General features: G+C 42.8%; 1 long non-coding RNA gene across 1 annotated transcript; it reads left to right on the top strand.

Moving 5' to 3' along the window:
* Positions 1 to 31936: 31936 nt before the first annotated feature.
* Positions 31937 to 43597, top strand: LOC112619470. The gene is made up of 2 exons (XR_003118226.1): positions 31937 to 32018; positions 41088 to 43597. It is a non-coding gene; the product is annotated as an uncharacterized LOC112619470 (long non-coding RNA).
* The last annotated feature ends 28492 nt before the right edge of the window (positions 43598 to 72089 follow it).

Below are 72089 nucleotides of genomic sequence, written 5' to 3'. Positions count from 1 at the left end.
GAACTTAAATGTCTTGTTTTCAGTGAGGTTATCCCTAAGCATCCTATGTAAAATTGCATCACCCCTTCAACGCTCCTTACTCTCTTCTTGATCTGCTTTATTCTCCAAAGCACGTGTAACTCTCTAACATACTTTGAATTTTACTCCTTTATCTTACTCGTTGTCTGAGTTCCTCAATTAGAGTGTGAGCGCTACAAGGGCGGGGCTTTTTGTCAGTTTTGTTCACTACTAAATGTGTCTATAACAGAGCCTGGCATATAGTAAGCGGTCAGGAAATACCTGATAAATAAGTGAAAGGAATAAGGGAATGGATACAATTCTTGCTGGTGCTAGACAAGATATAGTTTATATAAGATACATCTCTAACAGTGTAAATTAAGTATATTAAATACTCTGTCAATTAACGTAATATTATTAAATATATTTAACATAAATACATTAAATATTAATATTTAAACATTTCTTAAAAGTATATGACTTTGAAAAGAATACTGGACTGAAATTTAAAGAGTTGGGGTCAGTTCTGGCATCTTCAACACAGAACCAACAGGGAAGAAGCATTTCATTTCCCTGCCTCAGTATCTACACTTGTCAGATGAGTATGATACTCTGTGTACCTCACAGGATTATCATGAGAATCAAAAAACATATTGAATGTGGAAGTGTAAAAACGCAAAGGCAAATCACACATATCTTCAGATCTCTGCCATGATAGAACGGTGTTATTAATGTTTAGTTATCATGTAATGAAGGAATTCAGAAAGCGCGCTTGTCCTGGTGGTGATAGCGACACACAATATGAGGAGAGCGCCGACTCCTCTACGGCACGTAATCTTCACAAGGTACCGTGAGGCTCTCTGAGAAACTTATCCTATGAAATCTGAGTGTCATTCGGGAGCTTATCAGGAGTGTTTCATGAGGGGAAAGGAGAGCAGAGCAACAGAGCCTGGCGATGTCATGGAATATTCCTTCCTTTCTTCCATACCCCGAGCTCTGTGCTGTTGCATTTCTGGCTGCCTATTATTGACAGAGGAAATGCTGATTCATGGGTCTGAGTGACAGGAAACCTTGTTTCCTGGTGGAGAAACAAGCACAGTGGTGCTGCCAGCATCCTCCTCTGCTGGTTTCTGCCACATGGCCCTGCTTCTGGGCCTGCACCCAGGCGGGCTGTGAAGCAGTAAGGCCAACTCAAGCGCGACCAATGAGGTCACTTTCCCTGGTGAACTGAACTAAGCGCAGACTCCTCTAGGGCCTCTGGAGGCTCTTGAGCTCTGACCTCGCAATACCTTTCCAGCCCATCTCTGGCTGCTCCCTCCCAATCCCTATGCTGCTGTCATACATGACTACTCCCAGTTCTTTGTGAACACCTTGTATTTTCCAGTCTCCAAGCCCTGGCTCGTGGTGTTCTCTGCCTGGAATCGCCCCTGACCCAGTGCTGGCTCATTGAAATCCTATCCATGCTTCAATTCTGCTAAATTGCTTCTCGCTGTGTGAAGCCTGCTAGATTTCCTTGTATTTCTTCCTTTCTTGCCTTTGTTTTTGTTTCTGTTTTTGTTTTTTTTGCGGGGGATTTTCAAATATACACAAATAGACAGAATTATCTGATGAACTTCTAGATACTCTCGCCCAGCTTCAACAATTCTCTGATTCTTCTTGAATAGCAGTTGGTCCTTCCTTCTTTGAGCTTCCTCGGCAGTTCTTGTGTTCTGTGCATAACCTATATTTGCTGAATTGAGTGGGAAGAAGGTGACTCTGTGGATTTGGCGTGCTCCTTTTAGCCATCCCCCAAAATGAGGAAACTGAGACCCAGAGAAGTGAAGTGAGTTGCCCAATGTCATAAGACAGGTGGTGGCAAATTGAGATCAGATTCATTTGAAGGACCTCACAGTCTAATTAGGAAGCATGGATAACATACTCATAACATGTATATGTTAGCAAATCTCAAATACTACAGGAGCTCAGGTTATTAGTAAGTGTGTGTTGAATGAATAAATTAATCTTCTATCCAACTGATTAATAAGATGACCTCTTAAGCTTGGCACTGAGTAGTCCACTGGTCCTCTCCATTCTATGATCTGACATCAGCATGCTGAAGGAGATTCCTGACTTCTATGGAGAAAAATCCTATACAATTATAATGGCCAGTATGAGTTAGCGAGAAGTTTAAACTGGTAAATATTCAAATAATGAACTGGTAAATATTCAAAAATAAATTCTGTTTTCTTACTACATGGAGTAGGGAGTAGGCACTTTGTATCTGAAGAACCTAAATACTCAGAGTTAATTCTTACTGGAAAGGGAAGAATATAAATTAAGGGAGTCTGAAGTTCTGTGGTTTGAGGCACTTGTACATTTGATGACTTGGGAGAAAGTCATAAAAAGAAAGTGTGGCAAGATAAAACAAGACATAAAAAGCCAGTCCTGGGATAATGGCAATTTTTCATCTTGATCCAGACCTAACTCAAACCTGGATCTTAGAAGTACAGCAAGGGGTCATCTGGATGTCCAGCCTGAGGTGCCCTGACTTTACTATGTAGCCATGGGAACAAGGATCTGGTCATCAGGCAAGCAACAAAGCTGTTGCCAGTGGGGTGGGGTGAGGGATAGAAAATGTGTGTGGTTTTTCTTTATAAAAGGGAATTAAGACATAATTTGAGATTTTTTTTTTTTTTTTTTGAGAAAGGTGGCTTGAATCAGATTCTTTCTGCAGGTCACGCAGAAGCAGCGCATAATCACTGTTTGTCTTGGCAGGGTGTCGCACCCAGGCATCCAACAGGCATTCTGCCAGCTCTGTCCCATGAGCTCATTTGAAGGATGGTGGTCACGTCAATGCCTAGGTCACAGGGTGGTTCTGAGGTTCACCCAAGTAATAGATGAGAAAATGATTTGTAACCTGTGAAGTGCCTCATTAAGGTCCTGACAGCCTCATATCTGCTCTTCTTATTCGGGGTAACTAGTGGTACCTGATGACATCAGAGACATTGCCCTGAAGGCGAGAGGGGAGACAAAGAGGAGTTGTTAGAACAAGGGGTTGCATTTCACATTTTAGTGTGGGCCAGAGACCCGGGTGAGGAGAGCACTGGGGACATTCCTGGAACTTTTGTCCCTTCCCTACACTCATCGCTTTCTGTTGGTATCCCTGTGCAGATGATCATAAAATGTATCAAAATAAAACTTGCCCTAGGTGCCAGTTTTGGGACCAGCAAGCTGAAGGGTGGGTACTTGGGAGGACATGGGGTGGTGAGAAGTATTTTGCATTCTGTAGGCAGCTTGCAATTATGAAGAGAGAAAAATGGGTAGAATTTTAAACTTTGTTGCAGGGGGAAAAGAGGGTTTTAGGAACACAGGGCAGAAGGATGGAATGTGCTCTTGAATTGGGCTGGTGGGGAGTCCTTTCATGTACAGGAAGGAATAAAATACTGCTAAAAGAAGATTTATGGCATCCACTACAGTCAGATAGGGTAGCAGATGATAATTTCCTCTCTAAAATCTGTAAGGACACATTTCCTCCTAAGGAAAAGTACCCTTCCTCCCACTCTACCAGGCACAGGCATACACATCTATTTATTTCCTTAATAAAGTATTTCTTCAAGGAGATTAGAAAGGTAAGTGTGGCCTAGCACTAAGTAACCATTGCACACCCCAAATGTGGTCATCAGTACAATAAACATTAATTAAACACCATAAAGGGACAGGACACTTGTTCAGGCGTCTAGTGGACACAAATTGGAATAGAACTTGAGCCCTCAAAATGCTTATACCTTAGCAAACTCATGTGGCTCAGAGCCTTCACAACAAAGAAGGAAAGGCAAGGCCTCCTTTTTCACCTACAAAGAATTCATCTTCTTCTATACCCTCTTTGTTACAGGACAGCAATGCTTCCAAGCTAGAGGCATTCAAGGAGTGGCCCGGAGAACATGTCATTCAGGGCCTGGAAGATTTCCATCAGCATTCAGGTAAGGGCCTTGGCCCCTGGAGCCTGTCTCACCAGGAGGGAGCCCAGCAGGAAAAAAAACACTTTGGTTTTACTGAGCTGATGTCATCAGTGCTAGAGTTAATCCTGAGGTTAATGTATATTTGTTAGATATTTTTGTTGTTGTTTCCTGGTGTAATATTTCCATCCCTAGGCTGAGTTGCTCTGTAGACTTTGGCATGGATTTAGCTGCATTCTCACTGAAATGCAGTGCCAATCAGTGCACACAAAAAAGTTCTGAGGTCTTCCTTTAAAAGGGCTACGTTTGAGTGTTCAGGTCAGATAATAAGGCCCAGAGAAGGTACAGAAGAAATGAAGAGTCTGCACTTACGTGCCTGTAAATGTTTAACAAATGGCTCTGTGGGGCGAAGGGGAAGCCCTGTTTATAGTATTTGCTGATTTCTGTGTAAATACTCCCACTGTGCCTGATTTCAAGCTACCAATATGATGCTCACTGAATGTAGAGTTGGAAAGAGATGCCAGGGTCAGCTCTTGTGAACTGGTACCTGGTGGCTCCCGTACACCACTAGCCAGCAGTCAGAACAGACACAACCAGAACATACTTAGAGGAGAAGAGGAGTTGGAACTCAGATGAGGAGGTTAGGTAGGTGTGATGGTGAATGTGGGAGTGTCAGCAGCACACGAAGATCAGCAAGAGGAGGACAGGCTGAGCGGCAGCCAGCATCAAGCCAGCCATAATAAATGGTCATCCTAAGAAAGACAGGTACTGTTCACTGAGCAATGCTATGTGTCAAGAATTCTGTCTGCTTTATGACGTATTCTCACAGTATCTCTGCAAGGGTAATTTTATTCCTATTTAACAAATGAGGAAATTGAGGCCCAGAGAGATAACGCAACGAGTCATGTAAGAAGTGGTCGAGTAAGAGCGCAAACCTGCTGTTTGTTTCCACTCTACCATCAAGCTAGGGGGAGGCTGGGAATAAGTCCTGTTCCTAGACAGGCAGGCTATACAGCTGCTGGTGGCAGACTTTAATTCCAATAGTTTTGTAGGAATGACGACCCTGGGTGGATGATGAAATCAGGGATAAGAGGAGTCAGTGGACCCAGGGTACAAGGTCAGAAAGGGACAAAATTGATACTGGGTCACCTGACTCTTTAAATGCCCTCTCACTGAAGAAAATAAAAGCCCTCAATCCCAGAGTAGAGCTGAGAATTAAGTTGAGAACTCTTAGAGTGTCAACCATGCAAGGTATCAGTGACCAAGTCCTTGTGGATGCAGTTGGGACTTCTGTGGGAAGACCCTGTGTAGGATAACTACGGATATCTGTGTTTTATATCAATAGGGGGTCAACCGTCCTACAGAACTGTAATACAGCCTATGGAAACCAGTTGAAAATGAAAAAGTATGCTGAATAAATTGCTTATGACCCAACATGGTTCCAAAGCAGAGTTGAGACTATTGTGTAGCTGTGCACAGTGTAAGGCATGAAGGTTGGATGAGGATCCAGGTGATGGAAGAGGGATGTGACAAAGTGTGCAGCACCGAAAGCCTCAGGATGAGATGAAGAAGGAGTGAAGGAAGCCTGGGAATCATATTAAAGAAAACTAGAGGAAAACCACCTTTCAGGTAGAGGGTTGAGAAGGCCCAGGACTAAGAAGAGCCTGAAAGGCCTCCAGGGAATGTGACGCTGGCGCAGAAGGGAAGCGGAGTAATAATAAGTTGCTAAGAAATCAGATTAAAGTTTGCTGGTATTTGCTATCTGTAGATAGCTTATGTTCCCGAAGTTCCTTTCCTGAGTAGCAGAGTTTAGTGGTATCTCTTAACTCTCAGTATTCTGTGTGAGCATTGAGAGTTAAAAGATAGAATTACAGTGACACAAAGTGGGGAATTTATTATCCAAAGAAAAACTAGATTGAGGTGGGATGTTGTGGTTGTAGATGCCCCGCCTATGAAGGACAAATCTCCCTTTTCATTCTTGAGTGCAGCAGCCAAAATCTGTGCCATTACGTGAGTGAGCCCTTTACTACAACAGCCTAATGAGATAGGGTCTCTTATTCTTCTCATTTTAAATTACAGAGAAGAAAAGGTTACCCTGCTAAGAAATGGCAGAATTAGGATTTGAACCTCATACACCCTTCAGAACCTGAACCTATATTGTTAGGGCAAACCATATAAAATTGTCTGGGTTTTTTAGTGTTTTATATTGGATATCGGTAACCCTCAATCATGTTATTTTGACCCTCGGTGTACTGAGAATACCCTAGAAGTAAGCAGATCTTGCTGTTTCAAGGAGCAGAATAGTCAGTTTCAGCTGCAACACAGTGTCTTGTCTTTTGTCACTTGTGATACCAGCGGTGAGAATAGAACTTTTTAAGGAGCAGAGAGGATGAACTTGTGAGATTTTCAAGCATGCGGAAGTGACTTGAATGGATTCCCTTTAGGCAATGGACACCTGGATAGAGATCCAGGAAGAGACCACCCACGCAGTGAGTTACTTGAAGAGCCAGCATGGTTTCTGGCAGATAGTGTTGGTTAATAAATAGTGAACACTGAACGTATGCCTGTGTCAGATTTCACACTGAGATGACATAAGAATATGGCTCTCCCCTGGTGTGTACATTCACTACCTACCAACTCAACATCTTGGCACGAGGTTGAAATTTTGGACCAGAGCAAATTTTGGCAGAGCGAATGGTGTTGGGGTGGAAGAGTCAGCGTTTGCTCAGATTGTTCTTGCACTGGCCAAGCCAGGTGGCTTCAGGAACATTGTTCATGTCTTCTGTTAAATGAGCAGGCTTCTTCTTTCCAAAATCCTCTCTACATGGTTGGAAGGATGTTAACAGCTTAGAGAAAAGTCTTTGTGAGCCAAAAAAACAAAAACAAAAACAGAAACAAAACATAACGAAAAACCCCCCCCACAAAACCAAAAACATTATTTGAGGTGGGGAATAAAATGTTTAATCTTGTAGGAAAAATAGAGAAGCAACATGGTGGCTAGTCTGGAATTTCTGAAAGGCTCACTATTAGGGAGAGAGACAGTACGTGGGTCAAAAGGGAGAGTGAGAAAGCACTTCTGACACTTTACACAAACCTGGCCCCATGCCTGAATGCCTACGGAAGCCACCTCCCTGCTGCCTCTGCACTTTGACTCAGTACCTTCACCTGCTGCAGAGGGTGATTAGCAGCAAGGCCCACCACCACAGCTGTGGGCTTCCTGCCCCAGCCTGCCCTTGGGGCCTCCATCGCCTCATTTCTTCTGGCCTCCTCCCCTTTCCCCATTTTGGAACAACTGTACCTAATCCCCTCTCCCCTCCCTTTCCCCTCCCCAAACACCCCCACCTGCCCCTTGTGGCTCTGTGCCAGCAGCTGGCTAGTGAGTAGTGCCAAATCAAACAGATGTGTGTGGTATTGAGCAGCACGTGTTACCAGGCTCCGTGTCCAGCCCCGTGCCTGACCAGAGCTGTCTCTCAACTGGCCGACACCAGAAACCCCCTCTCAGGGGCACTGCAGGGCCTGGAACAGAGAAATGGCGAGATGCTATCGCCTTCTGGACATCCTAGTCTCCCTCCTCCTCACCTTGCAATTCTTTTCATTTCTTTCAGTTCAGTACCTCTTCCCCTGACTTGTTTACTTGTCTTTTTTATTTACTTATTTTTAACTCTTCCTCATTAATCAAGCTCCTGAACATTTAAAGAATTACAGTTTAAAAAGGCAAAACAGGGTCTTCAAAACAAGCTTTAAAATTCAAGTTCTCTTAGATTTATAAAAGACATCACAATAGGCCAGAACCAGCCAGAAGAATAATAGCAGCTGGTCTTCTTCACCGCAGCTCGCCCAAGCCCAGGATCTTTAAGATGTCACTTCCTTCCTTCCTTTCTTAGTGGCATGCAAAATTCATGGTAATTCTCAGAAGTAGGTACTCTTGCAAGCAAATGTCTTTGATTCTCTGTACAATTGGCTAATTCTACTCACTCCCACCTACCTGTCTAAGTGAGGATGACTTGAGAACAGCAGCAATTAACCCAAGAGAGCCCTGTGACAGATCAAAGCCCTCGGGAGCACTGAAATCTCATTGAAAATAAAATTGGCGGGTCTAGCCTAATGATACAAAGATTGTTCGGGTTTTAGAGTATATATATTAAACATGAGAAGTGAAACGGCGTGCATTCTTCATAGCTGCTACCTAAGAAACAATCCCCCCAAAAATGAAAAGCAACAATATTTTAGTGATTCATACTAAAGATGATGATTTTTCCAAAATAATGGCCTTAAATGTTGATAATCAACAGTGCCTACCTGAATTCCACAGACATGCATGCCTTTTGCATTTTTCAGTTGAATTGAAAACGCAAGATTACTGAATTTGGCCTTGTCTACACTTCTGAATATTACTTAAGTGATCATCAACATGTAAGAAATATTAAATCATAATGCTTCCCATTTTGATTTTGCCCTGATGCCCAGGACGCTCAGTTGAATTTGATTCTCAATTAAACAATTACATTAGTCTTTGCCATATCTTTTTGCTTTAATCTAAATCTCTAGTTCCTTTTTAAAAAAAAAAAAAAAAAACCTCAGGATATAACTTCTTTTGTGTTATAAATTGTCCAAAATTCTTTTTGGAAAAACAGATGATATAATAAAGAAAGCGAATTCAATAAAAATTACATCTAATAACAATGATGAAAACAATTCCTGACACTTCACTTTCTACCTTTAATTAGTTATTTATGTACTTGTTGGAAGGTCATCATTAGACTGCAAATTCCCTGAGGACAGAGCCAGGCCCGCTATGTCTCTGCATCTCCCATCGGGTGGGTCTTTAGTAAAGATTCTGTTGGATAAATACAACCTTAGGATTAATTTTAAGAGAAATAAAATGAGGTTGCCCTTCTCCTTTCTTTTCCATGTGTTTCTCTTTCTTTTCTTTTTTCAGGGAAGACTGTTGATAGAATGTTTTACAGTCAGAGGAGATCTGAGTTATATGGGGCTGCTTTCGTATTGCTGGGTGAGATGTTACTTTCGCCTCTCTCCCCTTTGAAGCCCATCGTAAATTTTTTTCTTCCTCTACATTGTTCTCTCCCTCTTCCTGCATAACACTCAGTAATGTTCTCCTACATAAATAATAACCACTTACATTTACATAAGCATTGGTAACACTGGCACATTCTTTCCAAAAAGGATTTGAGATGAGTGTCTTGGAGGATTTTTCCATTTTACAATGCACTCTCAGATGCTGTAGCTGCTATTGTTAGCTAATAATTTATAGCATACTTACCACGTGCCAGGCACTAGGCAAGGGCGTCTTGTACACTATCTCATTTAGTCCTCACAGTAATCCCACGGGGGAGCTACTGACATTGTCTGCATATTCAATGCAAAGAAACGGCGAGGCTGTGGAACTTGCACATGGTCACACAGCCAGGATGGGGCAGGAATGCGATTTGAACCCTGGCCTCTGGCTACAAAACTGAGGCTCCTAACCTCTGAATTATGTTATCCCTTTGGGCCATTACTTCAGCCCACTGAAATAGGCAGAGGGGAGGAATGAGGATGAAAGTAAAGGAACAACATTTTCTGAGTGCCTATCAATGTCCAGGACATTATGCTTTCCTTACAATATTTCCTTTGGCCCCTCAGTCATCCCATAAGGCAGACATCAACACCGTGAGCACAAATGAAGAGACAGAAACTGCCTTAGTTAACTTGCTAGGCACTCAGATGAGAAGGCAGGATTTCATCCCAGGTCTATTTGGTTCTAAAGTTCATATTTTTTTTCCGTTGTACACGTGGAGAAACTGGCCCAAGTTTACACAGCAGGTTATCAAAAACAACACCAAATCTGGTCTTTTAACTGCCTTTTGATGGTTTTGGTGTCCTACTGGGGTCAAAATGTGCAGTGCCTGGCTACTGAGTGTCCTTCTCTAAGTAACCCTGTGGGGCAGAAAGAGCGCTTTAGTATGAGTTGACAAAGAGAAATGCAATTGAATTTCCATCTCATTCAGGGCAGAGAGAGAGAATAGCTTTGGGAACCAGGCTAGTTTGAAACAAGGGCTCCTGAAGCTAATTAAAAGCTAGTCTGGAGCTGCGCTTTTCATTCCTCAAGAATGTTCGACCTCATTAAATAGGAAAAAGCATGTAGAATTTTCTGATTTTTTTTCTAGGTTCTGCAGGTGATGGGGATGCTGAGTAAGTGAGACACATTTCTGCAGCTTCTAGCCTGTCCAGTGCCTTCTATGACATCGCTGTTGCTGATGAAGACTTGCTGTTCTCCAGTGCTTATCACACTGGGAGGATGGCAACGGGACCAAGCAGACACAGAAGGGCATCATGCTGCTGACTCGTGGCTTCAGACTCTCCGTCTCCTGTCTTCCTTCCTCCTACAATTGCAGGGGGTGCCCCAAACATTTGCAGGCATGAATGCAGTGAGGCAAATAGTTGTTCATAGGAACAATTTCCCTTGGAGTCTTTCACAGACACCTGGAGCAAACTGGTGCTCAGGGGCACACGGTTCCAGTTAAAAGAAACAGAAAACTTTGGGAGGCCGAGGCGGGCGGATCATGAGGTCAGGAGATCGAGACCATCCTGGCTAACACGGTGAAACCCCGTCTCTACTAAAAAATACAAAAAACTAGCCGGGTGAGGTGGCGGCGCCTGTAGTCCCAGCTACTCGGGAGGCTGAGGCAGGAGAATGGCGGGAACCCGGGAGGCGGAGCTTACAGTGAGCTGAAATCTGGCCACTGCACTCCAGCCTGGGTAACAGAGTGAGACTCCGTCTCAAAAAAAAAGGGAACAGAAAACTTCACAGGCTTTCCATTTGTCCTCTGGAAAAAAGCAGAAAGCCTCAAAGATTGTTCTAATGTTTGGACTTCAAGTTCACAGCAGTCAGCTGTAACTCAGAGGCCGTGTGCTCAAGCCATGAAGATGCCTGGAACTGAGAAGACAAGAGATCAGGTTGGCAGAGCCTTATACTGGATATTTTGTACTTTTGATTTAGGAAACCATTTATGGAGCACCCACTGGGTACCAAGCACTGTGCTAGCAGCTTTGCATATATTATATCTAATCCTTCCAAAGACTCCACAAAGTAAGTGTTCTTTTCATTTTAGAGGTGAGGAAAGAGGAACACCAGCTATGACCCTCATCTTCAAGACTTTTGGCCCTTGCTAAGTTAGTAGAGTACAGCCTGAGTAATCTTGGTTTTGCAAGGTGTCAGAACTAAAAGGGATATTAGAGCTCATGTCTACCTTTTGAGGATAATGGTGAAAAAAAATCCAAAGCCAGAAATGTAAATTAATTTGCCCAGGGACACAGAGCAGAGCTGACACATCCACTCAGACCTCTGGGCCTGCATGTGGACCAGTCTTTTCTTTTCCATGTAACAGCAGGAGAACAAAGAGATTAAATTGCCATCTGGGGTGGATGGAACAAATGTCAAGGCCTGCCCTGGCTCTCTCTATAAGCAATGATTACCACAGACATGGCAGTTTTCAAAGGGCTTCTCACTTGATCTGCTCACCATCCCTTAAAAACTAGGGAAGGGGAACCTTTGAAGTTATGGAAGATAAAGTGACTTGCCAATGTACAATGATAAAAATGTGCGTCTATGTCTGTAAAATATGTTAAGCTCCTTAGAAGAAAGGTGAAGGAAGAGAGCAAACGGTTTTGGCATTTTCTTATTTCCATCGTCTTGTGATCTAAATTGTTTGACATTGCTAAATCATCCTTTCAAAATAGTGACACTTGTTTCTCTCCCTCTTTGATTTTTCTCCAAACGGCTTGGGGTTCCAGAGGACAGCTCTTCTAGAAATGTCCCCGTCTTATCTCACAAAGCCTGCAGGAAGTGTATAGTCTACAATCACAGCCATAACATAAACACCAGTCTTTCTGAACCACGTGCAGCATTGCCCGGTTCTGGCTATCGGAAGTGAGAAATGGCTACATGTTCTGGGGTGTGACGGCAGCACCGTGTGCAGGGTGCTTACCAAGCATTAGGGCCGAAAGGGATCTAAGACTCCTTCAAACTCTTATTTTCTGAATCAATTTTTACCTGTTTTTCTTCTGACCACTGGTCCTGATAAATTTTCAGATAGTAAACCTTTTGGTATAGTGGGAATCAAAGTCATTTGCAAAGCATAGAATAAGTGGTTTAGATGCTCAGGTATATTTTTCACTTTGAATGTTCCTTCTGAGTCAGTTTTGTTTATGTATCAAAATAATAAAATAATGGATTAAAGCCATGTTTCTAAGTCGAATGAAATATAAGATCTATGCGTGTTTAAGGGTGTCTCCAAGCTAGCCTTAGTCATGCTCCCTACACTTCAGCCACTGGATGGCTTGCTGATTCCTGAATAGAGCATGTTAATTCCCACTTAAAATAATACTAATAACTTCTTCAGTTTGATATCAGTGCTTTTCACTCTTACCATAAAGAATTCTAAGCTAGGCATTTCCTGAATTTAGTTAAACCTATCATGTTCATGATCTCACCTATCCCTAAAATGGACTTACAAAATAGATAGGGAAGAAATGTTTACTTCCATTTCACAGATGAAGATACTGAGGCTCAGATGAAATGGCCACCAGCTCAAGGTCACATGGTATTCTAGCTAGAAGAACAATGGGTCTTCTGAATTCCACTCTAGAATTCCTTCCTCTATATTGTTGGGATTAGTGTTTAACTCTCCCAGATTTGGATTGTATGTTTGGTCACTGATACGTCCCCTCAAGATAGGTGAAAGCACCTGGTTGCTTCTTGCAGGGGTAATGACCACATACCTCCTGCATCCCTGCACTTCCCCACCTTGATTCATGCTGTTCTCTCTGCTGGGAATTCTCTCTCTTCTCCTCTGAATGGTCAACTCCTCCTAATTCAATTTTAGGCCAAGTGAAATCACACCCTTTGATTAGTTTTCTTTCATGTGTTGCCGTAGTGCTGTGCATGCTTCTGCTACAGCACATCAGTGGGTACCAAGCCGTAGCCAGGTGTCTCTCATGAAGTCACAGAAGGGAGGGAATTCAGTGACAAACTAGAGGAAATTCTTGTTGAGATCCAGGAACAGTCTTTGTTTTGATATTTTTATCACTTACCACAGTGCCTGGAATGTAGTAGATATTTTTTGACTAAAAGTTGCTCAGGGCCTGAAAATTAGGCTGCTCCTAAAAAGAAATGAGATAGCAGGCAAGGAGTTATATAACAAAAATGGAAACTAGGATCTTAGGCTTCAGGTTTCAGAGTGGATTTCTTGAGGCATTGGATAACTTCCTACAGTTCTGTGAATCATGAGATGGTTATGAACTCTTTGGAGCTGAAGGGACTCTTGGATCCTTTTTGTAAGATGGGTCTACTGGCATTTCCTGTTCTGAGTGAGCATGAGCTCCTCAACTAATGCCTTGAGAGTTGAGTGTTGGTTTACCATGTACTGTTGCCTTAGACCAGATTTTTCCTTTAATGAAGTGTCAAAAACAACTTTAGATGGAGAAAATGAATTGAGTGGGGGAAAAAGTCCATGAGTCCCAGAATAACCTCCAGTTTGGTAATGATTTATCCTGTTCTATTGCTAATTTTGCAATTAAGCAAGAGTACTTTATATGCTTGAATGACCCATGGATTGTATCTTAATCAAATTAATGTGTCTACAACATAAGACTGATTCAGTGTTCAACTATTAGAATGACAAATGATACAAAAACCTCAATTTTTTTCTCTCCTTTCTCTCTCTTCTCCCCACAAAACCCTCTATCATGAAAGGTCAACTGACTGAAAGCCTGTTGTTTTGATGGCTAACATGAGATCTTATTGGTTAAAAAAGTGAGAAGGCTGGCTACCGCCCCTCACCCCACTTCAAACCAACTGTATGTGTATGTGTGACTATGTTTGTAAGTTTGGATTTTAAAAATTGTGGTTAATTCTTCTTGTTGTGTACTTCCTGCCACTGACATTTGTTGCTGTTGCTGTGTAGTGAGGTTGAGGCTGGGTGGGAGAAATCAGATACAAATGACCTATATATTTATTCCCCAATTTTGACTACCTCTCTCAACCTCTATTCTTGGAAAACCTGGAAAGTAGAAAAAGATGGCCAGGAATGCCAGCTAGAAATTGCATTGCCCTGAACCAACCCCCGATGACTTTGGGTCATCTTAGTTGATAAGACATTTGAAAAAATATGACTCTGCTTAATAAAATGATATACTTTTTTTAAGATTATAAATCACAAGTAATGATTTTTTTTTAGAAATAGGCCCTTGAGGTTTGAGTTAAGGTAACTGGGATTTAAGCCTCCCTAGGCTCTATTCAATCATCTTTTACAGTAACTTCAGTAAATAGTCTCACCCTTGTCCAATCCATTTCCACAATTAGTGAGGTACATTTTAAAAAATGTTAATTAGATCACAACTCTTCCCTGTTTAAAACTCTTTGATGGGGTGGGCGCGGTGGCTCACGTGTACAATACAGCACTTTGGGAGGCTGAGGCGGGTGAATCACGAGGTCAAGAGATCGAGACCATCCTGGCCAACATGGTGAAACCCCATCTCTACTAAAAAAAAAAAAAAGAAAAATTAGCCCAGTGTGGTGGCGGGCACCTGTAGTCCCAGCTACTTGGGAGGCTGAGGCAGAAGAATCGCTTGAACCTGGGAGGCGGAAGTTGCAGTGAGCTGAGATAGCACCACTGCACTCCAGCCTGGTGACAAGAGTGAAACTCCATCTCAAAAAAACAAAACAAACAAACAAACAAACAAGAACTCTTTGATGGCTTCTCACTGTACTTAGCACTTAGAATCAAGTTCAAAGTTCTTGCCATGGCTTAGAAGGCCACACAGTCTGCCCCTGCCTTTCCCCTTGACCCCCTCTTTTGCCCTTCCTCTTCTATTCTGGCCACCCACTTTCCAGCCTCGGGACCTTCAGACTGGTCTTGATGCCTGCTTGCCTCTCGCTTTTTTTTTCTGGCTCACGGCATAAGGATCACTCCTTCAGAAAGGACTGATTGGACCCACCATGTAGATTAGGCCATCCCTTCTGTTATGTTTCTTTACACTATCGTATACTTTTTCTCTTATCACAAATCATAACTTGTGATTTTAGATATATTTCTCTGCTTATTTTTTATTTTATGTCTGTTTGCTCACTAGCCCATAAGCTTTATGTTTGCTTTGTTTGCCTTGGTATCCAGTTCTGGGTATAGAGGAGGAGCTTAATGAATATTTATTGAAAGAAAGAATGGGCAACTCATTGACTTTCATAATACTTAAAATTCCTCAGCCATAATATGGAAATAGTCTTGTCATCATTATTCTACAGCTAGCTATGGAATTCATTGTGATATCTGTTTCACACTGAACTTTGAGATGTTGGGATATCAATTGGCTATGGAAGGAACGTGAGACAGATAGTTGTTTGTTTTTTCTTTCTCCCCTCCATTCAAAGTTCAGTAGCTCATGCAGTAGGGATTAGACACAGCCCCTGTTCTTCAACCCATGAAGAACATGAAGGGGAACCACTCCATTGTGGCATCTCCCCTGCCATAACTCCGTTAGTCATTGGCTCTGCCATTAACAAGCCAGGTAAATGATGAAGGAACACTTAACGCTTTTAAGTCAACAGTTGAAGACTTACTCCTCACCATCTACATTTTCTTTAGAAATTTTTTATTATCTAAATAACCTTGGAGAGATTTTAAAAATGCTCAAAAGTTGTTAGAGAAGATACTAAATGCGAAATTCCACTGTTCTCCCAATCCTTTATCAAAAAGCTCAAGGCCCAGTCCCTCTGCTTTCTGGGTGGCCTTCTCTTTGCTTATTCCCTCCGAGCCTTCAGATATCAGAGCCCAGGATTTCTCCAGATATATTCTCTTAGAACCCATAGCTCTGATTTCTTTCTAGCTCAAGAATTTTTTCCGGGGTCGACACAGAAACCTGCAGGGAGGTAAGAACAAGAAGAGTCAAAGGAGCAAAAGAAGCTACAAGTCTTTAGGAAAGCCAGTGTGTATCTCCGAACTTTGATTTATCTGTAAAATCAAAGTTTCATATACCAACCATATCAGGGCATTTAAAACTAAACTGAATTACAAATGTCATAGTATTTTTTATAGGGTGATACTCAATGTTCAATAAACATCAGCTGATTGTTTCTATCACTTGCACTTCTTCCTGCTCTTCTTTGGCCAATCCAGAATGCATGTGACTCAGCCCAAGATGGGAGAAGAGTATCACTTACAGTTGAACCACCTGGTTGTTAAAGAAATGAATTGAGTTTAGGTGCTCAGTTGGCTAGAAGCATTGATCTCACACCAGATTTTCCATCTCAGCTCTGTATGTGTGCTAGATTTTAAAATTCCAGTATGTGGAGGGGTTTTAATAATAAGCAAATTCAACCTCCCCCACTCATTCATAACTAGAAATCTAGTAGACAAAGAGTCTTTGATTGGAACCATCCCACTGTCTTGTTTTGCATACACACTCCATCTCTACTTCCCAAGGGAAGAAAACCCTAGAAAGAATGTGAGATTAACAGAAGAAAAACAAAGATGTCACCCAACTACTGGCAAATCCCACCATCAAAACAAAACTTTAAGCTTTTGCAATATTGGGTCTGAGAAAAATGGTTGGGTCCTCATTCAGGAAGTTTTTTTTTTTTTTTTTTTTTTTTCCCCCTGAAAACAGAGGATCCCTGACCCTCAAGAAGCTAAGTGGATGAAAGATCTAGAAAAGATACTCATAGAAGATTGAGGATCCGCCTTGGACAATATGATGTTTGCCTGGGAAACATGGCTAGGCTGGTAACACCTTAGATACAGAGTTGGAAGAGTGTTTCAGGTAGAGAAGCCAGCATGTGCAAAGGCCTCAGGTGAAAGAGTATTAAGCTGGGTAGAGGACTGAAGGAAGTTAGGTTGGGATGGATTAGGGGATCGTAGATGGGGATGCGTCAGAGAGGGTGGCAGGAGCCAGCCCATGAACATCTGGGAAGCTAAATAAAAGGATTAAGCTTTACTTTGTAACTAAAAAGTGTTTTGATCAAGAAGTGATCACAATCAGCAATGCTAAGTGCTGGGTGTGGCGTGTCTAGATGAAGAAGAGGAAGGTGGCCTGGACTCAGGCAGTGGCGATTGAGAAGGAGAAAGGAAAAGAGATCAGAAGATTTTTAGATGGAACATTAATGGGACTTAGCAATGGGTTGGATGGGCCATGCCTGAGGAGGAGGGAGCTGTTGAGGATGATAACCCAGGAGTTTTGTGGGGGTACTGAGTACCATTCAGGGAGAAGGGAACACAGGGGCAAGAAGCAGGTGTTGGCAGACAGGTGGTGTGTTTAGTGTGCGAGCCAGGTTGGGAGGTCTAGTTAGTAGACTAGTAGTAGTAGTGGTAGTAGTTAGTATTCTAGTAATAGTAGTAGTAGTTATAGTAGTAGTAGCAGTTGTTAGTAGTTTAGTACTAGAGAGATAAGGTGGAGATAAAGATTTGAGGGTTATCAGCATACAGATAATTGTTTTTCAAATTATTCTTCAGGTACATCCTATACCAGACCCACCTGCGCTACTCAATAAACATGGAGATTACCTGGGGAGGATGGGATAATGGCTAAAGAGTTGTTAAACGTTTTACCTGTGAAATGAGCATAGGAAATATAAATTTGAACATTCTCTAAAAGTAATGGCCACTTAAGTAATGGTGTCTGAATATTCCTGATGTAGAGTGATGGCAAAATGCTGCTGGAGAAGCAGGAAGTATTCCTTTTATTTCTTCTTTTCTCTCCTTCTTTTTTTCTTGTTATCCATTCCACACCCTTTGCCTCCAGCATACACTAATTCTGTTTGTTTTGTTTCTTGGGAGGAATGGTACAAATGAGGCCCAGCCCCGTTCTTTTTTCTTTCATGTTTTCTTCTTCTTTTTTTAGTCTAATTCGGGACAAAAAAAGCTTTCATCGAAAGAGCAGATGTCATAAGCTTTGGTCTTTTGTGGTGGTTTTATTTTATTTTATTAAAAAAAAATCCTCCTGCAGATGAGGCTCATTTAAACATAATGAGGAGGCAACAAAGGCGTCGCACAGAGGAGCTTCAGATTCGGTTTGACTCAGGGGAGGGAGACCAAACAAGGAGATGTCCTGTCCATTTGGCTTCCCTCTATAGGGCCCAGAGCAGCTGCATTTCAGATGCAAATGGGAAATGCAGGAGGTGGGGAGAGGGAGGGTGTGGAAATGCCCAGGAAGCTGGTGTGCAGGTGTTAAGGATTCCAGGCATCGCTGCAACAACAGGCTCTGAAAACACAGAGCTCCCAGACAGAACGGGCTTGAGAGTACTTGCTTGGAGGGCTCAAGTGGACCCGCAGCTGCACTGGACATTCCTTTTTGTGGTCATCAATGGGCCCTGTATTGAAAATATGAGAGCGAGCAACTGGCACGTTCAGAGAAAGGAAACGCTTTGGAAATTGAGCAAACGCTAGGCTAAAGGGGCCACCCTTTGGCTGCCCTGATTACTTAAATCAAGTAATTTAAGTGCATGCGTAAAACAGATACTCGATACAGGATCCTGTGACTCCTGGGGTTGGTAGGAATCCATGGAATCATCAAGCCCTTCTCTCTCATTCTATGGCGAGAAAACATGCTCCAAGGGGCGGAGCGATTTGCCCCAGGTCACACAGTGGGTTAGTGAGACAGAGAACACAGAATGGGCAACAGTGACATTGATTGAGCCCTCTCTGTCCTAGACACTATTCAACATTATAATTTTTCAAAATGATTTACCCAGCAGACTTATGAACTAAGTTTTTTATTTCCAGTTTTTAGTATGGGGAAATTGAGGCTTTAGTAAATTTAAAACTTGTTCCTCAAAATACCATTAGATAGAAGGAATAAGTTCTAGTATTCAAGAGTACAGTAGGATAATCATAGTTAGCAATATTTTTTGTATATTTCAAAATAGCCCTGTAATCCCAGCACTTTGGGAGGCCGAGGCGGGTGGATCACAAGGTCAGGAGATCGAGACTATCCTGGCTAACATGGTGAAACCCCGTCTCTACTAAAAATACAAAAAACTAGCCGGGCGCGGTAGCGGGCGCCTGTAGTCCCAGCTACTTGGGAGGCTGAGGCGGGAGAATGGCGTGAACCCGGGGGGCGGAGCTTGCAGTGAGCCGAGATCGCGCCACTGCACTCCAGCCTGGGAGCACAGCGAGACTCCGTCTCAAAAAAAAAAAAAAAAAAAAAAAAATAGCTAGGAAAGAAGAGTTATAATGTTCCTAACACAAAGAAAAGATAAATAATGTAGGTGATGAATATTCCAGTTACTCTAACTTGATCATTACACATTGTATGCATGTATCAAAATATCACAGGTATGCTCAGAATATGTACAAGTATTACCTATCGGTTTTGGAAACCTCATAAAAAATAAAATAATAAAAATATAAGTAAAATAAAAATAATAAAAAATAATACAATTTGTCCCAAGTCAAAAAGCTAATAAGTGATAGTCAGGATGTGAATCTAGGTATGTATGTTTTATTTCAAAACTCGTGCTTTTTTCTTTCATTACACTTCATTCCTGACTCATAGGCAGTGTTTTCCTCTCAAACACAAACACACACACACACGAAAATATTGATTCATATATGTCCATAGTTTCATATTGTACATATGAAAATATTATTTCTCTTTCCATATATGTAAAACGTACTAAAATGCATATATATTAAAACCATGAAACATGACACATTTTCCTTCAGACACAAATATACTACAGCACTGTCTAATACACCTATGAAATTGTTATTTATGGCTTTTCATGTAATATGTATTCAATAACTATTTGATTTTGAATTGTTCCTTTTTATTGGAAAAGGAGCTCTTCATTAGAGACAGAAACTACTGTCCACCAACATTATTATTTCTGTGACTTCTACACATTTGCATTGTGCCTGTGTTTATGAGGTGCATTTGCATGCATTAATTCATACTTACTGAATTAATTAGGTAATTAGTTGGCAGTACCTATGTAAGAAAAGAGTAAGTGGGGCCACTAGTCCCATCTTATAGATGAGAAAACTGAGGCTCATGGAAGCTCATCAGTTTTCCCACACAAGCTTGGATGATCAGCTCAGGTTGTCTCGTGCCAGTGAATTGGCAGAAGCTGTTCAGTGAGGACCACGCTGATGATAGAGATCAGAGGGAGAGAGTCGTGAGAACACAGGTGCACTTATTTCCCTGCTGAAGGATGCTGTGGTCCAATGTGCAGAACTCCAGATTTGCAGACAGACAACCTGACACCCTGTGGGTGTGTGAGTGTGTGGGTGATGCTGGGAGGTGCGGGGATCACAGAGATTGTGACCTTGGTGAGGTCTGTGTGGGTGGTTTTCTTTGCACAAATGTGTCACCCTGTGTGTCTGCCTGAGGACTATGCCAATGCTCATATGAATGCGTGCAAATGAGCACCCATATGGTGAATGATAACCCCGATTGTGCTGGTGATATGGCCAGAGTCCTGGGTTTTTTGGATCCTTATGTAGTGCACTGGCTTTGAGTAGTTTTGTGATGTCAACCTGAGCTTCTGAGATCAGCCTTTCTTCAGTGTCAATGGACCTAGAGTTCCACTCTTTCCTTGAGAAAAAATAACCCAGCAATATCTCCTACTACTTAGAGGGTCAGGAGTGTGACATGTATATTTGAAGAATGATACAGTATAAAATCAGAGGCTGCTAGGGTTTTAAGGCACCTAGATCCGATACATATTTTACAGATGAAAACACTGGAGACCAGAGGAAAAAATGGCTTGATTTATTACTTTGTGCCTGTTTTTGATATTTCATGTATTCAACAAACATTTGCTGAGTAGGTATTCTGTGGAAGGACCTGCCTTCAAGGATCTCTCAGTCTAGTGTAAAGAAGCATGCATAAACAGGCAGTCACAATGCCAGTCAGTGGGGCAAGTGGGCATCTGAGAGGGCCACACGGCAGAGACAGCATCTGAGCCCAATCTGGAAATACATGCAGTCTTGCCCAAGGTGGAGAAGTGTGTACCTGTGAGAAGGAGTGGCATGTTCAGAGACCCAGAGGTGGGAAGCGTGAGATGTGATCAAAGGACTTTTGAGAGCTGGCTGAAATGGAGGGTGTGTCTCTGTATGTATGAGTTTATGGGGTGGGGTCAGCAGGCAAAGCCAGAAGGTGAGGAGGTGCTGAATCACAAAAGGCTTTATACACCAGATGAAGGAGTCTCGACTGCTCTGTAGAAACTGGGAAAACCTTGAAGGATGTTAAGCAGAGGGATAACAGGATTATAAATTAGTTTTGAACATACCATTCTGTGCTCAGTCTAGAAAATGGACTGGGGTGATCCTGCAAGCAGGGAGACTGGTCTAACCTTGCTGCATGTGCAATATTTGGGGATTTTAAAGTGGTGGTGTGGGTGGAAAAGATAGTCTGGAGTCGTGGAGAGAGGCCCAGGCTGGGAATCAGGTGGCTGTCAGGATTAGAATCCATGCACGCTGATCTCAGTCATATGGGATACTTCTTAAAAAATGGTCCATCAAAAGTGGCATTCAAATGTGTCCTAGTGCCTCGTCTGAAAGGCTCCAGAGGACAGAGAATGCTCAGCATTTGTTCTGGAAGACCTCCCTGGGTAGGCAGGGAGTTCCCCACGAGGTGAGGTGGAGGGAGTCATGGAGAAGCACTCAGGCCCCTGTTCACTTGCACCATGTCAGAGCCAGGAACCCACTAGGGCCAACCCCTTTTTATTTTGGAGCCATCCTTCATCAGATATCGTGTTCACTCACTTCCTCTTCAGCCCCCACCCCGTTCCTACCACCACCACCTCCTTGCCTTAGTCACTGGAGCTGAGTCATTCTTCGAGCCTATTCCTGTCTCCTTCCCCTGTGTCGGGGTGAAAGGGTTTGAGTAGGAGCCACTGGGCATGGGCATTCCCATCTCCTGGCCAGTCTCTGTGACTTCAGGAAAGAAGAGAGAAAAGGAGCTGATGTAGCCTGGGTACCTCCTGTGTGCCACGGCAATGCCAGACTCATCAACATCTATGTCTTGTCACAATTGTCTTACGTAGTGGTGTTATCTTCAGATGGGGAACATGAGGCTCAGTGAGGTTCAGTCATTTTCCCAAGGCCACACAGCAGGTAGACCTGAAGGATTTCAAAGTTTACACTATTTCCAATACATTACTTTGCCTCTTTACATCATCTCTGGGAAAGGATGGCATTTGATTCAACTCATAGTTTAGTGCCTACTATGTGCAACACACTGTACCAGAGTGGTTAATAGAGGGCTCCTGCCGTCAAGGAGCTCAACATCTCATGATGGAAGTCTTTGATCCTTTGATTTATTCACTCAGTATTATTTGAGTACCATCTACAGGCAGAGCCCCCTTGGGGGATGTGGAGATAAATAATCCAGGATCTCAGCCCTGGCACGCAATAGCACTGAGCACAGGGTGCTGTGGTAAAAAAGGGGAAAGGATATTTAATAGTCTATGAAGAATTCAAGGAAGACATTGCAGAGCTACTTTTAGACTGACATTGAAGAGTGAGTGTTTTGATAGACAAAGAATCTGGGGCAGGAAAACCGGCGCTGTAGAAACTATAAGCACGCTGAAGGGAAGTACAGGAAAAGTCAGGCATAAATAGAGAGTGGGAGTGGCTGGCAGATGACGGGTAGTTGTTGAGTAGTTGAAAGAAGCTTTGAAAGCCCTACTCACAAGAGAGAAGTCTTGAACAGTTGCTCGTTCTTCTGTTGACCCGTTGGCTCTTCATTGCATGCTTCCTCTACACTGGGTGCTGGGCGAAGTGTTGGGGTACAATGGAGGCTGAAAAGTACCTGGCTAAAAAGCCAGGCATGATGGTTCATGCCTGTAATCTCAGCACTTTGGCAGGCCAAGGCAGACGGATCACCTGAGGTTGGGAGTTCGAGACTAGCCTGACCAACATGGAGAAATCCCGTCTCTGCTAAAAATAGAAAAAAATAAAAATAAAAAAAAAAGCTGGTTGTTGTAGCACATGCCTGTAATCCCAGCAACTCAGGAGGCTGAGACAGGAGAATCACTTGGACCTGGGAGACGGAGGTTGTGGTGAGCCAAGATCACACCGTTGCACTCTGGCCTGCATAAAAAAAGCGAAACTCTGTCTCAAAAAAAAAAAAAAAAAAATTACCGATAATCCCCAACATCAAGGTGGTCAAAAATTCGGATGGCCACAGTTCAATGGATGCTTGCAAACTGGGATAGTGTTGAGAAGGAAAGACAGATGGTGTGAGAGGCCACAGAACAGGAGGGATTGTTTTAGGGGGAGTGTTGACGGTAAGGAAGGGGTTACTTGAAGAAACTGCATTTAAGCTGAATCTGATCAATGAATAGGAGTAATTACATCAAGTGTGAGTGTGAGTGTGTGTGTGTGTGTACGTGTTTGTGTGTTGAGAGAGTGGCTGGGATAGGGGATAGGGACAGGGAATACTGCCCCAGAAGGGTGCTGTTAACAAAGAGAAGACAGTTGATATAACAAACATTCTAGTAAAATAACAGCGTAGGGTGGCCTGGAAACTGGTGGCACCTTGCCGGGTTCCCTGAATTCAATTATCGAGGCCATGCCTTTGTGTTCATCCCAGGAAACAGCTGCTAAGCCCTGGTCTCAGAGCTTTCACTGACTCCCACTTCTGGATTTTGCTGTGTGACTAGGATGTTTGTTCCTCAGAGTCTTCATCTGTAGAGTGGAATAGAACACACTTCTGTGCCTTTCAGAATACTGACTCTAATAAAAAGTGACAAGATACAAGTTGTCTATAGACATTCATTCAACAATTTGGAGTTGATGTTTAGAGTGAGAGAGGAGCTTTGAAGCTTTAATTACACACACACACACACACACATATACACACACACACACACAGCCCAGGACTTAATATTGTCAGCCTCTAGTAGACAGATGTGGGTATTCATTTCCATACTCACATATCTCTAAATAAAGAGTTGGGCTTTGAAGAGCTGCAGGGCACTGACACCATCAGTCTGCTCCTTGGGATGCTCCTGAAAAGAGAAAACTGCCTTCATTTTCTCTCTCTCTTTTTTTTTTTTTTTTTTTTTTTTTTTGGAGACAGAGTCTTGCTCTGCTGCCCCCAGGCTAGAGTGCAGTGGCATGATCTCGGCTTACTGCCACCTCTGCCTCCCTAGTACTAGCAATTCTCCTGCCTCAGCCTCCTGAGTAGCTGGGATTGCAGGCACCTGCCACCATGCCTGGCTAATTTTTGTATTTTTAGTAGAGACAGGGTTTCACCATCTTGGCCAGGCTGGTCTCGAACTCCTGACCTTGTGATGGACTTGCCTTGGCCTCCCAAAGTGTTGGGATTTCAGGCGTGAGGCATAGTGTCCAGCTCATTTTTTTTTCTTGATTTGTAGCACCCTTTTTCTTCGTGGGGCTACAAAGAGGTTTCAGTTTGGAGCCAAAGTGCATCAGACACAAGCATTAGTGTGTGAACTGAGACTAGGGTCCAGATTTCCACAGCACTGAACTGCCACTTTCTGGGAGCCAAAGCCCTGGCAGTTTTCCTATTTGTTGTACAAGAGCTTAAGACTGCTCAGACTCTGTAACCTTCAGAGACAAATGAGAAAACGTTTCCATGTTATTTGATAAGTTCCTATCCCTGAGAGCTTGACAGCCTGACAGAATGTCACTGTGCTGTAGGAACAAGTGTCCTGAAGTTGGAGCATAGCATTTTGATTTCTAGCTTTGGTTCTGCCATAGGCTGTGTGACCTTGGACATGGTCACATCCACAATCTGAGGCCCTGCTTCCCCATATCTAAAGCAAGGTGGGTGGTACATGATTTTTGAGTCTTTTGTAGCCTTGACATGCTATGCTCCTAGGCCATGAAACTCTCCCAGAAGGACACTGGGTGGCATTTAAGCTGGCCTTGGCCTACCAGTTGCCTGTGTTTATCGTCTGGAAGAGCCTTCTCTCTTTCTTGCTGGTGTTCTGTCACCTAAAACCCAACTACAAACAAGTTTTCTCCACAACACTTTCAGTACCAGCATTTCATAGATGATTTCTACATAGTTTCAAGATTTTCTGTTGAGAAAGGCCCAGTGGCTCTAAACTGATGTCAAATTATATTTGATGCATAATACAGGCAGTGTAGTGTTCAATTAGTACAGGCTAAGAGAAAGGTGATGAATAGCATGATCAAAAGTAGCTGGGGTGGAGATGGACAGAGGGATTGATTTGGTCCAAACATCCAATCATTAGAGCTTTGTCTTTCTACTATCAAAGAGTATTTCTACCATCCAATACTCTCCTTCCAAGTTTCTAGCTAAGAACAAATTTGCCTGACAGATAAGAGTTTGCTTGTGAAACTTAATGTTTTTCTTTTCAAGATATTCACCAAGATGTGTGCAAATGTATGTATGCATATAGCTTATATTCAATACTTTTTTTTTTTTTTAGATGGAGTCTCTGTCGCCCAGACTGGAGTACAGTGGCACGATCTCGGCTCACTGCAATCTCCATCTCCTGGGTTCAAGCAATTCTCCTGCCATAGCCTCCTGAGTAGCTAATGATTTGATTTTTTAACATCACCTGATTTTGATTATGTCTATGATTCCTGTGATTGGTCCAGACCAGGGAAGGAAAGTGACAAAAACCTTAATGCTTAAGAAAGCCTTTTATAGAGGGCTTTTCTGATCTCTCCTCTACTGAAGACTTTTAGAAAATAAGAAAGTAGACATCATCCTCCCAACTTAAATCAAGGCAACCCCAATTCATGTCACTTCGTTGGATGCTCATGATAACTCTGTAAGGTAGATAGGCCTGGATGAGGAAACAGAGACTCCGAAAGTCACCCAGTTAGCAGGTTGCCGCACTAGACTCCAACTGCTACCTTAAAAAAAAATATGTAGTTGTGTAAGTCTCATGAGAGCATGCGCAGTATTAATACAATTTGTAGATGAGGAAACAAATCTCCAAAGCATTCCCTGGTTTGTGCTTTGGCCTGGCTGTGCTGGGGACTTGGACAGATTCCTATCACACTGTGGTGCTTCTTTCTGCTCCATTATGAATGTTACCATTCTGGTGAGACAGTTTTACTCACGGCTTACACATCTGTCATTCTCTGTCCCTTTGAAAACCCATTTCATGGTCCAGTAGAGCAGTGTTTCATCCAACAGCACTCTTGACGTGGTGGTTTCAAAGTGCAGTGCCCACCCCCTGGCTGGGCTTGGGGCAGTAATGTTTAACAGTCTGGTAGTTAAATTAGAAACAATAATAACACAATAGTCAGGTTTGGTTCTAACACACGAATGAGTCCCAACCCTCTAGCTGTAACTGAAATAGGTAGAAGGGGAGGAATGGATTTAGGATTCTTCTGTAGGATTCCTGATCTGTTCTTCTGCGGCCAGACAGAGCAAGAAAACCCACGGGACCATGGACCACAACACAACCCCATGATTGGAAAAACTCATGTTTTACAGACCACCTCTCAAGACTCAACGCTGACAGGCTGGAAATAAACTAGAATAATTAATTCTAAAATAGTCACAAAGACAAATCTTCCTTCCAATTCAATGCAAAGGTCTGGATTGGCTTAATGTCTGGAGTGTGTGCTATTTGACTATTTCTACTAAACATTAATTAAATAATCCACCTAGCTCTGGCCCCCAGAGTTCCAGGGTCCCCAGAAGTGGAATGTCCTAACTGGTATCTCTCCCTTTCCAAGTTAGCCCTGGGATGAGTGCCCCACTGAGACGAGGTAGTGGGTTTTCAGCATTCAGTACCCTCCAATGCTCCAACCAGAGCAACTTGGTTTGCGGTTCACCTCAGGACAATGCAAACTGAGCTATGCATTTACTGTAATTCTAATCAGATGATTCTATAATTGGAAGAGCACCAGTGGCATTCTGTCTTTGGAGTCTTTTCCATTAAGCAACTGAACAAGGGCCAGGGGACCTTTACTTGTCCCAAATGCAGATTACGATAGAGACTCTGAGATCTGGATACTATGTTCCATTCTATAATAGGATCAAGTTCTCAATTTTTTCTTGGTAAGATTATAAAATGTGTATAGCAGTCATTTCACCCATACTTTCAATAAATTCTGACCAACTGCTCTCCTAACAATGAAGAACAAATGAAATGAACAAAGTGCTTGTGTGTATTTGTGGTGGGGAGTGTGTGTATGTATGCTTGAAGATAGTGACTGAATATTTTAGGTAAATATTTCCAAGTCTAGATTATAATCATATATGGTAATTGTTGACTAAAGTAATAAGAATAATAACCTGAATTTCTTAATCTCTCTAGATACCTCAATTAGAAACAGAAAGAAATATTATGGACACATGCATTGGGGAACTAATTTGCAGTAGGAACTTTGCAAAGTATTGTGCTGCTTTCAGAAATATAGGAATGCATCAGACCTTGACCTTGACTTTGAAGAGCTCATAATTTAAAGAGGGAGATAAATCATGATCATAAAAATCATAATCTGAGATAGAAAGTGCAGGGCCTGTGGCACTGGGATTTGGAGGAAGGAAAGTTTACTCACTCCCGGGAAGTTCTGGCTTGGCTTTTTGGAGGAGGCAGACTTTAAAGAATGGGAAGGATTTGGTCCAGGGACAAACAAGGGGAAGGAATAATTGCAGGAGCAAAGGCGAGATGTGAAGTGAGAATGTATAACTGGACGGTGCTGCCTTCACAGGCAGTTGGGGTAAATAAAGGACTCTACCAGTGACCGGAGGGATCTTGTTAAAATATAGATTCTGATGCAGTTGCTCTGGGGTGGAGCCTGAAAATTTGCATTTCTAATAAACTCTCAGGTGATGCTGATGCTACTGGTTCTCAGCCCCCTCTAAGCAATAGGGAATCATTACAGGTCTTAAACAGTACAGAGTTCCTGTTATGACCTTCAACCTTGGAAATCCCTTTAAGGAGACATTTTGAGGGTGCAGACACCCACATGATGATGGATACAACAGCATTTGCTTCTCCTTTTCCAGTTATACTGATCAACATAAAAACCCAGTTAGGGGTGAAAATGGACAAGGGGTGAAAAGGTTAACTAAAGACCTGGATTCTAGACACCAGATAATACACAAACCACAATGTAAATGCTGTTTTGGTTTCAGAAATGGTTTCTCCTCCTAAATTGTTAATTGAAGGGCAAAAGAGAGCTGATGAGTAACTATATATTTGAGAGTGCTTTAGGCCCTCTAGCCTGATTGTTAATATAATTTTATAATAAGATGATAATACTTCAGTAGTACCATGGGGAAAGAATAGGAATTAGAATCAAAAGATCTGACCTTACATTCTTTAACCTCTCTGGGCCTCAGATAAACTTCCTCATCTATAACACAGGAGAAAAATCTCTTCCCCAGCTACCTCTCAGTTCTTCATAAAAAGCAAATAAGCTAATGGGTATGAAAGTGCTTTGCAGACTGAGAAGTGCCTTGCAGGTGTGATGGCTACCTTTTATCATTACGGATGGAGACATTAGTGTTTTCTCTGTTCCTGGGACTTGCTGGCAGAATGAGTTAGTGCAAACTCTGAGGAGAACCTGTGTCAGCCTCAGGGGCAAGGCCCCAGGTAATATGGCATGAGAGATCCTCCTGTAGAGTTTGTGTCTCCTGTCAAAGCAGGATGCACCTGCTGCCAGTAGATCAGACATACCCTTGCGTCTGGTTGCACAGCTTCCTGTGATCTCTGGGGAAATGTTATCAGCGGCAATATTGCCATGCAGGGCATCCCCTGGGAGTGACTTTAGGGGCAAGACTTCTGTCTCATGTTCTCTGCTACCCACTGAAGGCTATTCTGGCCAAGCCCCCAGAGCAGGTAACAGTGGCAGGTAAGAGTATTTGTTAGGTAAGAGGAAAGTCAAGAGCATGAAGGCTCCAAGGTCTAAGAAAAAAATAAGCAAGCCACCAAGAAGCAGTTTGTTGTTGTTGTTGTTGTTGTTGTTGTTGTTTTTAGCAGGAAAATAGGTGGCATTCAGAGAGTGAATAGGGGGACAAGAAGATAACTCCTAGAGCCAAACCTACAAAGTCAATACCTGGACCAGAAAGCTCACCTCCCAGGAGAACTCTACTGCATTTTGCATTCACTAGAACTGAGTGTCGCTTAAGATAACAGGCATTAGAAATCACCATGGAGGTCAGGTTCAATCCCCTAATTGCCCATGAGGAACCAGGCATTTGGCAAAAAGGGGCTTGCCCTGAGTTAATAGAAGATCCCAGGATAAATCCCAGATCTCTTGATTCTCTTTCTCTTGCTGTTTGAGAAGGGTCATGCTTTTTGCCCTTCCTGGCCTAAATTTCTTCATTTCAAAAATGGTGGGAAAGGTCACTGTTTCCCTTGTGTACTTTTCCAGCTCCAATATTCCATGGGTCCCAGAGACCCAGGCTTCAATCTAGGCCTAGAGCATCTCCCCATTCAGGCCGTGTTCATAGGAATCATAGCCTCTCCCTTTATTCTCCCTGGGGAATCTCTGCAGTAATGCTTAATCCCTACTCCCAGACTCACTTTCGCAAGGGGAAATCAATAGATTCTTTAAGTAGTTGGACCACAGAATGATGCCTGGGTCTATTTTGTCAACCAGGTGGCTCTGGTGAAGGAAGTTGTGTGAGTCATTGTCGGCCAGAAATGTAAATCTGGACTGAGGCTTCCCTTGCAGTGAAATTTAGGTCTTTAGTAACAGTGACCTTCTGTACAGCACGTTACAGTTACAAAACACTTTACATACTTCATTTGTTTATCACAACTATTCAGAGACTTAGTGTCATTGTTATACCCATTTTACAGAGGAGGAAAACAGACACGGGCACTATGGCAATTTGCCCAAGGTGACAGGAAGTGTGAGTGGCAGAGCTGGGACTGACTTAGTGAAGTCTTTGGACCTTATAATCCATGCCCTGCATACCACATCTCTTTGTATCAGGGTTCCTATTGGCTACTCAGCCTCAGTGGATAGAAACAAAAGCAAAGGTCAACCTGCTTGCAGTCATTTACATGGACATGCATTTCTGAAGAAGGGATAATTGCAGCATCATTGTGGATATCACAATCATGGAGACAGGCCCGGGAATAGGCAAATCTATGGGACTGACAATCTCTGTCCACTGCTGTCCGCCACCCACTGACTCTTTGACCTTCCATTTCTCAGACTGAAACTTACCCTTCCTGATTTAAAAACCAGGGCTTTTTTTTTTTTTTTCCTATTGTGTAAAATATGAAGCATAATCCAAACATGTAAAAAAGGATGACAAGTACTGTAACAAACACCCACTGTAATGAAGTTTCACTCTGTTAGCTAAATATTTCCAGTTCTTTCCATTTCTGGGAACATGGTAGAATTGCACTCCTGGCCCCTTGAGCAAGGTAAAGCCAGGTGCTAGTCTGGGCCACTTAGCTGTGAAAGGAGACAACGTGTGTCACTTCCAGTCTGGAGCATGTAATTGCTCTCTCTTTCCTTCTGGTGCAGCTGCTAGCAAGGAGGTGGTGACTGCTCTGTCAGCCTTGGTCCCTAAGTGGCAACAACAAGCAGTGCCTTCTGCCAACCTGCAATGTGTGAAATAAAAAAAGAAATCTTTGCTCTTTTAAGCCTTTGGGATTCTGGGTTTTTGTTATTGCAGCAAAACCTAACTTATACTGACCCTTACATTTATATTCCCACCACCGTGACTTTTGAGAATGTTAACATATCCTTATACCTGGTTCAACTTTTTAAAGAAATGAAATCCAAAAATAACTGTGTCCTTTGTAGCTTGCCTCCTTCCAGCACTTTTCCTTCCTTCCCAGAATAACTACCATCTCAAAGATGTATGCATCTGTCCTGTCCATGTTTGGTAGATTTACTGCATAAGTATGTGTACAACACAACACGTAGTATTACTTCATGTTACTAAAATTTGCATGAATAATATTGATTTATTCTAAAAATTGCTTTTTTATTCAACATTATTTTAGATGTATCAATACTGGTACATTAATTTCAGTTCATTCACTTTAAATTCTATATAATATCCCTTCGTATGAATGTATCACAAATTATTAAGCCTTTTCCTACTAATGAACTTTTAAATTACTTTTTTCTTTTAAAAACAATTCTCTTAAATACATATTTTTATGTATGTATGCAAGAACTTCTCTTGGTTATATACCAAGAGTGGAATTGCTAAGATATAAGGTATACTAAATCTCAAATTTGATAGATATTGCCAAATTTCTATCCAAAATGGCTTTACTAATTTACAGTCCTATCATCAGAGTCCACATGTTTTGTCATTGCTTTATCATGTCAAACATTTCATGTTGTCCAACTTTTAAAATTTTAGCCAATCTGATGGGTCTGAAACGACATCTCCTAATTTTTTTATTTTGCATTTCTTTGAATATTAGTGAAGTTAAGCATCTTTCCATTTCTTTTAGGATTATTTCCTTTTCAGAGTTTTCCATGTTGATATAGTCTGATCATTTATTTCTATTTTTTTTTTCTCCTCATGGATGTGTAGAATTTTCTTCCTCCTGTATTCTGGGTACTAATCCAGTTACATAAATTGTAGGTGTATTTTCTGCATCTGTGACTTGCTTTTAATTTTGTTCATTGCCCAGTTATCCTTCTCTCGCAAGTCATTGGCTACCTGCTTGTGCACACACTTGATTTTTCAGATCATAGCAACTACATGGTGAAAATGGCTTGGAGGCGTGTTTTGAAAAACCTAGGTGAATGAATGCTCCTTGACTCTGAATATCTGTAGTAGGATATGGAATGTGTTTTTACAAGAGAATCAGTGAAGGACCTGTTTTGCTTACTCAAGGATCTCATTTGCTAACACAATTGTGTGGTGAAAGCAAAAGAACCAGGTGTAAGTGGAAAAAACCTTAGTCATTAAGAGTTGTTTGGACTGCTCAATGGTGAATATCAGGGTGACTGGTTTCTCCCTGCCATGATGAATCCTGGCATGATTTGCCTGGCTGTTTTGACATTTTGTAGACCTAGCATATGTGGGAGGGCACTTGAAAGACGTCTCATACTCAAGTGGTCTCTCCTCTTCCCATACACACCTTACGGAGTCTTCACAGGGTGTGATGATGGGAAGCCTAGACATGCTCATCAGAAGGTAGGAAAAAACGGTATCTTGCAAGTGCTTGTAGCTTTCCAATAAGGAGAGTCACTTTAAAGCTTTGTTTATCTTTCTGTGCCTCAGCTAACCCCAGAGGAAAATCTTAGCTCAGGACAGGAAGCTCAGAGCACCCAAAAGGATGACTGCAGCAGTGCAAGACTATTTATGTCTGCCTCTTACATATCCCTCCGTGCTCTCCCCCAGGAGGCCTGGGCTGTGCTGCAGCTCCGAGGAGGCCTGCATATATCATCACTCCCTAGGAAACCAAGGGGTATGGAAGAAACCGAGCTCTGGGATCAATTATGTTGGTAAAACTACAAAGGCAGGGGGTAAGCCAGAAGTGTTGTGGCTTAGGAACAACTTGCTGAAAAAAGACTTGATGTTCCCAAGTAGAACCCTGTGGCCCCAGGGGAGGTGACCTCGGCTGTCTGGTCAACCAGTCAGAGTGCTAGGACTCAGAAGCCAGGACACACCTTCCGTTCCAGTTGACTCACTTGAGTGGCAAATTCTTTTCTCCCTCACAGTCCTCTCATCTTCAAAGGGAATTCATTAAGACCCACCATGCCATCGGCACTTGGCCAGGTGTTATACTGGCCCATTAGGTGGACACAGGCCATAGCCCCAGGGAGCATGCCAAATGAGGTGGAGGGTGGCAGCTGTGACCTAGTGACATCCCATGAGGTGGTTTTGCAGCACCTTCTATAAACCCTCCAGCTGTTTCAAACTATTTGTGTGGGGCTTTCCACACAAGCTGTGTTCTCTCCCATCCCCTTGCTTTAGTTCACTCTTTTCCTTTTGCTTGAAATGCCCTTCCACTCTGTCAATGCACTTAAATGCCCACTCCTGGGTGAAGAGTTTCCTGGCAACCCCAGGCAGAATTAGCCACTCCCTATTCTGTGTATTCCCATAGCACTCTGTATCATTAATATAGCACATGCCAATCTGTGCTGGAATCGTCTGCTTATATGTCTGTCTCCCTAATGGACTCTGAATTCCTTGAAGATGCATTCTGCGACTTATCCATCTTTGTTTCTCCAGCAAGAATTTGGTTGGTGCTCCGTAAATGTGTGTTAAGTGCAGAAAGGGACACAGCTCATGATTTTATCTGATTTTACCTTGTGGTGTAACTGGAAGCAGGTCACGTCTCTCTGAGTTTTAGTTTCCTTTTCTGTAAAATGGGTGGGGGGAGGATAAATTAGAAAATGGCCTCTAAGAGGTTTTCTGGTTCTGCTGTGTATGATTTTAAAATTCTAGTCTCCTACTGAAAAACCGAGAGTTCATCATAACTCTTTAAAGACCAACATGTTTTCGTTTCCATGTATTAAGGAGCCTGATGTTCCCTTCCCACCTCTAGTCTGCCACCTATAAAAAAAGTTGTGTATTACTTAGCAGTTTGCAAATTTTCTGACTGAAGCTTCAAGAGGTTTGTGGGATTGATTGATTAGAGGAAGTGTGTAAATTTTATCTTCCCCAGGGAATAAAATTGTTGGACTAATTGATTCTTTTAAAGGAGTTTCTGATTGTATTTTCTGGTGACTTTTGTCAGCCTGGGTACATGTGGAAAGGGATCTTGTGTAGCTGCTTATGGCATCCCTGTGTCTCTCTTCTCACCACAATGCAGGCCTCACTGCACGTGCCACACCTAGTAGTCTGTGTCCCGCGAGGCCCTTGCTTTTCCTAGGCTACCTCTCTGCCCCTTGAGTTACGTGTTTGGAAATTCCTGCATGGATAGGACTGAGTATCCCTCACCTTCTGCGAACATATTTACAAGGTGCTAATAACACCTAATTGTGATCTTAGAACCAGTCTACATGGTGAGTCAGACAGGGCTTATTTTCGACCCATTTTTCAGATGGAAGTTAAGACACAAGGAGGTGAAATGACTTGCGTGAGGTCTCATAGCTAAGACGGTCTTCTGGACCTGGCTTAATAAAACCCAATGTTCTTAATTTCATCAACTCCTTTAAAAATGGCTTTGATTGCTGCTTTATTGATTGGCTGCTCTCAGGCCTCTTGGCTGATGAAACCAGAGGCAGGTGAATTCTACCAGAAGGAAAGAAGGGGTTCTAACCCACTATTGATTTTGTGGGACAAAGTGGCTGCAGTCATCAGTGAAGGGGGAAGTCAGATTAGTTAAAACTGTCCATTTGGTGGTTTCTATCATTAGCATCTCACTATGCCAGTAAATGAGCTGTTGAAGCCTGAAGTAGGGGCTCCTCCGGAAAGCTCGAGAGGATTCCAAAGCTGCTGGGCTCCATGGGGGAACATCCAGGAGCACATGGTCTCCATGTTTCCTTTTTTAACTCTACCAAGGCAGCTAAGAGGGAGCACAACTTGTTATTGCATGTCTCTGAGTCAGTTTTTCTATCGGTGAAATGGGGATAATAAATCCTCCTGGGCATATCATTTGCCCTTGTATTATACTTTTTTTTTTTTTTTTTTTTTTTGAGACTGAGATTCACTCTGTTGCCCAGGCTGGAGTGCAATGGCATGATCTCAGCTCACTGCACCATCCACCTCCCGGGTTCGAGGAAATCTCTTGCCTCAACCTCCCAAGTAGCTGGGATTAACAGGCACCCACCACCACACCTAGCTAATTTTTGTATTTTTGGTAGAGAGGGAGTTTCACCATGTTGGCCAGGCTGGTCTTGAACTCCTGACCTCAGGTGATCCGCCCACCTCAGCCTCCCAAACTGCTGGTATTACAGGTGTGAGCTACCGCACCAGGCCTTGTTATTCTACTTTCATAACTGTGAATAATCTTAATAAAGGAAAGTAACCTCAGCTTGATATATGCTTCCTACAAGTGGCCCAAAGTAACATTATGTGGGAATATGTGGATCTATGAGGTGTGAATGATGGCAGTTCTTGCCCTAACCTACCCCTCAGAACACTGGAGACAACTCAGTTAGATAATGGATTCAAGGGCATTGTTAAATGATAAAAATTATTATGATGACGACTTTTTTTTCCTCTAAGGTTAAGAATATCTCTTAATAACCTGAAAGAAATTTACTCAAACCCTCTCTGATGCTATTTTTATCATGACCCTACCTCATCTTGGGAGTAAAGCGTTCCACTTGGCTGAGAAGTAGGAGAGGGACTGGGTCAGAACTCATCTGCTCAGGTTTTGTTCCTCATACCATTCGGGTGCTCTTTTTGAGTCAATGGCTCTAGCTTTTTGTAATGATCTATAAGCTTCTGGCTCCCTTGGCTCTAACTAGTCCCTGAGGATCAATTCCCTTTCCAAAGAGGGTGGGTTTTTTTGTTGTTGTTGTTGTTTTTTAATTTTCTTTTATCTGGGGAAAAAATAGCCACTCTCATAGACTGTAAAAAAAAAAAAAGCTTCTTTTTGGGAGCCTTAAAAATATTTGAAATAAATAGGGCTCAACCTTAACTTAATAATGTCAAGTGAAAACATACATACTTTTTGTTACCAGAGAGAAGCAGAGGCAGCTTTCAATATACAGGACTTGCAATGGGATGTTACATCACAAATAAAAAGATACAACTAGAACAATAGCAAGAAAGTCAATGTGTTATGTTGTAAGGCTTGGTGTATTTACTGCAATTAAGCATGAAATATAACTGAGCTTCCCAGCAGGCAGGGCAAAAAAGTAAACATGATGACTTACATAATATTCTTTTTCTGATTGAAGTATGTGTCCTGATTATTTGAGAGACATTTTTTCCTAACATTAATTTTGAAAATGAATTTATCACTGAGTACGTTATCTGAGTACATTCATTAGAAGAGTAATAAATATGTCTTTAGCAAGAGTTTTACATCTAATGAAAAAAAACTTCTTATATTTCCATCTCATTCGTTGTTTTGAACTGCAAACTCATATTAACTACTAAATTTTTTCACTTTGATATTTCAGAGTCATCCCAAATTGAACATATTCCAAACTGCATTCATTAACTTCTTTCTGAAATTGGTTCCTCTCCCTGCGTTTATTATCTTGGTTAAAGCATCACACACACAAGCTGTCCCTGTCAGAAAATCTCAGGTTGTTTAGGCGACTCCACCCCAACCGCCAGCCCACACCTAGTGAATCCTAGAGACGCTATCTCCTTGATTTATTCCAAATCCTTCCTCTCCTCTTCGCCTCCAACACCTCTGCTTCAGTTCTGGTCCCTGTCATCTCTCCCCTAGGCAGGTTCAATGACTTCTTAACTTGCTTTCTTATTATTTCAACTTGTTCTCTACACTACCTCTCTACAAACTCATCTATAAAAAATGCAAATCTTATCTTTCTGAAAAGGCTGCCCATTGCTTTCAAGGTGAAATCTAAACTCGTGGCCTGGCAGATGAAGACTTTCACCTGCTTGGTTTTCAGTCTGATCTGCTGCCACACCCCTGACGAATTCTCTGTTTCAGTAACGTGCGCTACTTGCTCCCCCGGTTCACATTGCTGCCCCTGTGGCCGTGTTTTGCACGGGCTAGTACTTCTGTCTAGAACTCCTGCTACCTTTGCAAACCTGGTCCCCTTCTATTCTGGGAAGCTTTCCTGATCCCCTTCCAACAGCCACCATAGTGTGGTTTTCCCTCCTTTGTATGCCCCAATACCTGTGTAAGTCTCAGTTATACTTACCACATGATGCTGCAACTGTTTGCTTAGTTTCTGAATCCTCCAAGACTAACTTTTCAAAGACAGGAATGGAACCTCATTCATCCTGGATTTCCAGCTCTATATACGTGCTTGACATAGTTGGAGCCTGATAAGTATTTGTGGACTAAATAGACAGATGAAAGATATAATGTTGTACATGGAGCAATAAGGTTGTCTTTGGGATATGTTAACTGGTGATACAGAATCAATAGGTGTTGTGTTGATCAACAGACCTTTTCCTTTAGGATATATAAAGGACTGGGTGGATAGACAGTGCTTTAGACAGACCTCTCTGAAATCATCTCTCTGTGCTGGCCTTGGGTGGGTGCTGGATGGCAGACAGTGAGTGGCTATGCTGTTCACAGAAGCCTCAATGGCTGGCATTCTGTGTGCCCAACCTAGGCACAACTGTATATTTTAACCATCCTTTGTGTGTTTGCGTAGCTAGGGGCAGTGATACTGCATGAAGGAAAGAAAGAAGCCTGACAAGGAAGTGGATTATAAAGGTGTCTCCCTGCACAGCCAGGATTTCCCTCAAAAAGTATTGCTTTCTATCAAGTACCTGGCAGAGAATCAATGGAGAATCCTTTCCTTGTTCTGCTCCATCAAGTTTCATACCATATAATTTTTTTTTTGACCAAGTCCTGCTTGTAACTGAATTAACTAGGGTGCTTGTTTAAAATGCAGACTCCCCAGGCACCCCCACCAACAGACCCTGGCCTCAAATATGGCCTCAAAGTTGGTTGGGGAAAATTTTTGAGCATAGTCCACTGCCCAGCTCTTCAGGGATAATGGTAAAGCCCTAGAATGACGGTGCCTGGGCTGGATCATGTTTTTAACCTCCACAAGTTACTTGTTGAGAAAGTTTGTGGGCAAAAGCAGTTTTGGATGCGCCTAGGCCCAATGCAATAGAGCTACTCCACGGGCCTTAGGGGACATTCACTCTGTGTCACGCAGGCCCTGCCTGAGCCTGACTGAACTGAGCAGAGACATGGTATGGGCTTGTGCTGTAGATAGAGGACTCAAGTTCCTGTGCAGGGCTTGCCTAGCATAGCATGGATTAGTCTAGTAATCAACTTTTTAAGCAAGTCATATTAATAATTCAAAGGCAAACAGGATTTTGCTGTCCTCGAAACTCTTGAACTTGCATTTTTTTCATTTGATCTCACAGGAGCCCTGGAAGCGGGAAAAACCAGGTCTCTTCCCATTTTGTAGATGAAGAAACTGAGATTGAGAAATGGCAGGTGACTTGTGCAGGATCACACAGATAGGACTGCAACTGCCCGATCTAAGATTCTGACTCCATTTGCATGCTGTGCCGGATTACACTATGCTTGCTGATCCCTCAAGTCATCAGATTTGAAAAGAACATTACTAAGGATGTTAGAACTGTATTTTAGGGCTCAGTGACATCCATAAAAATAAGAATTTCCATTTCTGAATTATTTGAGCAGGCGCTTGTGGCTGAATGTTAAAACTTGAGTCCCGTATGTCAAGAAGGCTTGTGAAGTTCTTTACAGCATCCTAAGCCTCTGGAAAAGTTTCCAGTGGTATGTTGACTTGCATAAATGGGAGAGACAGTGGTGGGTATCTTTTCCTCACTCCATGGTTATTGATGTCACATTGATAGCTTGAATGTGCCATGGTGCAAGTATTTATACCACAGAAATCAGCAAAACCTATAATTCAGGGCTTTTCACCACTGTAGAACCAGTTAAACATTTTCCAGCACCCTGCTGCTTATAGCTAATAGTGACTGGCACAAATTGGAGTTTGAAAATTCTCCTCTGTCACCTGCATGGCACAGGCGTTGATTTTGCCTCTAACCACAAGTCACACCCCAGTGCCCATCTTTAAATGGGAGACTCCTTCTATCTGAGCTTGCAAAATCAGATTCATGGTTTCTACTAATAGTCCCTTGCATTTGGGTAGTTTGTAACGTGTTTTCACATCCCTCATCACTTCTGAACTGTGTAGCATCTATGGGGCAGATGTTATCTACCCTTGGTAGGACAGCAGGTCCTGGAGATCTGACAGGTGATGTGACCACTCTCAGTGTCATAGGTCTGTAAATGGCAGCCAGGGACTTGAACTGGGTCTTCACCTCCTTATTCTGTGCTCCTTTCCCTTGTACTAGCTACCTCCTTCACCTAGGACACTTGCAATATCTGGAGATGAAGCCACTGTCTAGGGCACAGAGAAGAGTTGCCTCACAGCAGTGTAACACTGGAGTATAACTTAGCCATTGACAGAAAAGAACAGACATGCTAGCTTGAGAGTATCTACACTTAGCTGCTTGTCTCATTTTACCGATCCAGTGCAAGGAAAGAAGTCTATGTTCACTTCTCCTCTGTCTTCCATCCTCTCTTTGTTTCTGTTTTTTTTTTGGTTTGTTTTTTGTTCTTTGTTTTTTTTTTTTGTTGTTTTTTTTTTAACTTTTATGGGGACTTTGTGTCTTTAGGTCCTGCTGAAGGTTCTGCCCACAACAGAAATTTGAAGTCTCCTGAATGATGTAGCAGTAATGCCCTGTTCCGCTTGTTGCATAACTCCCAGCTTCATACTGCCTGGTGATGGAATTATTGATTGTGAAGCATTTCACAACACATTTTCAAAGCATGCTGAAGGTCAAGAATGGATGACTCATAGGCAGTAACAGTTTTTTCTGCCTCAGTCCCTCTACATGATACTGGTGAGGTTGGTAATGAAAATCATTGAAGAAACTGAGGCAAAAGTTAACTCTGTCCAATCCTGGCCAGCAGGATTATTAAGTGACTTGAAAAAAATAATTCCTGATACTCTATTTATTTAGTGGTTGATCTTCTAAATCACTTTGTTTTGTTGTTGTTGTTTGTTTGACTTTTTTTCCTTTTTTTTTTTTTGAGACAGTCTTGCTTTGTCCCCCAGGCTGGAGTACAGTGGCACGATCTCAGCTCACCACAACCTCTGCCTCCCAGTTCAAGTGTTTCTCCTGCCTCAGCCTCCCATGTAGCTGGGATTACAGGTGTATGCCACCACACCCAGAAATGTCTGTATTTTTAGTAGAGATGGAGTTTCACCATGTTGGCCAGGCTGGTCTTGAACTGGCCTCAAGCAATCCACCTGCCTCAGCCTCCCAAAGTGCTGGGATTACAGGCGTGAGCCACCGTGCCTGGCTTCACTTTGTTTTTTAATGCCAACTTTCATAAACAGTATAAAGTGGGAGTTAAGGGATTTCAGTGCTGATTTTGCCACTAACTTGTCCAAAAGCACCGGAGAGTACCACTGAAGTACTCAGCTGAGGAAAAAAGCTTAGATTATATCTAGGGAACTTTACTGCTCTAATAGTCTGTGATTGTACATTAGTACTTTAGACAGCAGAGAGATAAACCCTGATTCCGGTTTACGGGTAATTACTCATCTCTCTGCCTGAGGCCAAGGAAAGCTCTCTGTGGAGCAGTGTGGAAGAATGCCTTAGAGCACAGTAGCAGAGAGAGTTCCAGACCCCGAGGCAAAGGGGATCTGTGTTAACTCTCAACATTGCCACCTGTGATTTGAATCTTCTGACAGTGTGCTAGGCCTGTTAGCATCTCAGTTTTCTCACTTGTAAAATGGAGACAATAACAGTGTGTGAGCTTTTTTTGGTACAAACTTTAATGCATGAAAAGACCTATAACATGTTTCCACATAGGCTAGTTGTAAGTTTTGGAGGAAAAAGTATCAAGCTGATAATTTTTAAATTTTTTTTTTTTTTTTTTGAGACAGAGTCTCACTCTGTCACCCACGCTGGAAGACAGTCGCATGATCTCGGCTGCTGGGTTCAAGTGAATCTCATGCCTCAGCCTTCCCAATAGCTGGGACTACAGGCGCGTTCTACCACGCCTGGCTAATTTTTGTATTTTTAGTAGAGATGGGGTTTCACCATGTTGGCCAGGCTGGTCTTGAACTCCCAACCTTAGGTGATTCACCCCCTTCCTCTCGGCCTCCCAAAGTGCTGGGATTACAGGTGTGAGCCGCCGCACCAAGCTGTAAAATTCTTAATATGTAAGTATTTTCTTCAAAAACGAATCTAATTTGCATAGCTAAAGTTTCTGAATGCTTTATCTAGAATAATCATGGGACTAGAAGTTCCTTAGTAGTTCTTCTCTAGGTTTTTGTACTTTAAATACCCTGCGTCTTTTCATTCTAATATAACGTAATCACAGTAATAAGAAGTGTGACAAAGTTCTAGTAGTTCGTGGTGCCTGTACCTCATTCACTCGCCAACAAAGCCTCCCTCAGCATCCCCTCCCTACATCCATCCCTGTAGATGCACCCTCTCCAAGCTGCTGCCAGCCGTGCTGCTCCCCTGCCTCCTGACTGGAGGGCAAGCCAGTAAAAAAGGAAGCAAATTCGGTTATGTAAAGCACATTCTGGGTGAGGAAAGGCAAGCATGTGTTTCTGCTTGACTGGAATTGCTTTTTTTCCCCACCAGTTTGTCCTCTTATTGGGACACATCAGAAATTAGAGAGACCCTGGCAATCATAGCTTCCACCTCCTCATTTTACAAGTGAGCAACTAGGCTCAGAGTACAGAAGTGGCTTTCGCAGGGTCACACAGCCAGCCTGTGACAGAGTCAGGATTCAAGCACCATCTCCTGACTTCTCCATTGCACCAGACGTCGATAGAACACAGAGAACCTAAAAGAAGAAAGAAAAAAAAATAGAGCTTTTGGGAATATATTGGGCTTCTGGTTTTCAAGGACAATTTTATGATAAGTAGCAGTGATGCCTCAAAAGCTCTGGTAGCTAGCTTGAATGAACTTATGTAATAAACATTTATCACAGAACATGTGTCATCAAACACCTGCCAGTTCTGAGCGTTGGCACCAAAGCTGCTTTCATTGTCAAAGAAAAGAGGGGGAAAGGAACTTGGCTGAACAAAGCTGGCAGACGTTTATACTAGAAAATTTAGAGGTAATTTCTAGAGGAACAGAAACACATTTTCAAAGTCTTATAAAATTTATTTAAATGTGATTGGGTGAATTTAGCAGTTAAAGAAGTGAAGAACACTGAGGTCCAATTGGTGCCTAAGGCTTCTTCCAGGCCCTTATCTTTTCTGTCTGCCTTGGGCACAGATTTCTAGATGCCTGGAGATGGACAGGCCCGGAAGTTGCCCAGAGCGATGTCTGAGGTTACTGATCTCTATCTAGGCTTCCATAGAAACACATCCCAAAACATTCTTGGTTCTTATTGGAATCTCATCTCATTTGCAGAACATGCCCAGAGTCAAAGAGACACGGACCATGTGTCACTCAGACTGAGTCCCTCCACACAAAGCGACTTCTCTAGCCTGTATTGGAAGTCAATCTACATCAACATGACAGGGCATGTAGCCAAATACATGGCCGCATCCCTTTGGCTACCCACACAGTTTTGAACCACAGGATCTGCTCTTTATCTACTCATTTAATGGTTATTGCTGGGAGAGCACTGGACTATAAATTCTGTTGCACTTGCAGGTGTAATGAGCTCTTTGAAGCTCAGTTTCCTCACCCATCAGATACTATTCATTATCTGCCTTGCGGAAAACACCTAGTTGTTGGGAACATGACATGAATGGCAGGTGGAGGTGCTTTGGAAACGCTAAAGCCTGCCGTGAGTGTGAAGGAATGTTGCTACTCTTCTGTGCCCAACAAGGTGCTAAGCATCAAGGGACTTCAAAAGAAATGTAAGACATGGTCCCTACCCTCCAGGAACTTACAACTCATTGTTGGGAGACCAAGACACATCCCCTAAAAACAGATATATAACACCTCAAATCTGTGAAGTACTTACTATTTAAATGGTGCCCAGAGCTTCTGAACCCCCTAGGAGTACAGAGGAGGGGGAGATCATTAATGGTGTGGAGAAGTTGGAGGAGGTGAGACGATGCCAGGTGATAAAATAGATACAGAAGATGAAGGTCTTTTTTTTAAGACAGGGTTTCACCCTGTTGCCCAGGCTGGAGTGCGGTGGCATGATCGGCCCACTGCAACCTCCACCTCCTAGGTTCAAGCAATTCTTGTGCCTCGACTTCCTGACATAGCTGGGACTACAGGCATGCGCCATCGCACACAGCTAATTTTTGTGTTTTTAGTAGAGACAGGGTTTCACCATGTTGGCCAGGCTGGTCTCAAACTCCTGACCTCAAGCAATCCACCAGCCTCGGCCTCTCAAAGTTCCAGGATTACAGGTGTGAGCCACTGTGCCCTGGCCTGAAGAAGATCTTTATGGGTGCAGCATGAGTGCATCAATTGCTGGAGAGTTTGGTCACCGCCGCTTAAAGAAGAGCTTCCCAATGTTGGATATGTCTGTAACTTCATAAGTTTTTTTAATTTTGCACTTTTGTGAATTTCCTCAATTGGCTTTCTTATTGACCCCCAGGGTCACACAGAACACTTCAAACTCCTCTTACATATTCTTGATTTCATCATCTAGCTGAAGATGCAGGCCCTGTCTTTCTGAGTTTTCCTTACCATCCTCCTTTTAAATTACCTTTTTCATTGGATAAGAGCCATGAAACTTCATCAATTCTAGTTTTATCTGTCACTTGACCCAAAGATAAGAGAGTTGAATCCTGGACCTTAAAGGAAAAGAAAAAAGAAAAAAAAGTTTGTGGGAACCTTATTTACCTCAACTGGGGAAATTTTTTACTCTTGCACAAAAGTCAGGTCCCATGAAACTTGCGAAATAGGTGTTTTTATCTCTTTTCTTTTCCAACTGATCAGATAGATATCTTTCCAGGAATTTGGTGTCAGAAATCAAATCCAATGAGTGGGAAGTTTGTCAAGGTTCAGGATAGTCTTGCCAAATAGCACAGGAGAGGAGGTAAAAGTTAGGTCAGTTCAAGGGGGACTGCAAAAATGAAGTTTATAATACATACACTGTATATTTGTCATGGGAAAGGGTTTCAGTCAATAGCAATTGATATTAATAAAACATAAAACCAAAGAAATAATAATAAGCAGGAAAACTTTGAAACAACTTCTTTTTTGTAGGTAACATTAAAGAAAAGGAATCTTTTATTTTATAAAATAAATGCTCTAATATTTGCAAAAAAAAATTTACCTAAAAATGCTGCTACTGAACAAACAGAACTACCACAAAATTAGAGAACAAAAGCATAAAAATTGTTAAAAAATAAAAAAATATATTTTTGAAATGTCTTAGATGATACATAAAAAATGCAGAAGATTTGTATAAATACACCATTGCCCTCGGATGACCTCTTACCCTTGTCTAAGCAAGTTGTAGTGCCACGGTGTGTTTCAGACCATGCTATAGAAAATCTTTAGCACTCACCTTAAAAGTTTAAAGTAGAAACAACAACTTTTAACAGGATCATAGAAAATGTTCCATCAGATCAAAACAAACAAGCAAACAAACTGAAGCAGGTCATTTTTCTCTTTTTGGCACTGTGCAGGACCATATGCTTCCAGAGATGGGAATTTAAAAATAGCCTGTCACACAGCTCACATTGTAACGCTGGGACACGATGGGGGTGGGAAAGATCGCCTCACACTTAATAATAGTGACACTTTACATTTACACCAACCTCTTTGCAGAGTAACCAAGAGTATTTCTCAGTTCTTTTTCGCCTTTTAAAAAAAATATGATTTTCTGGATACCCTGTAAGTGGAAAAGGAGGCAGTACAATTCTTCCCACCTTACAGAGAAGATGATTGAGGCCTCCAAAGGTAAAGTGACTCACTCAGGATTACAGAGTCACCCAGGGATTAGTGCTGTGCTGTTCAAAATACACCGGGCTGCCAACTGCAGCAATATCCTGGGCCTGTGAGAACCATGGGTTCATAGGATGTTGCACAAAAAAGAGAGAAATTTGCTTCCCATTGCCTCTGTTTTGAAATGCACTGCCTTTCATCTTAAGCATTTCATAAGTTTCTAATTTTAAGGCAAATTGCTTATAAGCCATGGTGACCTATATTAGCTGACATTTGAAATCAATCTCACACCAGTAAATGCCTTAGATTTGCATTTGGTAGCCCCTTTCAGAGTCATAATAACAATGTAATTTCTCACATCTCCATAATTCCCTACACTTGAAAATGGTTGTACATTTACCATCGCATCAGATCTGTATAAGCAGCTGTAATTTAAGCCCAGGCCAGAGTTATGATGAGAGGGAACAGAGGCTCAGGATATGAAAAAAACTTTCTCATTTGGTAAAAGCCACAGAAACTGATGAAACCCAGGTCTTCTCTCTGCGTGTGTAGGGTATTTTCCTGCCAGCCACACAGCCTCTTAGGTCTAAATAATGTGTTGAGACGCCGTTGCAAGTGTGTGTACGCTCAGGAGTGCCTCTTCTACCCAGTTTGGTGCCCAACACTCAGTTCCTAATTGGCTGCAAAACCCTGAAGGGGGATTCTAGATGTGGCAGGCACCAGGTGAAGTCAGTAGTGAGCTTCTTTTGTGGAGGGAAGGAAAATTCTCGGCATACTGATGGGTCCAGGCAGACACTTTGGATATGTGTGGAGCCCAGTGATGTTGTGTTACCGGGTAGACTTAACCCTTAGTCCAAACTTAACTCACTCTACTCTGTGCCATAAATGCTGTCCTTCCAATACCCACCATTCCCCTGCTGCCTTCCCCTTTATTGTACCTGGCAAAACTGCAATCCTGGTGAAAAGTATATCTTCTAATTCCTCCATTGCTTGCACCCAAACAAACAGTAGACTGTTGTTCAGAACAGTATAAACCATGCTGATCAGTTCACTTTAAATTCTTGATCACAAACCTGAAACAGACCGTGCCAGAGGATCCTATGATGCTTCTAGAAAATGCACTTTTCATTCTCTGGGTCAACTCTTTCAAACCTTTAGCTCCCTACTTGAATATCCACCATGCTCTACATATCCCATGCCCTGGGATTATGACCTTCCTTTTTGCTAGCAGAGGAGAGTTATTGCATTTTTCCTTAACCCACCTGCATCTGTGCCCACATACACTGCCTTCCTCTTATTATAGTGGAGGAAGTGGCAGAGTTTCTAAGGCCAACCCTTCCATTTGTCCTCTGGATCCCATCTCCTTTCCTACGCTTCTCCCTTGCAACATCAATTTCTGATGTTCCATTACATCTATCCCATCAGCATACAAATATGCCTTTATAACAACTACTAAAAATAAAATTAAAAAAAAACAACCCAGCTCTCCCTTGGCCCTACATGTCCCTTTAGCGACCACCCCCTTTCTCTGATGCCTTCACACACACAAAAAAAACTTTAAAAGTAAGATCTACATTTCCTGTCTCCACTTCTTTAGCTCCCATTCTCTCCTCAACTCTGCTCTGATCTTCTTCAGACTCTATATCACTCCACTTAAACAGCCTTTATCAGAGTCACCAATGACCTACATGTTTCCAAGGTCAACGTGTATTCAACTAATGGAAGTATTGAGCTGAATTGGACATGGTCAATCCTTCATACTTCTTTAAACACTTTCTTCTCTAGGCTTTGTGATCCCACACTCACCTGGTTTGTCCTTACCTTTCTGTCTCCTTGTCTGGCTGTTTCTCCTCGACATCAGGTTTTGGTGTGCTCTGGGGTTCTTATCTCTATTCTGTCTGTACTCTTCTTAGATGAACTCATTGAGACCCATGGCTTTAAAATACCATTTATATGCAGATAACTTCAAATCTCTGTCTCTAACACTTCTCCCTTGAGCTTCAGACTCCATAACTCTACTTGTATATGTAATAAGCACTTCACGCAAACTGTGACCCAAACCAAACTATTAATTTAGGAATTCTCCACCCCTAATTCCTCCTCCCCAAGTATTCCCTGTCACAGTAAGTGCTACCTGGCCTCCTAGCTATTTGTTCAACGCAAATAATTGAGTCATTATAATATTCTTTATTTCCCTGAAACCCTATATGTAATCTCTCAGCAAGTCCTATTGACTTTACAAACCTGAAACGGTCAAATTAGACGATTTCTCACCATCTGCACTGCTGACTATCTTATTCCAAGCTATTATCATGCTCTTCCTGCCCACACTTTTTCCCTCTACAGTCAGCTCTTCGTGCAGTAGCCAGACTGATCTCTCTAAAGCCATAAATTATAAGTTTATCTCTTTGCTAAACCCTCTCACCATAAGCTATAAAACCCTACATGATCTGTCCCGACTGCCTGTTCAGCATCTTCTTCCTCCACTCTCAGCCTCATCCACGAAGTTCACTGGCCTTTTTCTCCCTCAAACTTGCTCAATACTTTCAGAGATGAAGAACATTCACTTACTTTTCCTTCTGTTTGGATGTTCTTCTTCTGGATCTACAATGGCTACATCATCTTGTCATTCAGGCCTCAGTTCTAATGTCATTTCTGTAGAGCAAATTCACTTGACTGATGTTGTTAAGGTATCTCTCTTTAGAACCAGGTAAGTATCCTAAACTCACCCGAGAAGTGTTAGTTGAATTTTAATGAATTATACATTGAACTTGTCTCTTGTGGTTTCTGAGGACATTATTTGCTCTGTCACTTGGTGGGCTTTTCTATAAAGCCCCATAGGAGGAATTCTTTTAGGTCTAAGTGATAGAAAAGCTTTGCTTCCCTTGAGGAATTGATAATGACGCAACTGATTTTGCTTTGTTTTATTTGGCTTTGCCAACACGAAGTTCAGAGCCAAAATTTTGGCTGCTTTATTGCAAATGTGTAAGAATATATGACTTGGTTGTCTGTCTAGACAGCACTGTCTAATAGATCTTCCTGCAATCATGGGCAATATTCTGTATCTGAAATGTCCAATAAGTAACCACTGGCCACATGTGGTGACTGAGCACTTAAAATGCAGCTTGTGAACCTGACGAACTACATTTTAACTATATTTAATTTTAATTAATTTAAATATAAATAGACACATGTGCCTTGTGGCTGCCACTTTGGAAAGCACAATTCTATATATCCTATGGTTTATTTATAAGATATTGTAGTTTATTTTTATGTACTCTTCATTATTCGTTACTGTATTTCCTATAAATTGCCTCAAACCTTTGTGGCTGGAGGTAGAAAAAAAAGGAAAGGAACAAAGCACAATTAAATGAATAATTGACTTCACAGGGCACTTCAGCATGTTTATAGGGTTGAAGGAAGTGGCCAGTATACAGCAACAGGGAATCTTAAATCCTGTTTCTCCTTGTGAGATCTATGGAATAGGCACCAGCATCAAGTCGGAGATTCAAGTTCTAGTTTTTGTTTTGCTGTTGGACATGTGTGGCTCTGAGTGAACCAGAAGTTTAGTATGTTCATATGTAAAATGGGACTTCTGTACTGGTGACCTGAAATCTTTGGCATCGGAGATGCAGATATACAACCACTGTACCCATTTCTGTGCCTTCCAAAGCCAAGGAGGCCAGCCCTTGGCTACCAACCTGAAACAGGAGGCAAGCGTTTGATAAATCATCTCATTCAAGCCCGTGCTTCAAGGCAGAGTCGCTGGTAAGCTAATTTAAAACAAATAGGAAGAGTCCTACCTTCCAAATGTCTTATGGGGGAAAATAATTCATCCTACATACTTAGGAATTTGGATGTTTTTAACACAGAATGAAGTATCATACCCCTTAGTATATAAAGGCACAGGACTGAAATCAGAAGACTTAGGTTCTAGTCCCCGTTCAGCTACTAATTAGCTGTGTGACTTTGATCAAGTCAAAGTTTCTTCTTTGTTTAAATGAGAAGATTGGACCAAATGATCTTTAATTTCCTGACTAGCATTAGCCATAATCATAGCTAATATTTATTAAGGAATGTGCTGAAATGCGTTACCTTATTTTGTCCTATGGCCACTGAGAATATTATTATTCCCATTTTAAAGATAGAAAAAAACTGAGCTTTAGTGTTTCCCAAAGACATAGAGTTGGTAAATGATAGAGTCTCTATCTGAACCCCATGGTCTGGATTCAGGACCCACTTTGTTACCTGTTTTGCCTTCTCTAGTGATTTTTATAGGCCAGAACACTCTTGTTATTCTGGTTAGATGAAGAGTTGTTTTAATCCTTTAAATTGAACTTTCCCAAATCTGGGTCTCAAATAGGCCCACATATTGTCTCTTCAGTCTTTGGAGTGGCCAGGAAGAGCTCAGCACAGCCACAGTTAATGAGTTAGTTGCTACCGGGCAAGAGTGGCCTTGTTCTTTTGCCCAGTTTGCTGTACAAATAATACCATGTTCTAGGTATGCTGCAAAAAAAAAAAAAAAAAAAAAAAACGTTGGGAAGCATGTGAATTTCGATGTATATCATGACAAGGGTTTAGCTTGGACTTTTCACAAGTCGTATCATACACATTTCACAAGATCCTATCACACAGAGATGGTTTATCCCGCAAATCTCAGTCATCACTTCTTGAACATGGAGTACTTCAATCGTCCCTGGGTCTCCAACATGTTGATTTCAGAAGCTGACCCTAAGCTCATCTTCAATATGAAAATGATTTTGCTAATTGTTAGAAAAGCACATTGTTAGAACAGCTAATTGTTAAAACAGTTGGTTAGAATCCATGGGAGCTTCAGTAATTTTGAGTCCAATCCCAAGAGGGAAGAGGATTTTCTCAAGGTCAGTGTCAGAGTTTGGACTAAATCCCCAGTCTCTTTCATGCCCAAGAAAGGGCCCTTTTTCCCTTATCTGACTAGTAGTCAGGTCTACTTCCTTGGGAGATGGAACAAATGAAACACAACTGAAATTTCATCTTGCCTCTGCAGATGTCAGGAGCAATGGAGCACCAGTGGTGGAAGAACCTACCTCCCCTGGCTCCATCAAAGGCCACAGGCCCATGAGAATCACCCAGCTTACTCTGAGCGGCACACTCGGAGACCACAGCCGCGCACAGGAAAGCGAGAGGAAGTGGAAACGTGCGAGCAGAGGGCTCAAAGCAACGGGCTCACCACCGGAAAAAAAAAAATAAAAATAAACATGCTCAGAAATAGTGTAACTGATATGCAAAGAAGATCAAAACAAGGGTTTTAAAATATCTTGGCTGCTTTAGAGAAGGTGGGGGTGGTAATTAAAACGAGGTTGCAAATGCGTGTTAGGGGAGTGGGGCGGTTAGGTGGATGGTTCACTGAAGCCTGCCAGGCCATGGGAGCCTGGGAGCCCAAGGGTATTTCAGATGAAAATGTGGCACTTATATGTGGAATGTAAAAAATAGATGAACTCATAGAAGCAGAGAATAAAATGGTTATTCTCAGAGGCTGCCAGGTGGTGGGACTGGGGAGATGTTGGTCAAAGGATACAACATTTTAATAAATTCAAGAGATTCATTGCCCATCGTGGTGACTATAGTTAACATCAATAGATTATATATATATATTTAATTATTTTGTTGGGCTTTTTGTTTAAGTTCCAGGGCACATGTGCAGGATTGTTACATAAGTAAATGTGTGCCATGGTGGTTTGCTGCACCTATCAACCCATCACCTAGGTATTAAGCCCAGCATGTATTAACTCCTTGAAAACTGCTAAGAGAGTAGATTTTAAGTGTTCTTGTCACACAAAAAAATAAGGTGCTACATATGTTAATTAGCTTGATTTAGCCATTCCATAATTTAGATATATATCAAAACATCATCTTGTGTACCATAAATACATATAATTTTGGTGAATTAAATAACAAATAAAGAAAAAAATATGAGAGGAATAAATTACCATGGGTAACTCAGAGGCAGATATGAACTTGACAGCAAGAACCCCAGAGTCCCTCAACCCCAAACTCTGCCCTCCCCAACCCTTTTACTGTTCCCTGAGATTCTGCTCCATTTGGAGTCCTGTACATTTGTCCCAGGGCAGGGCTCAGACAGGCCAGCAGTGGAGGCACCAGGAAGTCCACCCAACTTGGCTGAACTTCAAGGCTCAAGTTCCAGTTTGGAACAAATGTTCCAGGGTTAACGGCTGGGGCTAAGCAAACTCAGGAAAGACAATCTCCCCAATCTTGCGAAGTGAAATTCTCTTTTCTTTCAGTGTGTTGTGAAGAACTACAGAAATGTGCTCTCATACAAAAAACAAAGAAGCAAACAAAAAAACCAAAAAAACCCAAACATTTTATTTTGAAACTTGTTCCTGAAATGGGAAACCAAAAGGTTAGTGATGGCTGTGCTGGCCGTTTTTAGCCTCCCTCCACCAGTTTAACCATCCCTAATAATAGTCCAAGGATCACAGGACATTTCCAGCACCAGAAGGCCATCAGTCAACAGCAGAGGTGCAAAAGGCAGCATTTGCTCTTCCACAGATCCCAATGGTCTCATGTATTTTAACAGATGAAATGCTCTGAAGGTGGGGTTGGGGGCGGCCTGGCCTTTGGAAATTAGTCACCACTCACATAGGTCTAGCATTTACACTTACAAAGCACTTTCACAGCTATTATCCAGTGAGATGGGCTGGGCAGAGAAGATCACCCACATTTTCCAGAAATCTAAGACTTCAATGTGAAATGGCTCAAGGTCATCGCTATTGAACCCATAGCACTGGGTATGTTATTTACGGGGCCTTGAAGAACCACAGATGGGAATCAGGTGCCTTTGCTGTAAACTTGAGCCATCCCTCTCGATGTCTTCCTTTTCCTTCCCACTCTTCCTCCTCCTTCTATGATAGAGCACAATTAATATTTTGATGATAAAATAGAAATTTTGTACCTTTGATCCAATATTTTTTTCTTCTGTTTCTCTTATTTGTCTAATTATGAGAAGGCAAGGCCTACCCTAAACTATTTTTGAACCTGATATTTAATAAATAACCACCAACAGATGCATGTGAGCTGAGGTGGGAGACCCTTTTCTGCGCTGAGGTGGGAGATGACAGGTAAAGGCTAGCCTTAATTTCTGCCTGATGCACATTTGCTCTCTAGGCCCAGAGAGTGTTATGGTTTACACAAGCTATGGAATTTAAGAAGAGAGAGCTCACTGTGTGCTGAGAGAATCCAGAGATATTCTAGCAATGGGTGCCATTATTGAAGAAGCACCTTGAGGATGGATCTGTGGGGTGGCGTGGGGAAGCAACACGATAAGGTCCAGACCAAGTGTGGTGGCTCACACCTGTAATTCCAGCACTTCAAGAGGCTGAGGCAGGTGGATCACAAGGTCAGGAGTTTGAAAACAGCCCGGTCAATATGGTGAAAGCCCATCTCTACTAAAAATACAAAAATTAGCTGGGTGTGGTGGCGTGTACCTTAGTCCCAGCTACTTGGGAGGCTGACGCAGAAGAATCGCTTGAACCCAGGAGGCGGAGGTTGCAGTGAGCTGAGATCACACCACTGCACTCCAACCTGAGCGACAGAGCAAGACTCCATCTCAAAAAAAAAAAAAAAAAAAAAAAAGGTCCAGAGGTTTAAAAAGTGCGTAAGACATTGCTGGAAATTCATAAAGCTTCACCAGGCTAACATGGCCGAAATAATGTTAGGGAGATACTTTGGAGTCATGCCTTGGAGGGCCTCAAAAGACAAGCAGAGTGATTGGAATTTCATCCTATGGGCATTTAGGCATTGCTGAGAGTTTGTGACTGGGAGAGCAGTTGAAGAAGAATGGTATTCTAGAAAGCTCTTTTTAGCTGGATATGCAAGATGGAAAATAACGGGAGTAGCTGGCAGAAGAAAAATGATAAGGAGCACTGAACTTGCAGTCAAGAGGCTGACTATATTTCTCACCTTGATTAGGTTAGTCCCAGATATAAGCATAAACATGTACGATTACCTCCTCTCTAATATGCAAACCTGTGTGGCCTACCCTTCAGGGAGGTCCTGAACATCCCCTGAATTGAGGGTGGTTAGAGTGCTTTGTAAACTCTGAAACTACAGAACAAACATGGGAGATGGTGATGCAGCCTGGCAGATTCATTGAAAACATGGGCAGGTTGGTACCTTGGGGATGGGTGGTTGCAGGGAAGGTTGAGTGAATGCCAACTCTCCATTTAGGAAGCATCTTCCCTCTGGAGGAGTATCCCCTTTCCTTCCTGGAACCTTCTGTGTCACCTGGCACAGACTGGGGGCTAGTGGAAGATGGAGGCATGTCAAGCTGGTAGTCAAGAGTCAAAGACAAGAAATCCCTGAGGTCTCTAGTAACTTCCTCAAGGGGAATAAAAAAAAAATGACAAAGCTAGCCCTTTAACCCCAAGCTTGAAATCAAAATAAACAGTTGGGTTACTGTTTTGCAGAGTTGCTGAGTAATTGTAAAGGGCAAGGAAGAGTCAGTTTTCACAAGAAGATTGCTCAATGGAAAGGTTTTGCCAGTGGAGGTGTCTGGGAAGGTGCAAGCAGAAGCCAGCTTAGTTATTATAGGGAGCTGCTCATTGGAAGACAAGCCTTGGCCTCGTGGAGAAAAAGGGTTAACATGAAACAGTGGGAAGCAAACTGCTGAACTGGGACTCGGTTAGGAGGGTTAAGAGAGAAGCATCTGGGCTTTCAGCCACCCTTGGGCTTCTAGTAGAAGCATTTCACAATCTCCTTTCTTCATGGGTTATGTCCTTAAATTGAACAGCCAATGGGGGCATCTTGGGGTAGTGGAAAGTGTGTTGCAGGCCTGGCTTCAGCACTGCCTGGTGGTGTGACCCTTCCTCTCCGGGCCAGGGTTAGACTAGATGGGATGATCCCTGGGGCTCCTTTCAGATCTAGACCCCTAGGAGGTGTGGGGCAGGCACAGCCTGTTTTATCAGATTTAAATTCAGAAAGGACAGCTACTGTAAATGACCAGGCTTTAGTGCTGGCAGTGACAGCTACATAAGGAATTTCAAATGAGGTCATCTTAAAGCAAAAGCAACTGTGTGCCTGCTGACCAAGGCTTGTGGATCAGATGAATCAGAAAGCTGGGACTCTTCTGAGTTCATGCTTACCAAGCTGTGGGGTTCTGTGTAACTAGATGATACTTTCCCTAATCAACATCATGTATGGGGCAGCAAGTTCCCTCTGAGTTTTAGAGAACATAAGCCACAGATGATTTCCCTCCCACTTCCATTTTCCCTTCTCAAGTCTTAGAAAATAAGATCTCTTCCCTTCCCCTTTCCCCCATTTCCCAAGCAGGTTCTCAGTGATAAATGTACCACTTTCTCTCTTGCACTCACTTGCCCTTGTCCTTTCTGGTGAAAAGAACATTACCGGTCCAGGCTTTGGGAAGTAGGGTGTTGGGGCATGAGGACAAAGTTCACAAAGCTCAACCAGCTGGTTCCTCTGGTGGCCCAGGCTGGGTTGTGTTGTGTTGTGTGTCCACACAGGCAGAGAGGTACCACAGTGAGGTACTCTTTTATTTCTGAAGAGAAACCCTGTTCTTCCAGAACAGTTCACGATCACCATTGACTTTTTCAGGCCCTGCCTGCAGGATCCAGAGAAACATCCGCATGAAATAAAGCTTTACCAAGTGCCAGGATTCATTTTTAGATGAGGCAAAGGACCCAGAGGCAGATAAAGAAGGAGACAGGATAAGTGGAGAAGTCACTGTGATACCCTGTCATATGGGGATGGCTCTACAAGTAGAGGGCGACTTCAAAAGAAGGAGAAATAGCACTCAGATTGGAGATCAGCTAAGGCTTCATGGAAGAGATGACATGAGCTAGAACAATTATCAATGACAAATATCAACGTCATATTATTTTGATGATTATGATTAAAGCTAACTTCTGTTGCTCTCTCACTATGTTTGAGGTACTGTGCTATATGCCCTTGTATATTATCTCAATTCCTCTTCATGGAAATCCTCCCTTATTAGACAGCATCATTTTGTAGATGAGGAAATTGAGGCTCAGACATGATAAATTACTTTTCCAAGGCCACCCAGAGAGTAAATGATTAGTGCTTGTGATTTTCATGGAGGTATGGATGTGAGCTATTCTTAGTGGAGGGTAAGAATGACTGATTACAGTGGGTACATCATAATTTTGATTAGGTAGAGAATCTGTGGGAGTGAAGGCCAGTGGGACTTGAAGACCAGTGAGAAGTTCAACTTTGTCTGCAGGCTACAAGGAGGCTGGCAGCTTTTGAGCAGGACAGTGGCATAATGAGAAGATAGCTCTTGAGATGAACCTTCCAGCCAACTGGGTTGTAAAAGCAGTGCTTAATCTAAGCAAAGAAAACTGAGATGGGGAAGTAACTGTGAAGATTCGGGCTACAGAGGTAAAGTGATTCAGCAAGATAAGGATGAGAGGAAACACTTGGCCCAAAGTGTTGACCACGTGGTGGGCCAAAAGCTTCAGTTTCCTTAGCAATTTAGCCTCCAGTGCAAGTGGACTCCAGGGAGGACTGATGGTGAGGGGATGGACTCGGAACTGGAGTCCAATCTTCTGAGAGGTGATGAGGGCTTGAGCTAATGGTGCCAGGCAGGAAGGAGAGTTAGAGGATCCACCTTAGTCTGAGCAGTTGTCCATCCGTGTCCTTGCTTCCAGCACCAAAGGCACAGCAAGTAGAAAAGAAAGTAAACAAAGACAGTCTGCATGCTGGTGAGGTTCCACAGGTTTCTGGGGAGCTTGCCTGTCACTCATGTCTGATGTCAGGCACTGGTAAGGTGACTGCCAGTCTTTCCTCACCTTCAGGTGCAGGGCAATGCACCCTCTGAGTTAGACCACTTTACCAGTCTGATTTGTACATTTTCTCCATCATTCTTGTCTCCCCACTCCCAAAACCCCAAAGAAGTGGAATCAAATGAATCATAGAGGTGTTTTCTTTTTGTTTCTAAAATGGAATCAAGGTCTGAAGGAGAATACCTGGGTGGAACCAAAGATGGGATGCTCTGAGTCATTAGTCACCTTCAGGGCATCAAACAAGAGGTGAATCAGAGAGACAGGGAGAAGGGCAAGAAGTAATGAGCTCCTGGTGCACTTGTGAATTTCAGAGGCCTCACGTAGACCGCTAGTGGGCAGATTCTCTACTTCCAAGCATCTGAGGTTCCTCCTGCAACGAATGTGGCTAAGGCCAAGGAAACAATAAAAGCTGCAATGGTTTTTGACTCAGCCAGGAGAGTTTAGCCACATGTAGTTGTACTCTTCCTTGGTGCTTCCAAAGAGCTGCTTTGACATCTCAGAGAGTAGTACAGAGTAGCATTTCTAGGCTTGCCATCACAAGGACAGTGAAAGAAAGGGGCCCTAAAGACTATTTAATCCAATATGTGAATGCCTAGGGTAGGCATGTAACTGAGACTCAGTCTCCTGCCTTCTTAGTTTATTGATTTTACAAACACATAGTGCTCGCTATGTGCCAGGCATGTTCTATGCACTTTATAAGTTACTAATTCATTTAATTCTCATAATAATCCTATAAGGCAAGTGCCTTTGCCCTATTTACAGTTGGGAAAATTGAGGCACGTGGACATAAAGTAACTTGGCCTAGGCCTCACAGTACTTGGTAGAACCAAGATGTGAATCCAAGCAGTTTGGTTACAGAATCTAAACCCTCAACCCTTGTACTCTGTTACTCTTTATTCTAATTTATACTTTTAAGACTGGCATCCCTACAAAAAAGGGAGACTAGATCCATTCATTCTAAAGGTGAACCACTTTAGAATCTGTAACACATTGTCATTCAATGGAATCAGTAAGTGTTAGGACTTAGGCTGTGCAGTTATCAACAGGCTGTTAAATATGCTTTGGTGGACACAAATACCAGTATCTGTTAATTCCTAGCATTGGCTTGCCACCACCCTGATGGTGATTTGGGTGAGTCTTCTGACCAATCACAGGGCCCAAGGCCTTTACTATAGATTCTACATTAGTTTTCAACCTTCCAGGCAACTGGGTTGTAAAAATAGTGCTTAATCTAAGCAAAGAAAACTGAGATGGGGAAGTAACTATAAAGATTTGGGCTGCAGAGGTAGAGTGATTCAGCAAGAAAAGGATGAGAGGAAATACTTGGCCTGAAGTGTTGACCACGTGGTGGGCCAAAAGCTTCAGTTTCCTTAGCAAGGAGGGTGAGGCAGATAATTAGTCAGTAGAAATGGGGTTACTTGAGTGGAAGAAATATAACCTTTCTAGTAGTCCAAATGAGAAAGGTTCTGTATGGTAATACAATCTCAAATTTCCTTGTTAGTTTAAACATTCAATGGGATAAGGCTGAATTCACATTGTAGATTCCCTGGTAGGAAGGTAGCAGGTATAGTGGAAAGAACACTGGCCTAGTATTGGGGCATCTGAGCTCGAAATTTGGATCTGCTTCTAACTAGGCGAGTGGCATTGGATGAGTCACATCTCTTTTTGGGCTTAGTTTAGCTATAATGACAGTGACCTTTCATTGAGTAATTGCCAGTCCAGTCTTTGCCCTCAGACTTGACATGTATTGCCTTATCTAATGCTCATAGCAGTTCTGTAGGCACTATGATTACTGCTGTGACCCAGGGGAAGAAAATAGAGCTCAGACAGCACGAAAGACAAGTTCAGTAACTACCCAAGGTAACACAGTAAGTAATGGAGCTGGGAATTTTTTTTCTAGGAAGTCTACCTACCTCCCATGCTCATAAATACAACACCAAACTGCCCTTGTCTTCTTCATAGAGAGAAGGTGGTACTCTGGATGTACTATGCGCAATGGGTTTTCTCAGTCCTTCTCTTCTCTTCTATTTCTCTTCTATTTAGGATATTTGTGCTAAAGATGACCTTTCCAGGAAGTGCAAGTGGCTTTGCTCAGCACTGGGCTCTGGATTGAGCCAATGCTTTGCTCATGTGATTGTTGCAGTGAAATTTGGCAGCTTCCGTCAACCTCCTCTGGATGGTCAGTTCTGTGAGGGTAGGGCTGCCTTATCTTCCCTATGACCCTCTTGGGAAGATCAAATGAGGCAATGCAGGAGAAAGCGCTTGGTAAATGCTGAAGGATTAGATGTTACTGTTGTTGTTTTTATCATACATGGCATTCGGACAAAATTCTCATGGTATTCCTAGTTATAAGCACTACAGGTCCTCAGTGAATATTTGTTGAGTGAATGTATGGATGAATGATGGAAGCCAGTGGAGCAGAGGAGCCACTGAAGTGATACAGAGAAGCAGAACAGAATGAACTCAGTGGAGTGTGACCAGGGCCCTGATCTAGACAGTTTGAAAGCTGGAGATCTTCACCAAGAGTCAAGATTTTGGCTTTTGATTTAAAAGCTACAATGTGGTATATGATCTCCTTGTAACAAATAAGGCATATTCTAGTTTCTTCATTGAGGAGTCCACATGTGGAAGTAGGTGCCAAAGGCTGAACCATAGAGTCTGGCTGTTAAAGATGAGTTTTGAGAGCCCAATACCACCAACTCTCAAGGAGGCTCCAGGAAGCCCATGAGCCTTTCCAGGCTGGGGTTTCCTCCTCTATCCAACTGGGGTTTGGACCAAGCCCCCAACCTGTTATGTCCCCATCTGAAATTTCCTTCGTACATGCAGATCTTACGAGTCCTGTCTTTCCTGCCACCTGCTGACAATCAAAACTCACCTGTCTCACGCCCATATCCCAGAATCTTGTTCTCAGCCAAGTGGTATTTATCACCAGCTATTCTGATGCCCTCACCTGCTGTGTGCTCTCGGGTTCTCATGTCCTTTGCCCTGGTAAAATAGTCGTATTTTATCACATCCTTGAAGACATAGCTAATGATGATAATATTCGTGTCTGGTCTAGGTTTGTATGGGAAGGGTTGTTATTGTTAATGACAATGATAGCAACCACCTTTACAATTGACAAAACACTACTGCATCCTTTATGTCATTTGATCCTCACATGGATAGGTCTTGTCACTTTCATGGGCAGGTGGGAGGGGCAGCATGGGACTGTGAAGGAGGGAGACTGGTGGCCCAGCTGTGCCCCCATCTGTGAACTTCTCTCTCACACTCTTCTTTTTATACGAGAGTAGTTGGTCCGATGATTCTAGGGCTTCTCTGGCTTTGAACTTTTTCAAATCTAGGTATTATTCTTCTGAAGAGCAAATGAGACTTAGGTGGTCCTGACTGTTTTGGACCCATGCTATTCTTATGTGGCCTTCTTCTGTGGAATTCTTATGTGGCATTTCCAGTGTGTGAAGTGCCAGCCTGTCCTGAGATGGGCAGCCAAGGGATTGTTATTATACTCGTTTCACAGACAAAGACTCAGAGATTCAGAGAGATTACATGAATTGTCCAGAGTCACAACCTGGAATTAGGCAGAATGGTGGAACTGGGATCTAAACCCAGGCCACAGGATGGCCAACCCTGCTTGTGGGGTTATTGAATCTCTTAGGAGCTGTGATCTGGTTTTTCTTGGATTCCCCTGGGGCCCAGGGCCAGATTGGCTCCCAGAGAGCTAACTGCAGGTGGGTTTTGAAATAATTCCACTTTGAGAGAACAAGGAATCCCCACCTTGTGAATCCCAGCCCCTCTGACTCTGTGCCATCTCCTCTCTCCTGAGTCCTAGGCTATCACAGTGAGTACAGCTGCACGCTGGGTGTTTCCTGTTTGACCCTACAAATCTATTTTTCATCCTTGTCTTGCAGCCACTCCAGGAGGCTGGCCTTTATGGATATCTTTAGGTTCTCTATTCCTTTGACTTCTGGTTGGAATCAGCCCAGCGCTGATCAGGTGGTTGGAAGGTGGGAGAGGGGAGAGGTGAGGCCACTTTTTCCCCTAGCACCCTCACTGACAGCTGCAGGTTGGCAATGCCAAAGGCCACAGCCCTCTCCTGCAGCTTACCAGGACTTTCCAGACTCTGGTAACTGCCTCTTTCTTTGCTCTTTCAGGCCAAGAGCTGGTACCAGCTCCCAGTTTTTGCGAGCCTCAGGGCACACTGCTATCTCTTGGTTTTCCTTAACCCTGCCTGTATCTTTGCAAATTATCATGAATCTCTTTTTGCCCACCTTCTTTAAGCAAGTCCTCTGCTTCCTGCCGGGACCTATGACTGACACAAGCTGCCTCATTCTTCCTTGTTTTGAATTTCCCATTTCTTAAAGGCATTTATGCAGATATTGAATCTTGTAATATTTCGCAAAGCAAAATAAAACCAAGCTAGGAGAGAAGCAAAAAGGTAGAATTGTATGGGGTATGGTAAGTGCACTGAGCTTGGATGGAGGGACTGAAGGCTCAAGTTTATCACTTACTAGCAGTGTTATCTTGCCAACTCACCTGGTCCTGCTATTAAATAGAAATAAGAACAATTTTTGCCTTATCTTCCCCATGACCCTCTCAGGAAGATCAAATGAGGCAATGTGGGAGAAAGCACTCGGTAAATGCTGAAGCATTTTCTGAGCATTAGGTTTTACTGTTGTTGTTTTTATCATACATGGCATTCAGACAAAATCCTCAAAAGGCCATGCACTGCAATTTCCAAGACACTCAGATTTCCCTGTCACCTCCATGCCTCCTGGATCAGGAGACCTGGCATTTGTGGAATCCAAGATTAATGTCCAGGGAGAGTTGGCTAAGCATGGGCCCACATGGCATAGCTAAAAATACTTTTGACCTCAGTGGGAGCATCTCAGTCCCCAAAAGGGGGTGGACCTGAGGGATAGAGGGTGTGTGAGGGAAATGACCTCCATCAGCTGGGGTTAGGAGAGGGCAGGCAGAGGGTTGTTGTCACCCTTCTTTTTAAGTGCCAAGGGGAGCACTAGCTTGATTTCTCTCTCTCTCTCTCTCTCTCTCTCTCTCTCTCTTTCTCTCTCTCTCACTCTCTCTCTCATTCTGTGTGTGTTGCAGTGGCAGATGGGGATGGAGACAAGGATTGATCTGAACCTTTTGTACTTTTCTGTTAGAGTAAAGCCCATACCTTAAAGCTCTTTCTCATGGCCAAGCCTCTTAGGAATTTTCCCAGACTGCCATTGGAGATGATAGACACCTAGAACCAGAAGGAGGCAATTCTAGGATCTTGATTTACAGTTGATTATAGAAGCTGACTTCAGTCTAGGCAGAATCTAATCCAGGAAACTTGGCTTAATATCCCCAGGGATGGGGAGTGGGGAGGCTCGTTGTCTGTATAACCTAAAGATCAGTAGTTTCCAAACTGTAATTCTTAGAGCTCTAGACCCTTGCTTCTTAAAGTTTGGTCCACGGATCAGTGGCATTGACATAAACTGGAAAGTTATTAGAAATGCAGAATTTCAGATCCCACCATGGTCCTCTAAATCGGAACTTGCATTTTAACCATACCACCTATAGATTCGTGTACACATCAAAGTTTGAGAAACACTGTTTTAGAATCCCTTTGGGGTACCTGAGAGAGTCACCAGTGTGTGAACTCAAGTTGTATATGTGGGGTCCCATAAGAGATGATGTTTGTAAAGGGAGTGCCGTTTGCATTCCTTTTTTAAAGATTAAAAAGTTGAAACCAATGTGGTCCTTTCCTTCCTTTGTTAAAAAATAAAATTCTGTGGATGTTAGGACTCTGCTCCCGGTGTCTCCTTCTGGGCCACACCCCTGACTGCCCTGCCTTGCGCATTACCTCCTTGGATGCCTGAGTGCTTTGTTGCCAACACAAGCTTGGCAGAAGGATAAGGAGCCTCCAGAATTTAAGGGCTGCCTTAGGAGACTAACGGGACATTTGCTTGTTTCCCAGGCCACACCATTCCCAGCTCCAAAGGTCTACCCTTGATAGTGCTACCTGGTGAGGCAATGATGACACAAAATGAGAACTTGTCACGACCTGGGAGTTTAGAACTTAGCTTGGTTTTCTAAAAGGGGAGGGCAGAAGGGTGCAGAGCTTCCTCCTCTGTAGGTGGAACTATGCAGGGAGATTAGTGTTTGTTTTGTGAGGAACATCCTGGCAGGATCGGAAGAAGCACCGGGAGCTGAGAAGAGATAAGCCTGCTTCCAGCTGGGATCTGGGCACAGCCCTGCAGTAGCAGGCTTTCAGGATTTCCAGAGGGAGTGCTTGGCGGCCTGCAGCAACGTCTTCTCAGCATCTCAGTTTGCTGCCATTATAAATAACTGTGATTTGCATTCCCTTCGCATCGTATTCTGGAGGAGCTCAAAGCATTGTGCTACCGCTTTCCCCTGGCCCACCCTCACACAGGTCCCTTAGAGGGAACATTCATGTCTTCCATTTTACAGAAGGGGAAACTGAGGCTCTAAGAAGTCATGCAAGGGTACCACCCATGTGTGGGCACATCTAGGACTGGCAAACTCTGGGAAGAAACAAGCACCTTAGCACAGCCTCAGAGCCCTCGAGACACCAGCCCCAGACTCTTTCTGGCCTGAACTCCAGCTTCTTTCCTCCTTCATCCTACCCTCTGCCCAGACCACTCAGCCCTTCCTGCCTCCCTAAACACACTAGACCCTCTAGTTATGCAGACACATTCCCTTCTCTCCTCTCCTATCTCTATATCTCACATACACATTTTCACCTCTCTTGTGACACAATTGTCCTCTCCTGATTGGAGTTGTCTGACAACGTGCTCCCTGGGCAACTACCAAACTTCAAAACCCTGCAGGCAGGGGTATGGTTCAGCCCTTCACCTCACAGCACAATGCTGTCCTCCAAAAATGCTTGTGCAATGATGAATTCGTCAGAAGACAGAGACATACAAGCTAGTGGATGAAACAGGGAGTCTGTATTTATAGAATCTCATGGGTAAAACAGTCATGTCGTTCAACAGATCTGATACTATGGAAGAGCTCATTCTAAAAGCGTTTGAAGTAGAGGCTGTTGTTTCCTATTAAAATAAAAACCTTGCTGTACTTTGGGGAGGTCTTGCGAGACACAACCTGGCACTGGCCTGTGACTGAAGACACTTGAGTTCTATGAGTCTCAGGGTGTGTGTATGTGTGTGTGTGTGTGTGTGTGTGTAACTGAGAGTACTGAGATGATTTACTACCTAGGGTTGTCATGAAGATGAAACAAGGTAAGGTACTTATACATGTTTGTTGCGGGATTGCCACTCTCTACGCCTTTGATATTTAACAGCTACTAGCTCGTCAGAGGAATCATCCCTTTTTCTCCTATTGCAGAGACCAAATAATTCATGGGGACAGAGGAGAAAAGGGCAATAGGAAACTTGAAACTGAGTCTTTCTTTTCAGGACATGAATGCTCTGGATCTTAGGAAATGGTTATCCAGGATTCTAAACCTAATGATTTAAAGAAATGGTGTCTGATATCCAGCCCCATGCTAAGCTCTTCCTTAGTTTCAATTGTGTGACTACTCACCAGTAACTCAGGAATCAAGCACGCCTGGACTCTGGACCTGTGGTCTCCATCCTAGAGACCTTCACATTGGACAACCAGAGGTGTGGGGTGGAGAAAGGACTGGCATGGCATCCGTGGGACCAGGGTTTGTCCTTTGAATCATCTCGTGACCATGGAACATTCATTTCCCCTCTTCGGGCCTCAGCTTCCTTGTCAAATGAGAACCTGGACTAGCTGCTCCACAAGGCCAATCACCACAGTTCTATTATGCAAAATTGAGATGCACACAGCCTCTGCTCCCCGACATCTGCATTCTTCTTCCTTCTTTTCATGTCTACCCATCCTAATGAGTAGGGTCAGTTGAGTGAGAAAAAGCCTGTAATATAGTGCTTTACATGTTTCAAGTGCTTTCATACTCACCTTATTCTACCTTTACGAACAGGTCAACAGGACACACAGGTGGATGTCATAATCCCCATTTTATAGAAGATAAGACTGAGGCTTAGAGACAGGGAGAGGTGCTCAGCAGAGGCAAAGCAGCGCCTTTGGATTCCCTGTTCTGATTTGTTCTGCCAGTGACTGCCAGGACTGGTGCCAGTTATAGTGCTGGATTGGTTCCCTGGACCAAAACAAAGCCCCTTCTGCCTTCTCATGATCTTTCTCCCACTGCCCATTCTCCCACTGCCCAGGTCCCAGTCACTTTAGTCCTTCTTCCTTGGCCTCCCAGTAAAAGTAGGATGTGGTGGAGCTGAGTCCGGGGCATAGCTGCTTGGTGAAGTCTGATGGGGGTTGGTTTTACCCTTCTGCCACTTCCTCCTTCATCCTGTGCTAAAGTATTTTTTCGGGTTTCGCCTTCTGACCAAGCCTCCACACGAGGGTCTGGGAAACTTAGACCTATTGTTCTGTGGGTATGCAGAGGCAGAATACTGAGAACAGAGACAGTGCACGGGGGCAACCTAGGCCAAGTGTGACAGTGAGACTTCTGAGCTGCATGCTTGACTTGCTCTGATGGGTTGAAAACAAGTAATTGGGCAGAAAGTCATGCACCTGGAAGACAAAAAGATAAGCTTCCGAAGTGGGGGCAGGGAGAGGTAGCACAACGCTTGCAATGAAAACAGGTGTATGAGTTATTGAGGAGAATTAGTCAAGGTGAGTTGGAAGAATTTAGGCATCTCTGTTGAAACGTTTTTCACACCCATCCTACTTTTTCTAACTACTGCCACCCTCTCACTTCTCATTCAGGAGGTTGCAAAAGCCTCCCAACTGGTCTCCCTGTGCCAGTCCCTTCCGGCTCCTTTCCACCTTGCAACATGGATCTCAACCTACCTGTTCAGCCGTATTCCTCAGTGCTCCCGTCTGAGCATGCAGTGCTGCAACCCGGGCAAACCACTCACTCTTCCTCGTACTGTACTTTTCCATCTCCAGCCTTTGCTAGTGTGTTTTTCCCTCTGCTTAATTCTCCTACCCCTGCAAGTACAAATCCAACCTCACTCGTTCAGGCCCACTTCAAATGCCACCTCCCCTGTGCAGTCTTTCCTAATCCTGTCCTCTTCTTTCCTTCCCAGAGGAATGACCCCTCCACCCTCGGGAGTGTATATAACACTCGAGTATTTGACCTGCCCTTTAAGGGTTCCTATTGCCATCTACCAGGTATTTTAACTATTTCTGTGCATGTCCTGTCTCCCCTACCAGATGGGGATCACCTTGCAGTCAGGAAAGGGATCACTTTCGAATTTGTATCCCTCAGAGTCTTGGCTGCTGTTTAGTTATTTGAAGAATTAATAAAGACATGAATGAAGAGTACTTGTTGGGACAGGAAAGAGAAAAGCTCTAGAATCTTAGCTTAAAACCCAGATTAAACTGGTAATGCAACTGGAGACACGTGTTGAGTGAAACACAAATAAATACGTTCAAAGAAAGCTGGATCAGAAAGAAAAGAGCCTGGCAAAGGAGTGCAACCCAGGGGACCAAGAAAATAGGTATGAGGGAGAGGGAGACAGTAGTGTTTGTTTTATGCTTGGTAACAGCAGAAGTCAACAGAAGCTGGAAGAAGCATTTTAGGGTGGGACTGAATGAATCACAGAGCTTCTATTTAACCCTTATATAGCTCCATACGTCTTCCCCCGTGTAGAAGCCATAGGAAAGAAAAGTGTCTGCAGTATTAGTGGGCATCAAGAGTTATGATTACCTTTAGTCAGGCCAGTGAGGAATTTTAACATGAGCAGGGTATGATCCATGCCACCAAATGTTCACAGCCTACTTGGAAAAGATGACATGGTTCCAAGCAACCATGACAAAGTATATAGTCAAATGCGCCTTCAGAATGTATAGAACACTTGCTATGGCACAGTGGAAGAGCCCATAAGTAATTTCAAATAGGAGAAGGTGGAAGCAAGCACAGATGAGGGAGACCTTATGGAAAACATGATGTAGAAGCACAGGCTTCAAGAATGGGCCAACTGTCACCAGTCTCCAGGAGTGGTCCGTGAGAAGGAGTCATGGTACGAGTCAAGCTAGAAAGGTTGCCAAGGAAGGCAAGCCTGATGGGCAGGGACAGAAGGGACCATAATGCCCAGTTGGGCAGCAATGCCAGCTCACCTTTTGGAACACATGTGGGTATTGACTGACCAGTGTTTATGCACTAGAATGAGAAAGCTCACACTGTTTTGTGTGTGTGGTGAGTAGGAAAGGTAAGCAAAACTAGAAATTTAAAAAAGCCTGCTGAACAATGGAAAGCAATTCTCCCGCATCCGAACTGAGTTCTACCTGTGCAGGTGGAATGCAGACGGTGAGTCCCTAAGGCAGGCCAGAGTTGGAAAGGGAGGCTCATCTTGGTCACTCATTGTCCCTTGGCTTAGGGAAAGCGAAGGCTAAAAGTAATGTGAGGAATGAGGGACTTTTCACTTTCAGCAGCTCTTGTATATTTATTGCCTCATCTGCGTAGGTAAATCAGAGTGGTCAGCAGTGCAGGGTGAGGCAGCTGTTAGCTGTGCAGCTGCAGGAGGAGACTCCAGCAGTGGCAGGGTGGGGAGTCCCCAAAGCTGCTTTTGGGCCCCAGTGCCTGCACTGTCTAGAGCTAGGTGGAAGAGAAGAGTGAAGGACAGAGGAAAGGGAAAGAGAGGCTGTGGCAGAGAGGAAAGGGCTCCTAAGTGTCATTTAGGACAATCCCTCTATTTTATACTTGGGAAAGCTGAAGTCAAGAGGCCCTTGTCCACAGTTACAGGGTCCTCAAGAATTAGTGTACATCCCATCCCTTTGCACAACTGTGGTGGAGGAGAGGAATGGGAAAAGTAGACAATTAAAAGTGAAGAGTCCATGGGTCCTCCACAAGACATGCTGGCACGCCCTCCTAACCCACTGTTCCCTGACGGTCAGCTTCTGTCTCTTACTTACTTACATTTCGAACCAGTGTTCTCCAGGGCCACAGGACCTTTGGGGGAAATATGTCTTCCATCAGAAAGACATTCCTGATTTCCATGAAATTTGCCAGCTTTCTTTGTGGCTACTGTTGTTTGTTTTTGTTTTCCAGTTGAATGGAATCCTTTTGAATCTCTTTAATATTGCTTTTGTGGGAAAATATTTCATGGTCACTTATGATTTCTGAACGCTTTGAATGGCTAAAAAAAAGATGAGCATTAAGAAATGTATGCTTGCTCCACAAATTTTACTTTATGTTTTTGAAAGGATTAAACCGGATTTTATTTTCGGTTTTTAAGGTGGTTAAGCTGAGAGGCGGCTACGCTGTGTTGGGAAGAGCACTGACCTTGACATCAGAAAACCTGTGCTCAAATGCTAGCTCTGCTATTACTGTTTGTTTTCTTTGGTCAAGTCCATTGATCTCTCTGAGCCTTAATTTCCTAATCTTTAAAATGGGGGTATTAACATCTACTTCATTCATTTGCTTATTTAAATTTATTTAACAGATATTTGTTGAGCTTCTCTTAAGTGTCAGGTGATGTTCTTGAGACTGAGATAAAATTATAAACAAGACAGCTGAAATCCCTGCTTTCCCAGAGATTATAACAGAGATTAAAGGGGATAAGATGTATTGAAGAGTTTAGCACAGTACCTGGCACGGAGTAGCTGCGTAATACATTCTAATGGGGGAACTCTAGGAACAGAGTCCCAAGACCGTTGTTTCAGTCTTAGCCATGACATTGACCAGCTGGGAGACCCTTGGAATCTCTAGACACCTAAGTGCTTTCCAGTGCTTCCCCTGGGCTAGTGCGGCCTTCTTCCACACAAATGCTGGGGATCATTATTCATATAGGGTTTCCACAGGCAGAAAACTCCTTGCTCAGGTGAGTCCCATTTATGTAGGAAGAAGACCAGAGTCACTGGCCCTAAATATGTCTGTGGAAGGGTCCTATCCCATGCATGGGTCAATTTTAAGATCTGGAACGAAATTTCGGTCTGTTCGTTTGTTGCTTCCTTTCTCCTTATCAACCCTTCTCTGGCTACTAGTAAGCAGCTTAGCTCAAAACAAATGAAAATCTGATGAAATCTGCTCTATCCCGAGATGAACTTGCTTTCACAGGAAATGGAGGTGGAACAGTTAGTGACCAGTAACCGTGGTCAGTAAAATTGCCACCCAGCTGGGTTGGTCCATCTTAAGGGATTGGTACAACTCTTTTCCAGTGACGGTATATTAAAGGGGATTTCAAAATGAAGTAGGTTTGGATCTCAGAACCACCACTGGTTAACTGAGTCCAAGTCAGTGACAGAGGGAGAATAAACACTATTTTGCTCAACCCTTTTATCTTACAATTAAGACAACTGTGGTCCAGAAATGTGAGGTCCCTGCCCTGGAAGATCCATCTGCTAATTAGTGGCAGATACAGTGACATGAATTTTCATATAAATAGTCGGAGGACCCAGTTAGAAGGTAGGTCTCCTGATTCCCATTCCAATGCTTATTCCTTTGGTCCTTTCCAAGTTGGAGTGCCACATAATACTCTTCTTTTAGAATTTGAATATCCCCCTAAACAATTTCTGAGAAAATTTGATTTCTGTTCATGACATTGACTTCAACAACCACAATTAACAGCTGAATTTAAATACCTGCAGGGATGTAAAAATGAAGCATTCAGATTTATTGAGTGGAATCTCAAATACAGAAATAAAGTCAAAATGAATATAATAAATGGAGGTAGGTTTTGTTTAAACCTAAGAAAGAACTTGTTTTTAGACAGGGACTTTCTATGATGTCCAGGAAGGAGGGCAGTGGTTATTCCCAGGCACTACAGCCTAGAATGCCCTGGGTTCCAAGGATCCTCCTGCCTCAGCCCCTCAAGTAGCTGGGACTATAGGTGTGTGCCACAGCACCCAACTTAGAAAGAACTTTTTGACATGCAGAGCTGTCAAGGCTGGAATGTTCTGCCTTGGAAAAGAGTGAGCTCTTGGCCACTGGAGGTGACCAAGTAGATGCCAGATGTTCATGAGGTAGTAGTTTAGGTTGGGTGATGTTTAAGGTCCCCCATATCTTTAATACACCCATGTGGATTTTATGAGGTCCTGGTATTTAAATAATCCCTTTTTGAACCCATTTATGTATCTGTGCTACCAGCTAGTCCCTACCTGTCTTGCTCATTAAATTTACTCTCTACTATGTAAAGTAGTACTTTCTTTTATTTGCTCTAAAATTAACTCTTGCAAACTTTGGGGTAAGGGGAGGTTGGGATAGTTCTGTTTTTCTGAGATTTGCTGATTAAGTGCATAGTTCCATTCTATCAAGTATTGTTATATGCCTTCTCAGTCTGCTCATTTTTTGATTGAGAAAAATCTAATTTTGTTAAATCTATATTTATACCAACAAGCCTCCGTCATATTGGTGATTTGAATAGTTCTTTTCTGTCCTTCTCCCACCTCCCCAGCTCTACTAAATTTTTCTTGAAGGTCCATGAATAGAACTGCCACATTTTTTCTGAGCCCACACACTGCTTTCATGTGAATATGGGATAATGCCTTTTCTATCTGGCTTCCATACGCTTTCTGATGAGACCCAACGTTCCTCTGGGCATCTCAGCTTATACAGCCACTGGAGCTCAATGTTGTCAGAGCTGATCACAATTTCTGGCGTTATTAGCTTGTAACACTGTACAAGTCACTAATAATGAGGAAAGCAATACTATAAAAAACTTAAGAGACTCAAAGAAAAAAAGAAAAAAGATGATCCATACAAGAGTTCTGTGTGACACCTGGTACAGAAGTTGTACTTAATACATATTTGTGAAAGTGAAATGAAATAGACTTCAATGTGCTTCCTGAGCTATGATGCGTTAGAGTCCACCATTTTATAAATAGAGATTGGGGTATATTTCACCTAAGAGGACTACTTTATATCTGCCAGAACTGAAGCTCAATTGTTACATTTTTTTCCTCATTCTTCTGAGATCTTTATGTCCTGTGAGGACGCCAGTTTGAATCCTTTCTCTATGATTTATTAGCTCTAAGATCGTGGCTCATTAACATCTCTAAGTCAATTTCCTCAGCTGTAACATTGAGATAATAGAAATACTTGACCTGGAAACAAGGGATTTGAACCTGAATCGACTCAGAATTCAAACCCTAGCTCTATCAATTTCTAGCTCTGTGACTGTGGACAGGTTGCTTAACCTTTCTCAATTTCCTATTACACAAAAAGAAAAAAAGAACACCCTCCTCACAGAGTCCTTGTCATAATTCAGTGAGATACTTATGTATAGCATTGAATATAGATAGCTCCAGCTTACATATAGTGGGTTCTCAGCAACAATTAGTTGTATTTCTCCCCATGTCACGGAATTGTCCAGATGTTCTGTAACTTCCAAAGAGGTGTGCAGACTGGGTGCAGTGACTCACATCTATAATCCTAGCCCTTTGGGAGGCTGAGGCTGGAGGATCACTTGAGCCCAGGGTTCAAGACCAGCCTGGGCAACATAGTGAGACTCCCCCCACCATTTCTACAAAAAAAAAAAAAAAAAGATACAAAGAGGTGTGTGGATATTAGCAGTTATTGTGTGTTGTAGTATTTCTTTACCCAGAAGCAACATTGTGTAGTTGAAAGAGTGTGGATTTGGAGTAGTCCAACTGTGACTCAAGGGCTATAAACTTTGAAAGGACATTGCTTCCTGAGGCTTGGGTCTCTTGTCTCAAATTTAGATGACAGACTTCTTTCTACTTACCTTGCACGGGTGCCTTAAACATCAATAAAATACTGATGGTGAAACCTTTAATGTAATCTGAAAATGAGGCACTGTGATGACTAGAAATGTTCAGTGCCATTTGCAAAAGTGAATGTTTCACGACTTTGTACTTTTCCATGTATTTCATTAAAATATGAAGTAAGATCCAAGTCAGTGTCTTATTGACTGGATTTCTGATTTCTGGTGATCTTTATGTTAATATCTTCTATTCAAAGGAGTTGCAATCAAATATTACTATATTGTTTCCATGATCCTTGTCAAAGATGACATGTACTATACCAAATAGTTCTGCAATCAAGCTGTTCCTTGATGTAAAAATCTAATCACAGTAATCTTGAATCTCTGAAAATTTAAATATTTGAGTTTCAATAGTTCCCTACTTATTCCTAGTCCTAGACTCTTAAAGAACATTGGTTTGTTAAAATCCTTCTGTTGTTTTTTCCGTAACAAGTTGTTTGTTACATTTCCATGATCCCACTCTTTGTTAGGAATTCCAGACATGGCAATGAGATTTACTAGCTTGTAATTCCCAGGTAGCTCTTCATATTGGTGGAAATCCTACTGACAGTGTGACGCTCCCTCTGGTTCAGTGACCATTTATAATGACAGGCAGCACATTCTGGACAATGGCTCCCCAGTTTCATCCATGACTTATTCCAGAATTCTGGAGTAAATGTCATCAGTCCAGGTGATTTGTTTACTTAGTTTGTTCATTCCATTTAGGTGAGGTGGCAGTACACAGCATGGAGCCCTGACCTGATAGGCCAGCAATTTGAACACTTGCCCCAAATCTGCATCTAACTTGTTGGATGAACTTGAGCAAGTCATTTCCCTCTGTAGCTCATCATCTCCATCTGAGACTTGAAGGGGTTGGATAAAATGATCTCTATGGTTCCTTCCAGTTTTGTCATTTTGTGATTCTAAAATGTGCTGTCATTCATAGTTCTTCCTGGCAAGATCTCTGGTGCGCAAAGCTAGGGCCAGTTGTAACATCTGACAACACATCTTTCTTTTCTCTTTTCTTTCTTTCTTCCTTTTTATTTTTTTTTTGGTGGAGTTTTGCTCTTGTTGCCCAGGCTGGGTGCAATGGCACAATCGCGGCTAACCACAACCTCCGCCTCCCAGGTTCAAGTGATTCTCCTGCTTCAGCCTTCCTAGTAGCTGGGGTTACAGGCATAGACCACCACGCCCGGCCAAGTTTGTATATTTAGTAGAGACGAGGTTTCTCCATGTTGGTCAGGCTGGTCTCGAACTCCTGACCTCAGGTGATAGGCCAGCCTCTGTCTCCCTAAGTGCTGGGATTACAGGCATGAGCCACCACACCCGGCACATCTTTCTTTTCTTGCCAGCACTCAGAAACTTCACTTCAAATAAACTATCGGGAAAGTATACCTGATCAAGTACAGTGGACTATGGAATTCAGCCACTAGCATGGCAACCTAGACAGACAAGCACTCAAAAGCGGTGTTGTGAAATCGTTTGTATTGATTTTCTGTTAGTTGAATAAATTGAAAACATACCCATAGATGAAGTTTAGAGTAAAAACAAAAAGGGAGAAGAGATTTCTTTGCTTGTTTCGTAGTGCTGGCATTGGAACTATATCTTTATTAAGGCCTCATGCAGAGGAAAGGGACTCGAACTAAACAGACTGCTGACTTCCATTTTGGTGGCATTCTTTTGCTGATGACCTTGCACTTGTCTATTTTCCTCTTTGGGCCCTTATTTCTTCCACCTGTTAATAAGCATCTTGGGATAAGACAGTGCCTCTCAAAGTGTAATGTCCACGTGAATCATCTGGAGATCTTGTTAAAATGCAGATTCTGATTCAGCAGGTCTGAAGTAGGGCCTTGGAATCTGCACTTCTAACAAGGTCTTTGCTTCTCCTTCGGTCATTGAGAAGCAGAGGCTAGACAGTTTTTAAGTCCTTTTCAGCTGTGAACACTCCATGTTTCAAATAATCTCCCAACACTAGAGTGAGAAGCAGAATAGGACGGCCTCTCTAGATGGACCATCATCTATATTAAAATGTCTTTTTGTTGTAGACAGGTAAGAATGGAATTTCTAAACCTGGGCTTAAGCAAGAGGAAAGGAAAGCACTGAAGGGGACATTTGCTGTGAGGTCTGAGGTGGTTCCAAAAAGTATGAATGCTTGGAAGGAAGGAAGAGAAACCAGGCAGAAAGTTGGCTTGAGGCAGGTATAAAAGTCAGGAAACAACAATCCACAAAAACCACAGGCGATGGTGTTGGAA

This window comes from Theropithecus gelada, chromosome 2 (genome assembly GCF_003255815.1).
Source record: "Theropithecus gelada isolate Dixy chromosome 2, Tgel_1.0, whole genome shotgun sequence".
In the NCBI taxonomy this organism is placed as follows: domain Eukaryota; kingdom Metazoa; phylum Chordata; class Mammalia; order Primates; family Cercopithecidae; genus Theropithecus; species Theropithecus gelada.
This window is presented reverse-complemented; position numbering and strand designations above follow the sequence as displayed.